Below are 70,955 nucleotides of genomic sequence, written 5' to 3' on the forward strand. Positions count from 1 at the left end.
CCCTCTCCCCTCCAAGTACTCAGCCTCCGGCCCCCGCTCCTTGGAAGGGCTCTGTGTACGCAGAGGCACGGTAACGGCCTCCCTTTCTTCCTCTCCAGCAAACTGCGGAACCAGGCACAGAGTGAACGATATGGCTACAAGGAGGTAAGCGGCACGTCTCGCTCCAGAGCTCCTATGCAACTGGCCCGCAGGAGTGAGCGTAAGCCCTCCTGACCTCGATCCTCGCTTCACGCCCTAAAGCTTCACCTCTGCCCTGCACCAGGTTCTTTAGTGTTGTTATATCCGGCTTGGTGCAACTCGTGGCAGACCCTCCCCTCTCTCAAAGGGGGGTGCGGTAGGGGGGGGCGGGTAACTCTCTGTCCTGCTGGGGCTTTCTCTGACACTATCTTTCCCTCCAGGTGGTGCTTAAAGGCGATGCCAAGAAGTCCCAGTTATATGGGGTGAGTGTGCCAGACGGCCTAGAGGAAGGCCCCGGAGCAAGACAGATGAGACAGTCTGTCTTCTCCAGCTCTCCGCCCAGACCCTCCCAGAACCTCTTTAGTCCCTCCCTGCCTGTTTCCTGGGGACCAATCAAGGGCCCGTCCAGCAGCTGTCAGTCCCTGGACACACATCTAGAGTCGGTCTGGGCAGGAAGCATAAGAATTGTAAAAGGGTCTGTGTATTTGTAAAGTGGTGCTGCATGACCCCAGGGCGATCCCTATGCCTAACTGCTAAGAGGAAGGTGATTCTCTGTAGACCTGGAGGGGGGGCGGGACACAGAACATTTCTTTCAAGGGATGCTAGCTAGCCAGGAATCCCCCAGCTGAGGGGGCACAGCTGGAACTCCTTATGGCTGCTTTTGGCTCTGTGCTCAGGGGTCCCTCCTGGCAGGGTCTGCGAGATGCCATAGGGTGGCAGGGATTGAACCCAGGCCGGCCACATGCAAGGCCAGGTCCCCACCTGCTGTCCTATTGTAGCCCCTTATTTTTAACTCCTCCCTTGTCAGGCCCCGGGCTTAGTTTTACCCTGGTCTACATACTCTGACCTATGAGACTGGGAATCTGATCACTGTAGCCGAGGGGCTCCTTCCGGTGATTCTCGGCGGGCTCCCTGGGGAGTTGTGCTGAGGGGCCAGCTGTGTCCAGGAGAGGCCTCTGAAGCCCATGCTATCTCTCTGACCCCATTCCTGCGATTCTTGCCTCTTTTCCATCCCTCTCCTCCCTTTGTACCCCAACTCCTTGGGTCCCTCCAGCTGGGGCCCATGCGACTGGGCCGCTCCCTGCTCCTCCCATGCCCCCTGCTGCTACATGGCCCTCGGCCGTGACCACACAGAGTCATGTAGAGTGTGTCTGGGTTCACCGGGACAGGGAGGACCACAGTTCTCACCAGGTGCACCAGTGCAGAGGGATGGCTCTGAGACACCCCAGTATTCAATGGCCACAGTCACATCCCAGCAAGTTCAGATGTTTCCTGAGCCCTCCTCTAGAAGAATTGAGCTAATGCCAACAGTCAACCTAGGGACAAGAGGCTGTGAGAGAGAAATTGCCGGCATGCGCAAACCCGTCCTTGCCTCCAGCTGCTACCCCAAGCCCCCTTGCCACATGTCCCGGCTGGAGAGAATTAACACCCATTCTAGAGTAGCCTTGTCCACAGAAACCTCGGTGGTGAAAGAAATGTTCTGTGTCTTCGTCTTCTCCAGAGCCACTGGCCTCCTGTGGCTGTTAGGCTCTTAACCTGCGGTTTAAGGAAATGATTGCTCTGGTGAACATGCAGGCTCTCACACGTGGCTGATGGCTCCCAGACCATCGTGCAGTTGCATATGACTAAGAGGACGGGGGAGTTCTGTTTCCTTGGAGGGAGTGAAAGCCATGGGTGTTGGGGGCGGGGTGGGGGCGGTGAGGCTGAACCCTGTCTCCTCTCACACTGCTCTTCCCCTCCACAGCAGACCTGTGCAGTCTGCCTGGAAGACTTCAAGAGCAAGGATGAGCTGGGGTTGCTGCCTTGCCAGCATGCCTTTCACCGGAAGTAAGTGTCCCCCTACGGGACTGGGACGAGCCCAGGGGTGCCTTCAGAACAGAACCAGCAGGGAACATATCCAAGAATCTCCAACCCTATCGACCTGTCCCTTCTATCTGCCAGGGTGTTCTCTGTGGTACCTGGACCCCAGCGGGGTGGGTGGGCCTGGGTGGGGGTTGGGCAGTCCTTGCTCAAGCCAGCAGCAACAAGGCTCTATTCAGAGACTCAGAACAGCTGGGAGCAGCATCTCCTCCTCCTCCTCCTCCTCCTTCTCCTCCTCCTCCTCCTCCTCCTCCTTCTCCTCCTCCTCCCCTTCCCCCTCCCCCTCCTCCTCCTTTTTCCTTCTTCTCCTTCTCCTTCTTCTTCTTTTTCTCCTTCTCCTTCTCCTCCTCCTCCTCCTCCTCCTCCTCCTCCCCCCCTTCTTCCTTCTCCCTTCTTCCTTCTCCCTTCTCCTTCTCCTTCTCCTTCTCCTTCTCCTTCTTCTTCTCCTTCTTTCTTCCTCCCATTTTGGGTCACACCACAAGGAGTTGGTCTTGTCTCCACACTCAGGAGTCACTCCTGGAGGTGCTCGGAACCAGATGGGATTCCAGAGATCAAACCCAGGTCGGCTGCGTGCAAGGCCAGCACCCTGCCCGCTGGGCTGTCTTTCTGGCCCTGGAGCATCTTTAAAGGGGCAGTGAGTGATGGTCTCGTTTTGCCCCACAGGTGTCTGGTGAAGTGGCTGGAAGTGCGCTGCGTCTGCCCCATGTGTAACAAGCCCATCGCCGGCCCCTCGGAGACCAGCCAGAGCATCGGCGTCCTGTTAGACGAGCTGGTGTGAGCACTGTCTGCTCTCCACCGGGGCCTGCAAAGACCCCGCCGCCCGGTGCGCAGCTGCCATGAAGCAGACTGGATGGAGGGGCTGCCCTGACCTGGGGCTGGATGGGGGTCTGAGCAGGGCTGGCCGTCTACCACTGGGGTGGCCGTCTTCCCCTCTTTCAGCCTCCGGGAGCCTTCTTCCTGCTACTCGTACTGGGGGCATGCACTGTCCCCAAGACCCTCGCATCCTGGTACTGGACACCCGGCCAGTCGGGGCCATGCCCTGCAGAAGGAAAATCACTGTTGCCTGGCCAAGGACTTGGGGCCCGGTCCTTGAGGGGCTCCCTTGGGGAAGAGCTGCCCTGATCTGAGCGAGAGTTGAGTTCTTTAGAGCTTCTGGCCCCTTCCTCCCCTCCGTGGGAAGGTAGGAAGGAAAGAAAGATGAAAACCAAGTGCCTCTAGTAGCCGTGAGGGGGCTCAGGGGGGCCACCGGGAGAGCAGGGCTGCATCAGCGGGTGTCAATGTTTACATGGGGCCCACAGCAACCAAGGCTGGCCGGCGGCGCACCCCCACCCCCAGCCACATCGAGGTGCTATCCACTTCTCTTCAGCTAATCTTGGAGCTTCCGCGTCTGAGGAAGGGCTTCCACGCTCCTCCGGGGAAGAATCTTACCCAGCACTCCCGAGGGACTCCAGAGGCCTCTTCTCAAGGAGCCAAAGGGGCTTGGGACGGTGGGTGTGAGGGTTTAGGAAGAAATAGACCTTCCCCTTTGTAAATAGTATTTTTATATTTTTTTCTCACCATCTCAGGCTTTGTACATGGGTTCTCTTCCTCCCGGAGTAGGTGAGGGTGGGGAAAATGTATTTAAGGAAAATTAAATTTAATAACAAATTTCTCTTAAGCCCTTTTTGTGCCTGTGTCTTGTGGCCTGTGGCTGTTGGTCCTTTCCTGCCAACAGGCATCGGAGTTCTCGGCCCCGCCTCCCTTTACACTCAAACCAAATAGAAGCACACACAGTCCTGATCAGCGCAAATGGGTAGTAGAGTATTACCTGTCCAGTGCGGTCACAAGTGCTGTCAGTGTGTGGTATTTTAGACTGTATAGGGGCTGGAGCAATAGCACAGTGGGTAGGGCGTTTGCCTTGCACTCGGCCGACCTGGGTTCAATTCCCAGCATCCCATTTGGTCCCCCCAGCACTGACAGGAGTAAGTCCCGAGCACGCTGGGTGTGACCCAAAAAGAAAAAAAAAAAAGACTGTTTAGTGGGCTCTTTTATCTGATTTATGAGGTCTTTTTATTTTATTTTACTTTATTTTATTTTAGGCTTAGGGGCCACACCTTAGGATGCTCAAAGGATACCCCTAGCTGTGCTGGGGGGCCCAGGGGTGGAGGGTCACTCCTAACAGTGTTCAGAGAACTCTCATGGTGCCAGGGATTGAACTTGAGCCTCCCCCGTGCAAAGAGTGTTCTAGCCCTTTCTGCCTAGCAATTGGGAGTGAGGTGTCAGCCCACACTCAGCTGTGCTCAGGTTTATTTCTGTTTATGTTCAGGGCTCACTTCCAGTGGTGGTCTGGGGACTGTATTGGTTGCCAGGGATCAAACCTTGCATGGCGTATGCCCTACCCACTTGGTGTCTCTCGGGCCCCTTGGAAGAATCTGTAAGGAAAGTTCATGTTTACCACCAAATAGGAATTGAAATTTACAGAATTCTGTTTGCTCAAACAAATGTTCTCCTAGCAGCACTCAGAAGGACTGGTTTGCTGACACAGAGATTTGACCTCTTATTGTCTGCCTATGTGCAAGCAGACCCACTGAGAATACTAGAAGCATCACATGGTGAAGAGTGGATGTTCTGTGTATGCTTAGATCTTCACCCATCCCTTTTAATTCTGTCCAAAGTGGGTACTAAGGTATCACTGTATCACTGTCATCCCATTGCTCATCGATTTGCTCGAGCGGGCACCAGTAACGTCTCCATTGTGAGACTTGTTAATGTTTTTGGCATATCGAATACGCCACGGATAGCATGCGAGGCTCTGCCATGCGGGCGGGATACTCTCGGTAGCTTGCTGGGCTCTCCAAGAGGGACAGAGGAATCGAACCTGGGTCGGTCGCATGCAAGGCAAATGCCCTACCCGCTGGGCTATTGCTTCAGCCCTAGGGTACTGAGGTGGTGGGTACTAAAGTGGGTACCAAAGTGGATATGCAAAATGGATAGAAAATGTTGGGAACAATTTTTTGTTTGAACACCGTAAACATGGAGCAACTGGATGGGCATGGGGGTTGGCGGTGCCTGGAGCCCCGCAGAGACGGGGCGCAGACACGTGGGAGGTGCGTGTGCAGCCGACAGAGCCAGGCCCAAAGGGCAGGCCTAGATCTAGTGGTGGGCTCGCAGCCAGCAGTTGCCGTGCTGTGACAGACGGGCCCCGGGGAGGGCCAGCCAGGCTGCGGTGTTGGCACCTAGCTCGGGGAAGTCCTTGGCCCAAGAGGCACATCTCTCTCCCTGTCCTCAGCTGTCTGAGGGGGAGGCCTCTGCTCCTTAAAGTGCCTCTTGCTGCTGCTGTGTCCCAGAGGCTGCCCCTGCTTCACTGGGGACACTTTCCTCCCCCCCAGGCCTGCAGTTCGCTTTAGTAGGAAGAATTCACAAATTCCCTGAACAAAGAGTTTTCCCCCCGAAAGTGGCCTTCTCTGGGCCCTTGACTGGGACCTGAGTGAAGCACCAGCATGTCTCATATATGGCACCACATGGGTCCCCAGGATACTCCAGGAGGGGCTGAGGAGGGGAGTTGCATCATGGGGTGGGGCCAACCATTAGGAAGGTGGTCACAGGGAAGGAAACAAGGTCGGAGGCAGCCATGCTGGGGAGCGGGCTGAAAACTGCGGGTCTGTACAGGCATCAACACTCGCTCACTCCTGTCTGACCTCTGCCCCTCTTGCAAGATCATCAGAGCTGATGTATTGTCGGTAAAACATCAGGGAGAGTTTAGTGGCAAAGTGCTTGCCTTGCAAATGTGAGGCCGTGAGTTCGATCTCCCATGCTGTTCTTTAGACACCACAGCTAAAGAATGTGACCCAGGGCTGGAGCAATAGCACAGCGGGGAGGGCGTTTGCCTTGCACGCGGCCGACCTGGGTTCAATTCCCAGCATCCCTTATAGTCCTGACAGGGGTAATTCCTGAGTGCAGAGCCAGGAGTAACCCCTGTGCATTGCCAGGTGTGAGCCAAAAAAGCAAAAAAGAATGTGACCCAGGCTGGAATGCATGCTATGCGTGTGCAAGACCAAATTCAATCCCCAGAGTAGCCCCAGAGCACTGAGCCAGGAGTAGTCCCTGAGTACTGCCAGGGTGGTCCAAAAACTAAAAGAGTGTGACTCACCAAGAACCAGTGTGCAATGCAACCAAGTCTGTGTGCTTTTCTGGCCCTTATAACGCAGCCCAGAGGGAAGGAGAGCATCTGGGAGACTTGGCACTAACATGTCAGCTTGCAAATTTGAGTAACGGTGACCTAGTGCCCTGGGTCCATCCAGGGCTACAGTCCAGACAGGTCGAAAAGGCATCATGGAGCTCAGAGATGCGGAAACCGGATACTTTTCAGCTGATTCTACAGGAATTGGCAGTGGCTGGTCACAAGTTGGTCATGAGTCCCAAATTGTCTTGGTGTGGTCTTGTGGTGTAGATTGGCATTTCAGACGCACCTGCTAGCTGGGTGGGAGGTGGGTGTAACGCCCAAAGACGGGCCCCAGTGCATGCTGGGGGAGCAGGCGTGCAGGAACACTGTGGAGGTGAGTGCAGGGCTACCTGCAGGGCGTCATCTGCAAGTCCCGTGAGGAACATGAGCCGAAGGCCGCTGGCCAAGATGCAGAGAACCCCGGTGAGGAAACCTGAAGTGCGGGTGGGGGAAAGCTGGGGTGGGACTTGACAGAGTGAGGACCCTGGGGTTCTGCAGATCAGGTTCTTGAGTGGGGGCGGGGAGGAGGAAAGAAAGTGATTTGGTTTGGAGGCTACGTCACTATTTCCTCTGTGTACCAAACATTCCTGGATCACTACTACATGTAGCACACGCAAGGCAAACGCCCTACCCGCTGTGTTATCGCTCCAGCGCAGTCTACTCCACGTACTATATGCTATTCCCACCGCCAAAGAAGAGTTTGCAGCCTGAACATGTCTCACAGGGTGAAACCCTGCAGGAAGCTGCATTATAACCATACACGCTGGGGTTCCCGCGCCATGACCCACACGATGACTGGGCAATCAATCACATCACAATGGCACTTACCCGCTGAGTTCTTTCACACAATATGCTTTTCTGTCCCCTCTATATTTACTGCTCTGAATGTGAGACTAGAAGAGTGTTGAGAAATGTAAATAAACAGTTCTCCCACAATTATGCAGATGGTTCGCATCAGGACCAGGGGACACCATCAGCTCTTACAGATCCAAGCTCAGCGCATTGTCCTGGCTGGCCAGCTTGGCTCAGGAGGCACATTCTCCCCACAAATAGACACAAAGGAGCAGGTACTGTGGACTCAAACCAAGGCCATCATGGAATACAGAAAACCCAGATAATTGTTCATTGATGTGTGTGCTTGCCAGTAGGGTTATGGATTTTTTTTATCCTAACTTCATAATCTTTACTCTTTTGTTTTGTTTGATTTTCTTTTTTGGTGGTGGGGGGGTATAGTTGGCAATTCTCAGGGATCACTCCTGGCTCTGCACTCAGGAATCACTTCTGTTGATGCTCAGGGGACCCCAGGGATCGAACCTGGGTTGGCTGCATGCAAGGCAAGTGCTTATCCTCTGTACTATTTCTCCAGCCACCATAATTTTCTCCTAACTACATAACTCAGAGAACCTTTTGAGGATTCACTGTTTCTTAAATGCTATTATTAGTGTGGGCTGGAGCCATAGCACAGCGGATAGGGCGTTTGTCTTGCATGCGGCCAACCCAGGTTCAATTCCTCCATCCCTCTTAGAGAGCCTGGCAAGCTACCAAGAGTATTCCATCCGCACAGCAGAGCCTGACAAGCTCCCCATGGTGTATTCAATATGCCAAAAACAGTAATAACAAGTCTCACAATGGAGACGTTACTGGTGCCCCCTGGAGCAAATCGATGAACAACAGGACAACAGTGCTACAGTGCAGTGCTACAGTGCATAGTCCCTGGCCAATAGCACAGGCAAACACAGGGTCTGAAGAGATTACTGCAGCAAGTTGCTCGGGCTCGAGATTTGTGTGTGTGTCTCTGGATCATGGCCATGTGGGAGCTTTAGTAGACAGTGGCAGGATGTGGTGTCATCTCGGAGTCTCATGGGGCAGGGGGTGGGGGGGCAGGGGGCAGGTGAATGGCTGGCTCCTCCCCTGTCCCGTAAGGCTTGGCGTTTGCCACCACTGCCATCACGGCCGCTCGTACCTGGAGCTTGTCGCTGACTTGTCGAAAATGGCACCAGTTCACTTCTTATGTTCTTATTAAAGCTAATTTCTCTGCAGGTGGACTGGGAAGGGCCAGAAGTCTGCCTTGAATATGAAGATTAGGATTTTCTTAGACCTTGCTGATAAATTTTGAGAAGTGAATCAGACTGTAGGGTGGTTCTAGAAATAAATGATATTAAGGCATTTTACATTTATGGACCAGAGCAATATTACAGCACATGTAGTGCTTACCATGTATGGGCCAAATCAAATTAGATCTCTGGCACCAACAGGAGTGATAGCCAGGGGTAAGCCCTGGCACCACTGGGTTTGGCCCCAAAACAACAGCAACAAAAATAAAATCCACCCCAAATTAAAGCATTTATATTGAATATGTAGTGGTGGGGTGTAAAGGTTCTTCACTGCCCTTGGGTAAACTTTGACACAGCTAAGTTCTGTTTGGAGGGGCTGGAGAGAGAGGGGGGGGGAGAGAGAATGTGAGAGAGTGTGTATGTGTATGAGTGTGTGTGTGAGAGAGAGAGAGAGAGAGAGGACATCTTTCCCCGCACATATTAACATTTCTTCTATAATTACCAATTACCCATGGAATATTCTTGTTTTGGACTTTTTCCCACCCTAAATTTAGCAAGCTAGAATTATTGTTTTAAATACCACTTTAAGAACCATTCTGAAAGGAAGAATGCAGCATGTTATGAGGGGGCAATCTGCATTTCTTTGTGGCTAGAATACATGTCTTCACCCTTATGATTCTGCAACGAAGTGGATTCCCTCCTTTGTTATTCGAGAAGGACATAGTGAAGACAGTAACCCAGCAAATTCATTACACGTCTGTGTGATTAAAACCCTTATACACATCTGCATCACTAATCATCAGAGAGATGCAGATCAAAACAACTTTGAGATACCACCTCACACCACAGAGACTAGCACACATCCAAAAGAACAAAAGCAACCGCTGTTGGAGAGGATGTGGGGAGAAAGGGACCCTTCTTCACTGCTGGTGGGAATGCCGACTGGTTCAGCCCTTCTGGAAAACAATTTGGACGACTCTCAAAAAATTAGATATTGAATTCCCATTTGACCCAGCAATACCACTGCTGGGAATATATCCCAGAGAGGCAAAAAAGTACAATCGAAACAACATCTGCACATGTATGTTCATCGCAGCACTGTTTACAATAGCCAGAATCTGGAAAAAACCCGAATGCCCCAGAACGGATGACTGGTTGAGGAAACTTTGGTACATCTATACAATGGAATACTATGCAGCTGTTAGAAAAAAGGAGGTCAAGAATTTTGTAGTCAAGTGGATGGGCATGAAAAGTTTCATGCTGAGTGAAATGAGTCAGAAAGAGAGAGACAGACATAGAAAGATTGCATTCATCTATGGTATATAGAATAACAGAGTGGGAGACTAACACCCAAGAACTGTAGAAATAAGTACCAGGAGGTTGACTCCATGGCTTCGAGGCTGGCCTCACGTTCCCGGGAAAGGTCAACTCAGAGAAGCGATCACCAACTACATTGTAGTCGAAGGCCATGTGGGGGAAGGGAGTTGCGGGCTGAATGAGGGCTAGAGACTGAGCACAGCGGCCACTCAACACCTTTATTGCAAACCACAACAGCTAATTAGAGAGAGAAAACAGAAGGGAATGCCTTGCCACAGTGGCAGGGTGGGGTGGGGGGGAGATGGGATTGGGGAGGGTGGGAGGGACACTGGGTTTACGGGTGGTGGAGAATGGGCACTGGTGAAGGGATGGGTTCCAAACTTTGTATGAGGGAAGTATAAGCACAAAAGTGTATAAATCTGTAACTGTACCCTCACGGTGATTCTCTAATTAAAAATAAATAAATTAAAAAAAAAAACCCTTATACACAACTCAAGAAACAGGCAATGCATCTTAGGCACCCCCACTTATGGGTTCTGGCAATTTTATACAATGAATTGAATAATGGTCTGAAATGCACCGGGTGGAGTTTATTATTTAAAGGAATTCTATGTTTGGGTCTCTTTAGGATGAAAAAATAATCCTTAAAATGGGATCTAAGGATTTTGCTTTTAAATTTTTATATGCTATGAAACACTGAAATAATTGCACAATGTTTAATTTTTTAAAAAAGATGTGCCTGTAGAGCAAACAATTAGAAATAAATTTCTTCAACTGTGGTTTAAAAAGAAAATGTAGCAGACCAACTAGGAAAGATGAAGAAAGAGCATTTTCTTAGGGAAATCAATAATTGTTTATCACTATTAGTTCTAAAAGAAGAAGGACTTAGTATTGGAGAAACTGAAGGTTTGTTGGCAAGAGTTAGCAATAAATGTATGTGTGTGACTGTTTTAAGAAATCACCGGTACTTTCGCTTCTGCAACTCATTATGAGATTAATTTGTACAGAGGAATAAACAAAGCTAACACTGGAATCCAAGGAATGAGTGTTCAGCCTTGCTCTGTCTGCCTCTAATTAGCTGGGGAAATCTGGCGTGGTTTCTTACCTTCTCTAAACCTCACTTTTCTCCTCTGTAGAATGGAGACAATCATAACTGCCCTGATTGTGGATACCTGAAGTTCATGCAAGAATGCAGAAGCCCCCAAGCACAAAAACACCAAACCAAATAAACGCATGGGCTCCTAAGTGCAACATAGCATTATTTACACTAGCCAAGATTTGGAAATAATTCAAGTACCTTAGTACAGATGAGTGGATAAAGAAGTTGTGGTGTATAAGCAAGGTGGCAACAAACAGCTAAAGGTAACATAATCAGAAATCTTATCCACACAATTGAGTTGGGTGTTGGTAGTGGGGAGGGGTATTCTGGGGGAAGGGAGGTGGGTGCACTGGTCAAGGGCTCATGGGCTTGGTGTTTAGAGATATATACATGAGAAAGCATTAACACTGTTGTAAATCACAGAACATCACTCAATTATTTTTTTAAGAAACATACGTATATATTTATTTGAATTTATGTATTCATAAAGGTCATTTCAAGATTTGAACATGGCATGCAAAGCAACGTTGAATTTGTTCAGCTATTTCTCTAGCCAGGTAAATATTCTTATTTTAAATATGGAACAATTAAAATTTTGTTCAATTCCTGTATTTATATACTTGAGGATTATCATTCATCTTAATTGGGGGGGGCACAACCAACAGTGATAAGGGCTTAATCCTGGTTCTGTGCTCAGGGATCAATTCCAGTGGCCTTGGGGAAATATTTGGGGTACTCAAGGTCTCCCGCCCCATTTACCATTTTTTTAATTAAATATTTTTTTTAATTCTGGTGTATGCATACTCAATAATACTTAGCTACGAGGAAAAGGTGAAATTCTGAAGTTTGCTACAACTTAGATGGACTTGGAGGGCATCGTGTAAAGTGAGTCAGAAAGAAAACATAAACACCAGATTCACTCACTTGAGTTGAAAGAGGCGGGGCCAGAGAGGTGGGAGCGTGGAGAGGACGCTGGCCTTGCACACAGCCAACCAAGTGTGATCCCTGGCACGGCACTCCAAACCCTGCTGGGAGTGAGCCCTGGCACAGAGCAAAGAGTGAGCCTCAGAAACTGCCAGGTGTGGACCAAAAACAAAAAAAGAAGAGAGAAAAGAGGAAAGGATTAGACAGTTCCCAGTGGAGTCAAGCCAGAGAAATAGTCAGTCGAGCTGAGACCTGAGGGCTCTGGGGCCCGGAGGTAGAGGGGGCATATTAGGACAACAGTCAAGGATCGGGGTTCTCTGCTGGTGGTTCTGTTGCAGCAGGATTGCAAGTATAGAATAAAGGGGCAGGAGAGAGATCCCTTGCCTTACACGTGACCAACCCAGGTTTGAATTCCTGCCTCTCCAGGATCGCTGAGCACAGACCCAGGAGTTAGCCCCAACATGGCCCCAAAACCAAAAAATAAAATAAAACTATTTTTAAAACTATTTTTAAACTATTTTTAAAAAAGAATGCCTAGAAGTACTTCGAGGACGGCTCAAAGGGCTGCTGCGTCTGCTTTGCATTCACCACAGGGTCTCCCAAGCTGCACCAGGATCAGCTCCCAAGCTGGGAAAGCCCGTAAGTGCCAGGGGATGGATCCACCTACCACCTACAACAGATATAAAAAGGTAATCCGTAAACAAGACCCCAATTCCATTCCAATGGAAGCTCGGATGCCCCCCACCACCACCACTCTCTACCCTTTTAAAACATCTTTTGTCATTTTTTTAAATAACCCTCAAGTTTATTGTAAAGAGTAGTATCTCAACGTTGAGATATTTCACCAATCAAGAGTGTAAATATATTTTTCAAAGTGTTTCTTGCATTTGAAAGTGCCCAAGAGCACCCCTAGACCCCCATATCAGGACGCAGCTGCAGACCTGGGTGGAAGGGAGATTTCCTAAAGCAGAATGAGTGATGGGGAGAGAATAGTCCATGGCTCTGTGGAGAAGAGGGGAGCAGAGGGATTCCCCAAACCTTTCAAGGGGGTTTTGGTTGGGGTTGGGGTTCTTTTGGAGGTTTCCACTTTGAAATCCTAAATGTTAGACTTGTAGCCACAGGCATGACAGGCAATGAGCAGGTGAAGAACCAGTGGGAAAGTGTGTTCAGAAACTCCTGTGAGCACGAACAGGCTTCAGAATGTATCGCTGTGGTCCACGGAGCAGGTTGGGAAGGGAGCAAAGAGATGCTGTGTCGGCTACTGCAGCCTTCAAGCAAAGGTGCTGTCTCGTTGGACTTTAAAATTGTTCCTATGCAGCTCATTTTATTTTTCTTTAATCAAATAAACAAGAGGATTTTTTCATGGGGGAAAAAAAAGTACACAAGAATACAATAGCTACTCAGTAAACCTGTTGGATTTTTTTTTAATGGTTGAGGCCAGTGACTAGCTATTAAAGTCAATCGAAGTTTAGAAAATAAGCCTGAAAAGATTGTAACTAGTCTATAAACTTTCAATAAATAATCACAAATTATAAAGAGACAGGAAGAAAATAAGCAAGAGTTTGTTATGGCAGCTGTGAAAAAGTAATTTTAAAACATTTGACTAGTTACACTATGTTATAAAATACTGTTTCTTAATTATAAAGTTCTAAATATAAAGTTATAAAAAAAGATGGGTAGTTTGTGACTTACTTTCCAGGAACAGAAATCGCAACTCATCTAGTCATTTTATTATTTTTTTAAATTTTATTTTCATAAGGTTGTTCACATTCAATATTTCAACACCAGTCCCACAACCATTACACATTCCCACCACCATTATTTTGAATTTTCCCACCACCCTTCGACCTGCCTGCCAGGCCTTGATGCAGAGACACAGCAGTGGATCCCGGAAGACAGCAGCTCGCTGGAGAGCTCTCCAGACCCTGGGGGAGCCAATTCCACTGGGGCACCTCAGATGGAGGAGGTGCACCCTCTCCGCCCGCTCCAGATGAAACCTGGGTGGCCACAAGCTTCCCAAAGCAAAACCCCGGGATGCAGGTTCCAAGACTAAGACTCCAGGCCACAAGGCGGCAGCTGAGGCAGCCTGGCCCTTCCCGTCTCCCCACCCACGAGGGACCCTGGCTGTAACGCCCACGATCTGTCCCAGGGTGCCATATCAGCGCATCAACGGCCTTGATCCAGAGACTCCCAAATGAATTTCCAAATGAACTAGCTCCCTACAGAGATTCCTCTGAACCCCAACCATTTGCAATTTTAGAATTTCAGAAACATGCGGCTGACCCCTCATGATACTCATAGTAAGCAAGGTATCTTTCTTTCCTTCTCCTGCCCCTTCTCTTCAAGGCTCTGGCTGAGTTTGTCACGGGAGTGAGAGAAGAGGGGAGGCGGCCACGCAAGCCAGACCCTAATTGTTCCAGGGTCTCACATCAGACTGGGGCTCCCCAAGGGTCACGCTCCTGTAACTGTGCTTGCTCACAGGCATGGCGCTCTTCCTTGAGGTACACACTTAAGGTTGTGGTGGTCATGGTGGTGTGGCCCAGGGTCCCACTTTCTGACCAAGGTTCTCCATGTCCTTCTCAGGTACTGGTGGTGGTGTCACACCCCTCCTAATGGCTGTTGTATGGTCAGAAAGCACCTGCCTTGGCAAAGACAGCAGACTGCAGGGCCACCAGGCTCACACAGCAGGTCTGCAGAGAACCCAAACTTGAGGTCACATACTTGCAGGCAGATGTGCTAAGGCCACCATCTTCCAGCCCCCCTATACTGTGTGCATACACGAGGCTATAGGCAAGGCCCTCTGGATTGGCTTGTTGCATCAGACAGGTGCACAGGGAATACACTGATGTCTGGCGATGCTGCAACTTGTAAAGAAGTCTGGTGCAGATGCTTGTACTTGGAGTCAAGCGTTGAGAATACAGGGGCCAGAGTGATAGTACAGCAGGTAGGGTGTTTGCCTTGCACACAGCTGACCTGGATTTGATCCCTGACATTCCCATATGGTTCCTGTAGCATCGCCAGGAGTGATTTCTGAGGGCCAAGTCAGGAGTAACCCCTGAACACTGGCAGATGTGGTTTCCTGACCAAAAAAAATTTTAAAATTGAGAATACATACTTCAAATTTTGTTTTGTTTTTGTTTGGGGGGCATACCTGGAAATGCTTAGGGATTATTCCTGGCTCTGCCTCTGCACTAAGAAATTGCTCTGAGAGAGAGAGGGGGAGAGAGGGAAAGAGAGGAGAGAGAGAGAAAGAAAGAGAGAGAGAGAAGAAAAAGAAGAAGGAGGAGGAGGAGGAGGAGGAGAAGAGGAAAGAAGAAAAAAGGAGAAGGAGGAGAAGGAGAAGGAAGGGGAGAAGAAGAAGGAAGAGAAGGAGAAGGAGGAGGAGGAGGAGGAGGAGAAGAAGAAGAAGAAGAAGAAGAAGAAGAAGAAGAAGAAGAAGAAGAAGAAGAAGAAGAAGAAGAAGAAGAAGAAGAAGAAGAGGAGGAGGAGGAGGAGGAGGAGGAGGAGGAGGAAGAGGAGGAGGAGGAGGAGAAAGAGAAGGAGGAGGAGGAGGAGGAGAAGGAGAAGGAGGAGGAGGAGAAGGAGAAGGAGGAGGAGGAGAAGAAAAGTTTTTAAAAAGATAAAAAATAATAAAAACAAAGAAGACCAAAGTTTTTTAGGGAACATCCAATTTTGATGCTTTGAGAGGCGAAAGAAATCTCTGCTCCATAGATTTTCAAACTCTGGGCACACAATTCTAATTTTCTTTTTTACAATATTAGATTCAAATAAAATGAATCTAAGAGAGCTTGTATCAGAGTCTAATAGTGGCAAAAAAAGTCAGGCAACATAAATGCTAACAAATACAAGTTCATATACAAGATGTATCTTGGAACATGTCTCTTTTTATTTGTTACATCTTTTGGAACACACACACACAAAGAAATTACTCCTGGTGGTGCTCGGGATCATGTAAAATTCAGGGATGGAATCTGAGTCTTTCACGGGCAAGGCAAGTGCTCTACTTGCTGCACCATCTCTCCAACCCCATATTTCAAAGTTTTAAGCAAATTTTAAAAGTGAATGTGTATTAATTAAATTTTATTAAATTGATTAATAAGGTATTAGTTAAATACCTTATTAATTAAATACCTTATAAAGGAGGACTGGATCGATAGCACAGTGGGTAGGGCATTTGCCTTGCAGGAGGCCAGCACAGATTCTATTGCTCCGTCCCTTTCAGAGAGCCGGACAAGCTACCAAGAGTATCCCGCCCGCACGGCAGAGCTTGGCAAGCTCCTTGTAGCATATTCGATATGCCAAAAACAGTAACAACAAGTCTCACAATGGAGACGTTACTGGTGCCCGCTCGAGCAAATCTATGAGCAACAGGATAACAGTGTTACAGTGCTACCTTACAAATGTTCCAGTCGCTGTGCTGAATAACAAAACCCAACTAGCAAGATGTTTATGGTCTGATGACAAAGATACTAAACAAACAACATGTGCGCAAGAACCATGAAAAAGTAAACAGACCTGCCTAAAATAACTTTGGGGGTGGGGCGATGAGTACAAGCAGGAATAGTCTTTTTGAGTAGAGATACTTCAGCTAACATCCAAATAGTGACAAGAGTTGGGGAAAGACCACATAGGAGCATAGTGAGAAGACACAGCAGACAGAAAATTGTTGAATAATTCTAGTATGATTGGTCTCTCTGTCCCTCTCTGTCTCTCTGTCTTTTTCTCTCTCCATTTGGGGGGCATAACCAGAAGTGCTCAGGGCTAACTTCTGGCTCTTCTCTCAGAAATCTTTCCTAGAGATGCTCAGGGGACCATATGGGGCATCAGGGATCAAACCTCGATCAGCCACACATAAGGCAAGTGATTACTCATTGTACTATTGCTCTAGCCCATGTTGGTCTCATCTTAACAAATGCTGTTTGGAAAACTGGACAGTCATGCACAAGAATGAAGCTGGGCCCTTACCTTGTTTTCCTTCGGTTGTTTGAAGTTCAACTCAGAACATGGATGTCAGACCAAATCATGCTGTTTATGTCAATAATATGAATGACAATATTTTAAAAAGAACTAAAGAGATTCTATATGCTGTGATTTCTCAGTCTGACTGTGTGGTAGATAGTGTGGCAGTAAAGACCATGACAATGAGGAACAAACTTTGTTATATTTAAGGAACTTGGCTCACCCACTAATGCTTTCAGGAAGTTATAAGGACTTCCAATGTTTTTGGAAACCAATGCAAAGCCAGTATGCTAAAACAGATTCTGAAATAATACCTAAGGGGTCTGGCACTTCTGCTGACAAAGAGAAAGAAGAAAGAAAAGAAAAAAAGCCAGAACTGTGCAGCGGGCTTAAGCCAACAACTGCGAAGAGAAAGTCTGGTTTTAAAAATCTGGAATACCATATTCAGCTAAAACCCAGGAAACTCAACATCAAATCCTCAGGTCCCTGACTACCCTCCAAACTATATTTTATTGCTTAAGAATTTACCAGAAGAGACTAATGATATAATATTATACCTGCTGTTTAGTCAGTTCCCAGGTTTTCGGGAAGTACGTTTCGTACCTGGGAGACACCACATTGCTTCTGTTGAACTTGATGGTCAGGCCGAAGCTGCCGAAGGTGCCTAACGGGGGTTTCGGGTCACACCATCCCATGCCATGAAGATCACCTATGCCAAGAAATAACACTGGAGATAGTTGTCCTTAAATTACTTGGTTTGTTTATTTATAGTGTTTGTTTTGACAACATTTGGTTCAGGCACTGTGATAATTGGAGATGGGAGAGGAGGAAAAGTGAAATTTTGGTGAACAATTAAAATTACCTAGTCTTTTGAGCTTGGAAACATGTAGGGCCTTAGTTTTGTACAATAAACCATTTTTTTTAAATCGATGTAAAAACTTTTTAAAAGAATGAAACTGGACTACTCTCTAACTCCATATACCTAGAGGGATTCACTGTGGGTTAAAGACCTGTATGTAAGACTCGGAGCCATAAGCTACATACACAATAACATAGGTGAAACATTCCATAAGATTAGTGTGAGAGACATTTGGAGATTCAACCACATAACAAGGAGATGGAGGTAAACAACTGAGACTAAGTTAAATTGAAAAGCTTTTGTTTAGAAAAGAAAATTTTAAACAGAAGCAAAAGGGCCAGAGAGATAGTACAATGGGAAGGAGTTTGCTTTGTAAGCCGCTGGCCCACATTCGATTGCTGGCACTCTGTATGTTCCCAGAGGCCTCCAGGAGTAAGCCTTGAACACCACTGAAAACGAAAATCTTGCAACAAAATAAAGTGGGATTAAGAGAATTATATGAAACAAAATTAGTCAAAAACCAAAGCAAACGGGGTCCAGAGTGATAGTACAGAAGGTAGGGCATTTGCCTTGCACGTGGCCGACCTGGGTACAATCCCCAGTGTCCCATATGGTCCCCTGAGCACTGCCAGGAGTAATTTTTTCCCCCAATTTGTATATTTTTAAATTTATTTATTGAATCACCATGAGATCAGTTGCAAAGCTTTCAGGTTTAAGACTAGATCATACAATAATGTAACACCCGTCCCTTCACCAGTGCACATTTCCCAGCACCACCAACCCCAGTATACCCCCCATCCACACCCTCCCCTACCTCCAGCCCCAAGAAATAGAAAAATAGGCAGAAAACTGAAAGTGTGGCAGATGATGTCCACATTATTTTCTCTCTACTTTGATTACATTCAATATTTCGACACCGGGCCCACCATTGTTATTTGAGATTTTCCCCCCAACACTTAGATCTGCTGAAAAGGCAAAATGTTTTCTATTGCTGATTATGAACAGCATAGGATGTCATGCAGCTGCAGCAGCACGATTTTTTAATTCTGGAATTTTAATACTTAAATATGGAGGGATTTCTGCCAAGAGCCGCTGGGTTCTGAGATTTGTTTCTGAGTCTCTAGAATCATGGTCGTTCAGTAACTCGATCAGGAGTCAGAGAGGCCATTCATGGGCAGCTTGTTTTTTGTCTTTTGGGTTTTTTTTTTTTGGTTCTTTTTTTGCTTTTTGGGACACACCCAGCATTGCACAGGAGTTACTCCTGGCTCTGCACTCAGGAATTACTCCTGGCAATGCTCGGGTGACCATATGGGATGCTGGGAATCAAATCCAGGTCAGTTGCATGCAAGGCAAATACCCTACCCGCTGCGCTATCACTCCAGCCCCAGAAGTAATTCTTGAGTGCAGAGCCAAGAGTAACCCCTGAGCATCTTTGGCTGTGACCAAAAAGAAAAAGAAAAACCTAAGCAAACTATCACTAAAATAAAGAAATAAATAAAACTCCAGAAAATCAATATTAGTACTGAATAAATAAGCACTGCCAGAAGTAAATTTTTTAAGCACAGAGCCAAGAGTAATCCCTGAACATCATTGGGTGTGGCCCCCCTCCCCCTAAAGACAAAGTCATTGAAGATGCAGATATATTATTTTTTGAAAATTAGAGATTCAAAAGAATTCATGGCTGCTTCTCCCAGAAAGGAGCATAAATTGAGGTTCCTATGGGACCAAGCCACCAGACTCCATGCCAGAGGCTGTTGCCACTTGGGGCACCCCATGAGGGGGGCAGGTGAGAGCACTCCCTGCCCCAGGGATCCCTGTCCCAGCAGCTGACCTCCACTACCCAATGCCTCTCGGAGAGCCCGGCAAGCGACCAAGAATATCCCATCCACACAACAGAGCCTGGCAAGCTCCCCATGCCGTACTTGATATGACAAAACCAGTAACAATAACAGGCCTCATTCCCCTGACCCTGAAAGAGCCTCCAATTGTTGGGAAAGATGAGTAAGGAGAGGCTGCTAAAATCTCAGGGCTGGGACGAATGGAGACAGTTACTGGAGCCCGCTCGAGTAAATCGAAGAACAATAGGATGACAGTGATACAGTGATACTGAATAGACAAACCAAACTTTCGCTAAGGGGCTACTATCCAAAGTCTATTTGAATAACTTGTATAACTTATCCCCAAGAAATAGAAAAATAGGCAGAAAACTGAATAAACACTTCTCCAAAGAAAACACACAGATGTCGAATAGGCACAGGAAGAAAAAATGATCAGCATCACCTATCACGAGGGAATGCAAATTAAAATCACAATCAGATACCACCTCAAACAGGTGAGAATATTTATATTAAAAGCAGCAATAGGGGCCGGAATGATAGCACAGCGGGTAGGGCGTTTGCCTTGTACGCGGCCGACCCGGGTTCAATCCCCAGCATCCCATATGGTCCCCCAAGCACGCCAGGAGTAATTCCTGACTGCAAAGCCAGGAGTAACCCCTGAGCATCGCTGGGTGTGACCCCAAAAAAGCAAAAATAAATAAATAAATAAATAAAAGCAGCAATAAACACAAGCGTTGGAAAGGGTGTGGAGGGAAAGGAACCCTGGAACAGTGTTGGAGAGAATGTAAGTTAGTAGCATCCTTTTGGAAAATGGCGTGGAGCTTCCTGAAGAAGCCAAAAAGCACCACCCAAACAAAACCCCGGCAGCTGGAAACCTGCAGAACCCAGTCGCTACCATGCTCCCGGTTGATCTCACAGGGTCAGGACAAGCCTCATCCACGAGTGAATCTGCCGGAAAACCCAGGTATGTGAGATTTGTGACCAAAATCTCCAGGCTTTCACAGAGCAGAGAACTCTCCCCATCTCCCTGTTCCTCCGGGAGCCTGGCAATCACGCCCAGGAACTGCCTCTAGCACCATATAAGCTCATGAACGGCCGTAGACCCAGAGACTCACAAATAAATCTCAGAAGAGAGCAGCAAGCTGCAGAGATGCCTCCAGACCCCACAGTCAGGGCTTACTCCTGAATCTGTGCTCAGAGATCATCCCAGGAATGGAACCCGGGATGGAGCCAGGGTCAGTGACACGCAAGGCAAGAGCCTTGACCTGTACACTATCTCTTCAGTTCTCTCTTTAGAGCACATGCGGGGTGCTGGGAGAGGTAGAGGACCCCCAGGAGTCTTATGGAGGATTTGAATGAAGGAATTAGACCCTTAAGATTAGCAAGTGGGGGACTGGAGTGATAGCACAGCGGGTAGGGTGTTTGCCTTGCACATGGCCAACCCAGGTTCGATTCCCAGCATCCCATATGGTCCCCTGAGCACCTCCAGGAGTAATTCCTGAGTGCAGAACCAGGAGTAACCCCTGTGCATCATCAAGTGTGACCCAAAAAGCGGGAAAAAAAAAGATTAGCAAGTGGTCAGGAAAGACGGAGGGGATAGGGGACCATATACGTGTCCTATAGGAGGACACATCTGAGGAGAGAAAGCAGGACCCCTCTGGAGACAGGCTTTCCCAGCATCATTTGTAAGGCATTTTGTTGGCAACATAAGGGATCAAAGCCAGGCCCTGATACATGTAAGGGCATGAGCTCCACACTGAGCCACATCCCAGACCCATAAACTGGTATTTATACTGGGGGGGCGGGGGCAGGGATGGGTTCGGTCACACCCAGCTGTGCTCAGGGGTTACTCTAATGGTGCTAGGAAACCATGCAGTGCTGGGGACCAAAGCCTGGCCACCCATAGGGCATGCACTCAGTCCATGGAGCTATCCTTATGGCCAGGGAACTAAAAAACAAAACTTAAATGTTTTAATACTAGAATTGTTTTATTTTATTTTATTTTTATTGAATCACTGTGAGATATGATTAGAAAGCTTTCATGTTTGAGTTTCAGTCATACAATGATCGATCACCCATCCCTCCACCAGTGTATATTTTCCACCAGCAATGTCCCCAACTAGAATAGTTTTAAACTCATACATTGTTGAAAAAAAATAAGGAAGTTGTCCTCAGTGGCAAAACGCCTGCCTTGTTGAAGAGAGGCCTTGAGTTTGATCCCTGGGATCATCCCACATGCACCTAGAGTAAGTGCCATTGTTCTACCTTTGGGGATGCCTGGTGCCACACCGCCAGAAAGTGTGTTGTCACCAGAGCCCTGCAGTCAAGTGTAGGCAAGCGCCAGAACTAAAGTATGCGACCTCACCAACAGCACACTAAAATCTGTGAGCGCCTGGGCCAGGCGTGCACCTTCCATTGGGCACTGCAACAAAAAGTGTTGCTGAGCACTGTGACTTTAGAGTGGTGTAGCCCTGGATGTCCAGGAGCACTGCTGGTTTTGGTGGCCACCAAAACTGGGTGTGAGTCACATTGCTGGGCCAGAGCTTTGAACTGTCTGGCCTAGTTTGCCTGAGCACTGCTAGGAGGTTTCCCTACCTGCAAAAAGCTAAAAGAACAACATATGATACAAATAAGAACAGCAACATAGCAGATATTCAATGAATATGCTAGTTGCTAATCTAAAAATTATTAATCACTAATCTCAAATTGAACTCCACAAATCTGAAAATCAATTTTAAAAGGTAGGGGGTATTGTCTAGAAAATTAAGCATTTATTTTGGGTGTCATATTATTTCAGGGTGATTGTATAGCTAGTTGCTGCTAAAAGTCTATTAAAGTAAAGTTCCATGTTTTAGAAAAATGCAAAAATAGTGGGGTAGAGAGATAGGACAGTGGGTGAAATGCTTGCTTTACACATGGCCAACCCAGGTTCTATCCTAATTTGCCCTCCCCCACCCCGCACCTCCCCCCTGGAACACACACACCCACCAAGCCCTGTCAGGAGTGATCCCTGAGCACAGAGCCAGGAGTAAGCCCTGAGCACAGCTGAGTGTGGCCCAAAAACCCCTCAACCAATGAGAAATGGAATAGAATTGGAATGTTGCCATTCAAAATCCCTGAAGAAGTAAGAACATTGGTTCCTGATGATTTCTGGCAGCTAAAGGCACCAAGGTTAAGAGTGCTAGGGAACTTGATCAAGCCCACCTCTCTTCTCCCCAGACCATGGGGTCTGGGTGTCGCTAGTGACCCAAAATCCTCCCTCCGGCTCCAGCTGCAGTTACAGGAAACGGGGTGGGGGTGAGGGGACACATGACGTAGCAGAACAAGCAGCAACTGCCACATTCAGCGTTTCCACTCCTTTACAGGACAAATGGCACTGTTTCTTCCGTGACATTTGCATAGCGAGAAGGGGGAAGGTGTTATAATAAAGCAAAATATAAGAGACTAACCATACACAAGCCTTTCATCATAAGATACATTCCGGGCCTGGGGAGATAGTTTGGGATCAGGAGGTCCTGAGTTTGATCTTTTTCTCCTCGTGATCAACCTTGCACAGTTATATGTACCCCCATGGCCCCCAGCGCCCCTGGTGTGAGCATCACAGTGTCACCGGGCTTTAGAATTGAACTGTTTGCCAATTCCATTGAGTGAAGTTTTGCTGGGAGTGACCCCAGGACCCTCTGAGTACATTTTGAGTATCCCCAACCTAAACTAACCAACCAATCAAGCTGAGATGAGTGTTACAGAAGAAGTTGGGAAAGTGTATGCAGGTTTGTGTCTGTCTGGTTTTGTGGTTTTTGTTTTCCAACATCTGCTGAAATAGATATTTAGTGATTGTTCAAGAGGAATCAACTTTAAACAAAGACTTTTTGGGGTAGTGATGGGAATGAATGAATTAGTAGCACTGTCATCCCGTTCGTTGCTCATCGATTTACTCGAGCGGGCGCCAGTAACACCTCCATTCTTAGGGCTGGGATGAATGGAGATGAATACAAAGAGGGAATATCCTTTTCCCTTTAGCGGGGGGGGGGGGGCAGTAAAGGGTTAAGGGAGGGAGGCAGTTGGGCAACCCCTGGCCGCGTTCAGGTGCTATACCCCGCTGTAGGCTCGGGATCACCCCTGGTGGTCCCTGAGGTGCTGGGAATTTCACCAGGTCAGCCACATGCAAGGCTGGCACCCTAACTCCTGGACACTCTAGTCCCCATTTCACAACTCTTTAGAAAAACAAACCAATAAAAACCCTTTCACCATACCTATCAAGTCTTTTGAGACCACAAGGAACTATGAGAGCAGATATTAGATATTCACTAACAGTTTCTAGAGCACTTGGCACTCAGGAAAAAGGATCTGGGTCCCCCCGAAGAAACAGCTTTGGCTAAGATATTCTTTGACTATTCTACCTCTTTTTTTTCCTTAAGCTTTTGGGCCATAGCCAGAGGTGTTCAGTGCTTACTCTTGCCTCCACCTCAGAGATCACTCCTGGAGCGGCGCGGGAACCGAATAGGGTGCTGGAGATTGAACCCAGGTTGGTTGTGTGCAAGGAAAGCACCTAAAGCAAACAAACAAACAACAACAACAAACCCAGAAAGTGGAGAGAGAGAGAAGGAATTCTGGAGATGTAACGCACGCTGGTGAAAGCCAACTCACATGGTCAAATCCACAGCGTAGCTATGGTTTTTATTATTTGATAGATCTTTGCTAATTTTCATCTTTTCTCTTTTATTTTGATTTTGGGGGCCATGCCTGGCAGTGCTGGGAGAGGGAGTGCTCCAAGCTGGGGTTCGCGCCTGGGGATAGGAACCAAGCCCCCTGCATGCCAAGCGTGCTCCCAGCCACTCAGCCCATCTTGCTATCTCTCTGGCCCCTTCCCTATCTCTTCATTAAGTACCATTTGGTGCTCGTACATATTTTATAAACATGGGAATTTTCAAAGTCATTAGCACGCTCTTTAGCCCCAACCAGCCTTCACCACCACTGTTAAAAATGTTATGTAAACGGATATATGTTGCATATTCTCCACAGGCGTTCAAGGGCTGTAAATATTGTACTCTCATCTCTCCATTTGGCCTGTAATCAGAAAAATAGCTCTGCTGAAAGCAGTAATTATCTTATAGCGTGTTCCAAGATCCTATTATTAACCACATTTAGACCATATGAATCTCGAAAGACGTCATTGGAATGCCTGCGTGTTATGATCACATCAGTCGTTACTCTTAGTAGAATGAAAAGAAGCAAACACATCTATTTACCTATTTTTTTCACTTTCTCCACATTTGCTTTTCCTCTTGAAGAGCTTTACCCTCCAAATTGTTAGCCATGTAGTTTCTGAAAACAGAGGTATTGGTAAATATTTTGCTGCAAGACCTCTGAAAACTATTGTATTCTCTGTTTTTTCCTTAAAGAAAATATTTAAATTTTTTTATACTATCCTTGTATATTATCAGAACTCATACTGAATTTTATATTAGTTACAGAAATATAACAGACACATACTTTGTGTAAAGGTTTGGTCATTGTGGAAACATTTTTGTTTTGTTATTTATTTTGTTCCTTTTCCCATCATTTCCCTGGGTGAGAATCTGGATACATTTTCTTCTTGCTCCAATAGTCTAAGATGTATATAAGTATGCAACTGCATTTATAGATATTCTTTTTAAAGCGTGGTCTTGTTTTTAAACCATGTGTATATTAAATTATATGTATGTATTGTATACACATATACTTATATACATATGTATGTATAATTCCTGTACAGTGCTCAAGGGTTACTCCTGGCTCTGCACTCAAGAATCACTACTGGCGATGCTTGAGGGACCATATGGGATGCTAAAAATGGAACCGAGGTAAATGCAAGGCAAGTGCCCTACTAGTCCCCAAACCCATATAGATAGATAGATAAGTAGGTGTACGCACACACACACACACACACACACACACACACATATTATTTAATTATCTGGGGAAAGGGGCTCGGCTCACCTGGCAGCGTTCAGAGTCAACTCCTGGTTCTATGCTAAAGGGTCGCTGCTGGTATGTTTAGGGTACCAATGCCAGAGAGCTGGGCTCAGCCACGTGCAAGACAGACATCTTAGCCCCTTAACCTCTGGGCCTTCTCTGTTTGTTGTTGGTTTTGTCTGCTTGTTTTGTTTCGGGCCATACTCGGTTGTGCTCAGGGCTTACTACTGGCTCTGCGCTCAGAGATCACTCACGGTGGGGTTAAGGGTTTAGCTGGGGTGCTGGCAATTGAACCCAGGTTGTCTGTTGTGCTCCTACCTCTCCAACCTCCCCTCAATTTGCTAATTGAGGTCAAATGAACTTATAAAGCTATATACTTCAGTTGGATCTTTTCACCCCACTCCAAATGCATGTTCTCATGCCCTCACGTCCATCGGCAGGGTAGCAGTACCCCCTAGCTCGGGCAACCTAAATTCAGCAGTCAGAACCTAAGGGTTTGTTTTGATTTGGCTTTGTCGGTTTCCTTGCTTTGTTTCTTTATATCCAACATAGGAATGAAATCATCCGGGTTTTGTCTTTCTCCTGGATTTGTTTTTTTGATTAGCATAAGTCCAGTTATGTTGTAGCAAAAGACAAGATTTCACCATCCTTACAGCTGAGCAATATTGAAGTCATTTTTATAACCCACAGCTTCTCTATTCGCTCATCTGTCACGGGGCTCTCGTGCCATCGATTGACCTTTGTGAGACAGAGCTGCAGTGAGCCGAAGTGTGCCCATTTCTTTTTGAATTGATGTTTTTGTGTTCTTCAAATACTGCAACATGGAATTATAACAGCATGGGATACATCTGCTTTAATATTTGGTGAAAACCTGCATCACACCGTTTCCAGGGAGCCAGGACCGGTGTGCACTCCCACCAATACAGAGCCAGGTTTCATCTCCACACTCCTGGCAGCACTTGCCTTTTTGACACAGTCATTCTCAGACTGAAGTGGTATCTCATTGTAGTTTGATTTGCATTTTTCTGAGAATAAGTGATCATGAGCATCTTTTTTCCTCCTTCATATTCCCATTAGCTATCTGTCTGTCTTCTTTGGTGAAGTATCTGTTCAGCTCTTCCCATTTTGTGGGGGGGGGGGGGTGGGGAGTGTAAAGGGCACATCAGTGGTGCTCAGAGCTTACTCCTTGCTCTGTGCTCAGGGATCTCTTTAGGCAGGATTTCCAGCAGTGCTCAAGAGAACACATGGTGCCAGAGATAAAACCTGGGCTTTGGGGCTGCAGCGATAGCACAGTGGGTAGGGCGTTTGCCTTCCACACAGCCAACCCGGATTTGACTCACAGCATCCCATATGGCCCCTGAGCACCACCAGGAGTAATTCCTGAGTGCAGAGCCAGGAGTAACCTCTGTGCATTACCTGGTGTGATCCAAAGAGAAAAACAAAACAAAACAAAACAAAACAAAACCTGGGCTTCTCTCATGCAGAATATGTGCTCAATGCACTGGGCTATCTTTCCATGCCAGAAGTCTCTTACTACAGGGCCTTAGGTTGTTTTGGGGGTCACACATGTTGCCACCCAGTAACTACTCCCATGTCTGTGCTCAAGGCTCACTTCTGGTGATTGTCAGGGATCATGCCTTGCTGGAGACTGAACTGGGGTCTGTGCATGCCTTAATCTCTGTCCTGCCTCTCCACCCATCCCCATCCACATTTTATTGTAGTTGCTTCCACTGAGAACAGAATTATTTTAGTTCCACTTGTTTGTTTTTGCTTGTTTCCTTTTGTTTGTTCTGTTTTGGAGTCGAGTTTCTAAAAATATCTCTGAAGTCAGTATGGTGGTGTGTGTTGCCTGTGTCTCCTTGGATGTATTTGGTGGTGTCAGGTCTGACATACAAGTCTGTGATGAATCTGATTCTGTGGTGAATTTTTGTGGACAGTGTGAAACAGTGACCCAGTTTCATTCTTTCTGGAGAAAAAATGTCCCTTTTTTCAGCCCCATTTTTTTTCCCTACGCAGTTCCCCATATGATCTGGAGTACCTTGAAGTTTCCCAAGAACCTACCAGAATTTTTTTCAGATCAAAACTATTTTTTATAACGACGTTAACATGTGGTTTTTATTTTTTGTTCTCATTTTCCTGTGAATGTAAATGGGGGTTTCCAAGACAGGTTGAGTACAGTAGTACATCTGAAAGTATAGTTGTCTCCTACGAAGCCAGATACCACACAAATGCCAGATACCAGGTGGGTTGCAAGGCAAATGCCCTACCAGGTGTACTATTTCTCCGGTTCAACAATTCTTACAAATGTTTAAAACAATGTATAAGAATGTCACTTTTCTCCAGTGTTTTTCTCTTGGAGAGTACTGTTAGTTTTCCTTAAGATACATCTTTATTTAATGTGTAGTAAGTAGGTTTGTTGTTGTCATTTTAAAAATAAATGGATGTCTTTGTTCGGTTTGGTTTTGGTTTGGGGCTATACTCAGCTGTGCTCAGGGCTTGCTCCTGGCTCTGCTTTCAAAGGTCACTCCTGGTGGGCTTGTGGGGGGGGGGGGGTGGGGAGGAGGGAACCCTATGGGATACAGAGCATGAAACCCCACTTGACTGCATGCAAGGCAAGTGCCTTATGCTGTACAATCTCTCTAGCCCTAAAATAGATAAATAAATAAAATAAATGAATGTCTAACAATCAGTATATATATGAGTATATGTACGTATATGTATATATATACCAATATATATACATATATACATACATATATATGTATAATATATATTGGTTTGGGGCCCATACCCAGCGATGCTCAGAGGTCATGCCTGGCTCTCCTCAGGGTTTGCTCCTGGTGGACCGTGTGGTTCCAGAGATCAAACCTGGGCCTTCCACATGCAAAACATGTGCTGAGCTTACTGAGCTCTCTCTGATCCAAGATATAATTATCAATCAAAAAATTAACAAAAATCACACAATGTTGTATAATACCAAGTACTCAGATTTACAGGGGACAGATTCTGTAATTGAATTAGTACAATTAAATCTTTGTACTAGTGCAATTTCCCCCCCTTTTAATAGTGCCCTTTAACTCACAGTGTGTCGTATTTACACAGTAAGTTGTGTGAATGTCCTTAGTAAAGGATCTATATTCAGATTTTTCCAGTTGTCTTAAACGTATCTTTTTATAATTTATTTATTGAAAACAAGGTCTAACATTGCATCTTGTGGTGTTGCCTTCGAAAACCTTTCATTTATATTGGTTTCCGCCCTACCTTACGCTTCTCTGCTAGTTATTTCATGAAGAAACTTAGTAGTTGTAGAATTTGTCACATCCTTAGCTTCTCAGCTTCTAACATCTTGGTCTCTTTACTCTTTCTCTTTGCTGATAACTTTTGTCATTTGGCAGTTAACTGTAGAGGTTTGATTTGATATCAGGTCACTTTTACCCATATACCTACATTTATTTTATTGAACCACTGTGAGATAAACAGTTACAAAGTTGTTCGTGATTGAGTTTCAGTCTCACAATATTAGGTAGGGTCCCTTTTTGTGCAAGAATATTTTGTAGACAGGATGTCCCTCACCTCAGGAGGCTCATGGCCGCTGGTTGTCTCACTTTTAGTGATGCTAAGGTATATCAGTGAATTCACATTCTCTTGGTTCAATCGAGCTGTTCCTATCAACCTCCAACTCATGATTTTAATAGCTATGGATGTTTTGTCCCTTAGTTTCATCAGTAGTTGGAATAACTGAATCTCCATGGCATTTATCACTTGGGTGTGGAGCAGGATGGTGGGCATTGGAGCAGGAAAACCCCAACCCTGAAGTGAACCCTCACAAGAGGGAGTAACTGGGCAGAGACAGCAAAACAGGATGCCTGCATCAGGTGTCCAGCTTTGAGCCTCCCCCACCCCCTAGTAACGTACACCTAAATGCAGAAACCATCACGTATACCTTGAGCAAGTCATCCTTACTGCCACGTATAGCCTTGAAGGGGATTGGATGGGGGCAAAGCAGAGAGGAAAAATCGATAGGCCAATAGCATTCAGCTCTGTGATTGGACTCCTGTAAACTGAGACCCTCTATAAAAATGTGTGTATTTGGCAATAAAGTGAGCTCCCATCAACTGCTCCGCGAGGGGTTTCTCCACGTACTTGTCCTCCTTTGTCCCACGGCCAGGCTCCTGCCTGGACCCAGAGTGCAACATGTCCAGACATGTTGGGAATAACTATTCCCCAACATTTGGGTATCCTAAAATATATAGCAGAATATACCTTTCCTTTTTTCCTCTGATTTACCAATTTCCAAAATGCAGAAATCCCTTAGGAAATCCAAGAATGTGCAAGGAAGGGTTAACATTTTTTAGTATTAATTAAAATTCACATATTTGATTATATATTTTATATGATTCAATTTATTCTTTTTACTGGAGGGGAACAGTTGCCATGATCAGGGATTACTCCTGGCTTTGCATTCTGGGATCACTCTTGGAGGGGATCAAGGGATCATACGGGATGCCAGGATTGAATCCAGATTGGCGTCATGCAAAGCCAGAGCCCTACTGGCTGCCTCAATCTCCGAACCTGGACAATAGCATTTAAAAATGTATTTTTATTGTAGTGCAGGTAATAGGTTTACAACAGTGTTCTTGTTGCTGGCATCAATGTACAAAGTCACAGCGCACACGCGAGCGCACACACACACACACACACACACACACACACACACACACACACACCTCCTCCCTACACACCGAAATGCCCAGCATCTTCCATGTCACCTCTGGTCTGATGGGCAATGGCTTTTCTATTATGAATTTAGACCCAAAGGCTGCTCATGGTTTGTTTGCCATTGATTCTTGCCTTTCCCAGGACAGACCCAAGATATATGTATTTTACAGGAAGACTAACAATAATCAATTTATGTTGTCATTGCCAATTCAAACATTTGACAATAGAGTAGATATAAAACTTCATCAACTGAATAATCATATCTATTTCAACTTTAACCAAAAGCTGAAATATATATATATTTCAACCTCACCATTGGGGGGTGTCACTTTCAGTGATGCTTGGGGTAACATGTGGTGCTGGGTACTGACCCCAAGTCTCCTGAATGCAAAGGATACATTCAACTCATTAAGCTATCTCTCTGTCTTAAAGACTTTAATATGGTAGATAATTCTGTGTTATCCATTATATATGTAAGACCTGTACAACACATTCAGTTGCATGTAAGTAACGTTACCAGTATAATTACTAAGAAGCATTATTTCTAAATACTGTTGTATTTGCCTTCCGTTTTTGTCCTTAGGATATGTCACACAGGATATATAGTCAAAATAATTTTTAAAGTCAGAGGCTTTTTTTTCCCATGTGACTAGGCCAGCAATTCAAAATATACCTTGATGAATGGCTTTTTAAGGGAATACTTTGCAGTTTTCTTTTTAAAAAGCACAATGTAAAACATTTACCTGATTCCAAAGTTAAAACTACAAAACACTGTCACTGTCACTATCATCCCATTGTTCATCAATTTGCTCGAGTGGGCACCAGTAATGTCTTCATTGTAAGACTTGTTACTGTTTTTAGCATATCGAATACGCCACGGGTAGCTTGCCAGGTTCTGCCATGCAGGCAGGATACTCTCAGTAGCTTGCCAGGCTCTCTGAGAGGGATGGAAGAATTGAACACGGGTTGGCCACGTGCAAGGCAAACGCTCCACCTGCTGTGCACTATGCTATCACTCCAGTCATATACAAAACACAGCATATGAAACACAGTATCTGAACACAGTATATGAAAAGAATTTTAATTACCATTCTTCACGTCTTCACCTCATTCTTTTCTCACAAGCACCGCTTTATTAATCTACTACTTGTTCTTTCACTGCTTCTTTAAAATGTAAGCAAAAGCACACATCTTTCTTAGGAGAAAGGCAACATATATATAGTCTCCCTCTTGTATTTTGCACCTACTCAATCCTGGAGTTCCATGGCCTTTTCACAGGGACGGTTTTCATTCCTTTATACGGCTGCACAGAACTGCATTGTACGGGGGGACCATGGTTTATTCAGTCAGCCTTATGTGGATGAAAATGTGGGGGCCAGAAGCATTTATTTCACAACTAAGTTGTGCCAGGCACTGGGGATAGAGAAATTGTGTGGCCCCAGGAAATTCGGAGTGCAGAGGGGGCATCTCGGGCAAGACAAGTAGTTTCCTCATGAGCAGGGGAGGTCTCGGAGCCACTTAGCACAAGGGGCAGTAGAACAACAGAGACAGGCCCGCTCACGGACGGGGACAATAACTGTCTATTGATGGGCACTGGCTCCCACGTGAACCTTTTTTTTAAAAAAAAATTATTACTTTTTAATGAATCACCTCGAGCTTGAGATAGTTACAGATGCAAGTTTCGTGCTTGCGTTTCAGTCACGCAGTGCTCGAGTACCCACCCTCCACCAGTGCCCATTCTCCTCCACCAATTAGTCCCCGCATCCTTCCCAACCCCCCCCCACCCTCCCCCACCCCAGCCCCCTGGCAAATTCCTTTACTTCTCTCTCCTTTCGGGGGTTCTGGTCTGCTATGCAGGTATCCAGTGGCCATCCTGGTCGGTCTATAGTCTGCTTTCAGCCCGCATCTCCATCCCAGGTGGGCCCTCCTAGCACCCTTCACTTGGTGGTCCCTTCTCTATCTGAGCTGCCTTTCCCCCAGCTTAAACACGGAAGAATTCCCTACGAGGACATAGTGAGGTTTTCATTGCAGCCTCCCAAGAATGCTCAGGAGTGGGCTGGGGACTCCTTACGGAGCCGGGGGTGGGGTGAGTGATGGGCGACAGCACCTTTACTACAAGGCATCCTCCAAGCTAGCCCCGCGGCCCAAAGAGGAACCGGGCTTCATCCAAGCTCGGAATTGCTTAAGGTCGGGATCGCCACGGCCTGGCCAGCGGAGGAATGAGCAGGTGAGGGCGCGGGGAGGAGAGCGGAGGTAAGGGCGCGGGGGGGGGGGGGGGTGTGTGAGGGCGCGGGGGGGGGTTGAGGGCGCGGGGAGGAGAGAGGTGAGGGCGGCGGGGAGGAGAGGGAGCAGGTGAGGGCGCGGGGAGGAGAGAGGAGGTGAGGGCGCGGGGAGGAGAGGGAGGAGGTGAGGGCGCGGGGAGGAGAGGGAGGTGAGGGCGCGGGGAGGAGAGGGAGCAGGTGAGGGCGCGGGGAGGAGAGAGAGGTGAGGGCGCGGGGAGGAGAGGGAGGAGGTGAGGGCGCGGGAGGAGAGAGAGGAGGTGAAGGCGCGGGGGGGGGGCGGGTGAGGGCGCGGGGAGGAGAGAGGTGAGGGCGCGGGGAGGAGAGGGAGCAGGTGAGGGCGCGGGGAGGAGAGAGGAGGTGAGGGCGCGAGGAGGAGAGGGAGGAGGTGAGGGCGCGGGGAGGAGAGGAGGTGAGGGCGCGGGGAGGAGAGGGAGGTGAGGGCGCGGGGAGGAGAGAGGGGAGGGCGCGGGCGGGCGGGGGGGAGGCGGTGAGGGCCCGGGGAGGACCCCTTAGCGCCGCGCCGTCTAGGGTGTGAGTGGCGCCCCTGAGGCCGCGGGGGCCGTGGGCGCGCCCTGCACAGGACTGAGGCGCCGAGATCGCCCTAAACAGCTCACGCGCATTCGACTCCTCCCGACACACCCCCAAGCCCGCGTGAGGAGACGAAGGCGCACAGCTGCCGTCTCGCTTCGCCCCAGTCACCCCGCGAGGGCCAGAGGGCGGGGCGGGGGGAGGAGGAGCCGCCGTGCAAGCGGCCCTGTGACCCCAGCGGGGACGGGGCGGGGGCACAGCTGCGAGGGGGTCCTGCACGCGACCCGCCCGGGCTCGACCCCGCTGGGGGTGACCCCGGAGTGTGGCTGAAACCAGGCCCCGGACTCCCCTCATCCTCCTAGTCTCCCTTCTCTGGGGCGGGTCTCGGACCCCGCGGGGGCCCCCGCGGCTGGGGGCGACCTGCGGGGTGCACGGCGGGCACCGGCCCGGCGCCGGGGCTGCTCGAGTCCGCGCGCCGGCACGGAGACGGCTCCCGGGAACCCGTCACGGTCTCCGCCCTAGGCTCTGGGGTAGAGTGGAGGCAAAAAGGGAACTCTGCGGGTCCCCCGCGCGAGAGAACGCCAGCAGCCAGGCAGGAGGCCCTGTTGGGAGACGAGGCGGAAGGGAGGGCCAGGCAGGAGCGAGCCCGAGGGAAAGCAGACGGAGAGCCCGTAAGGTTAGAGCAAAAGGAACCACGCGCCCGACGTGACTCGCGAGCCCGCGCCGCACGAGCACGACACGCCACCGCAGAGACAGTCGCAGAAAGATCCCCGAGTTCAGGTCAGACGGGTAATGTGCCAGATGCGTAACAAGAGTGAAGGGAGGCACATGTCACACAGCCGTGTGAACACCCAATCATCATGCTCATGAACCGGAAAAGGATCAGCACGGAATGCCCTTGGCGGAGCCGCAAGCACAGCTCACTACCTTTACAGAAAGGGTGATACCAATGGGCTCAATCTTTTTAACCTCTCTACAGATCATTGTCTTCAGTTATGCACATCCTCTACTTCCCGTTCCTACTCCTCTCTTCCTGCCTCAATAAAGGAAAATAGAGTAAACATAGAGCGCGTGATTGCGCTCTATGCAAATATCTCGCCGAGGCTCCACCTCCTGGAAGTCTTGCGCTCCGGCTTTACGCCCCGACGTCGTGAAAAGACGGGGCGGGGCCGGCGGGCGGCGGCGGAAGCGGGCGGCGTGCTTTGCGGCCGGGACGGTGGCCGGCGCGAGCCCTGCTGGAGGGCCGTCCCGTCCGCGGCCGTTGGTCTGCGCGGCGGGATGGAGCCGGGCGGCGCGGCGGAGCCCCCCGCAGGCCTGGGCCGCGTGCTGCGGCAGCTGGCGGGCCCGGGCGGGCGGGCGGCGGCGCTGCGCGAGCTGGACGAGCTGCTGGACGGCGCGGGGGGCGGCCCCGAGGGGCTGGGCCGGCTGGCGGGGGCGCTGGCGCGGGCCGGGGCGCCCCCCGCGGGGCCCGCGCGCGCCGAGGACGTGGCGGCGCTGCTCGGGCGGCTGCTGGCGCGGGCGGGGGACGCGGGCGCGGCGCGCGTGGCCGGCCCCGCCTACGTATTCGCCGTGGGCCAGGCCGAGTGGCCGGGGGGAGACCCCCGCGCGCGCGCCGCGGCCAGGGAGCTGCTGGCGGGGCTGGTGGCCGCCGCGGGCGCCGCTTCGGTGCCGGGCCTGCTGCGGGGCGCGGAGGGTGCGGGGCTGCTGCCGGCCGTGCTGGAGCTGCTGCGGCCTGAGCTGAGCAAGTGAGTCGCCTTAGAGCCTCAGTGCTGCGTCCGTCCCGCGGGGTGTCCCTGGCGGGTTCCCGGGGTTCAGCAGGCTGCGCTCTCCAGGCCGGGGGGCGGGGGAGGGAGGCCCTGCACGCCCGTCGGTGGGGGCTTTGAGGTGTTCACTTCTCTGGTGGGCCGCACCGGTGCTGCCCAGGCTTACCCCGAGCTCCGAGCCTAGGGCCCACTCCCGGCAGAGCCCGGGGACCGCGTGGGTGCCCGGGTCAGCCTGCGTTTGCGTGTTTGGCGGCTGATAGGGAGGCAAGCTCCTCTGGCCCCGAAGCTGCTGCTTTTTTTTTTTTTCTTTTTTGGCTTTTTGGGTCACACCCAGCGATGCACAGGGGTCACTCCTGGCTCTGCACTCAGGAGTCACTCCAGGCGGTACTCGGGGAACTCTATGGGGTGCTGGGGATCGAACGGGGTCTGGTCTGCCCGTGCAAGGCAAACGCCCTCCCCGCTGGACTATACCCGCCCCAGCTTCCTTTTTGTAAATCGCGTGGAATTGGGGACCTGTACAGGATTTAAATTTAGAGCGCTTGACGCGCATCAGTAGTTTCTAGCTAGGGATAGCTATCACACACAGAAGTGATTGTTTGGGGTGAGAGAAGTCAAAGCCCTTTCACATTGCTGTTGTCAGAGCTGTTGGTGAGTTCCACTCGCTCTTTGTTTGAAGGAAAATACGTAGAGAGCACTCCTGTTTTGCAGGAATCCTGAATTTTCAAGTTTTCGGGCACATTGGGGCAAGGTCCAGGTGAGACAGACGTGAGGCGTTCCTTTACCTCTCTCCTTTCTACCACAGCCTCACTGAGCAAATCGCAGAGCCCTGAAGTAACCGGTTACAAATAAGTACTCCTCATGAGATCAGTTTTAGACCTACAGACCTGGGTGATTGTTAAGCGTGTTTATTATGTTTCAAAAGTTATATTGATTTAAGTACTAAAATATGTTTTAACACTCTGAGTTAGCTCCTGTGGGGCTTTTTTTTTTTTTCTTTTTGGCCAAGAAAAAAGTACCTACTCTGTTGAATTGGAACTGGGAATTTGGTACTCAACGCCATGTCACTATGGTTTCCCATTTCCATGTAGAGAATCCTGGAAGAAGAACCCGGCCACCAAACACGTTTTTTCCTGGACGCTGCAGCAGGTCACTCGGCCCTGGCTGAGTGATCATCTGGAAAACGTGCTTCCTCCATCACTGCTCATCTCAGATGACTATCAGACAGAGAACAAGATCCTGGGTGTACAGTGCCTCCATCACATTCTGCTCAATGTGGTAAGCAACCTCTGAGGTGTTGGCTTCCTTCCCCCCCACAGCCCCGTTTTTTTTTTGGGGGGGGGCGCACCTGCTTGTGCTCAGGGATCACTCTTGACAGGCTTGGGGGACCCTATGTCCCCCAAGCCAAGGATTGAACCATTGAACCTGGGTCACCCACAGGCCAGGCCAGTACCCTTCCCGCTGTACTCTGTACCGGCCCCAGTGTTGTCTGGGTTGATGGGTTAAGCTGAGTCAAGTTGATTACTGGTTTACGGTAGCACTGTTTACTTGTTGCTTCTGGTTTTTTAAATTACCTATTTATGCTATTATATAACTCCACTCACTTGGACTTTCCCTCTGCCAACTTAAAGTAGTTGTATTTCAAAGATTATATATGTGGACATACAACACAGAGAGGTGTTCATTGTGCACATAAAGTATGACTGAATAACCAGACCTTGAGTAATTGGCTTTCAAGGAAGACAAAAACCAGAAACTAAAGGGATTATACCCTAATGTGCAAGCTATTACTCAAGGAAAGTTGTTTGGTTTTTTACAAAACATTGTGTTTTATGAGGATTTAAAAATATAATCAGAAGTAGGGAGAGTGATGTAATGAAGCCTATGTATCCATAATTGCTGTATCACTGTCATCCCGTTATTCGTTGATTTACTCAAGCGGGCACCAGTAATGTCTATTACACTCAGCCCTGAGATTTTAGCAGCATCTGTTTACTCGTCTTTCCCAAGTATTGGAGGCTCTTTCAAGGGTCAGGGGAATGAGACCTATTGTTACTGTTTTTGGCATATCGAATACGCCACAGGTAGCTTGCCAGGCTCTGCTGTGCAGGTGGGATACTCTTGGTAGATTGTCGGGCTCTCCAAGAGGTATATTTGTTACTGTATTGGTATATGAATACGCCACAGGGAGCTTGCCAGGCTCTCCTGAGTGGGCAATAGACTCTAGGTAGCTTGTCAGGTTCTCTAAGAGGGAGAACTAGGCTATTAGATGTCGCTCGGCTTCTCACTTCCGGGAGCTTGGTCTTATAGTGTCTGGATGCTGGCCGTTGATGGATTACAGGGCACTGGGGGCAGTCCTTGGGTGTGACCACCTAGCTACTGGAAAATGGGGGGTCTAGGTGGAGGAGGCCCAGTCCCGATAAGAGCAGGCTTGGAGATCTTGGCCCCGGGTCCCGCACACCTGGGTTCCTCTGCCAGTTTATACATGAGGCTCGTCCGAACGTTTGGAGAGTGGCCTTGGGTATGGCTGTGGCTGGGTTCCGGAGGTCTTCAACTGTCAAGGCTCTGCTGGGGCAGGGAGGGAAAGGCAACATGTCCCCTCCGAGGGGCCCCGGTGAAGATAGTCACGCTCGGGGGCAAGAGATTCTGCATCGTTCTCTTCTGGGATGATTAGTTATGTAGTTAATAACCCACTTATTTAGTATTCATAATTAAGTTTCAAAAATTATCAGTCTCTTGCCATTGTTGAAAGACTTTTAATTGGGTTGTTTATCTGATTGCAGCCAGCAGCCGATTTGCTCCAGTATAACAGGGCCCAGGTTGTGTACCATGCCCTTTTCAATCACCTGTACACACCAGAGCACCAACTCATTGAGGTAATTTTAACTTTTTTTCATAACTGTGAATCGAGTTCAAAGTTTGAGTAGGAGGTGGAATTATGACTAAGAACAGTTATGCAATATTTTCTTCTCTTGAAAATAACGGTGATAATTTAAAGCTCCTCCCAAGTTGAGAATATGGACATAGCAGTTGTCTGGTGGCACTTTTCTCACTACGAAGTGGACAGCCCCCCTCCTGAATCTTCACAGAAAAATAAGTGTTTTGTCTTTGTATTTTTTTCATTTGAGTTTACTGGGTCAATTATGAATCACTTTATTGCAATATTATGTGCAGAAAATGTTCTATTTTATTAAAGTAGCTTTTCATTTTTTGTAAAAATAGGGGCCAAACCCAGTGTTGGTCAGGCTAGGAGTTACAGAGGATCAAATTTGTGGGGGTTTGGGAGTCGAAGCCAGACCACCTAGGAATTTGCTCTATTACCGGGACTCTATCCCGGATCATCTCTTGTGCTTTTTATCAACACATACTTGAAATTCTTTATGTGTTGATGTTTTCGGGTCATTTATTCTTTTATTCAACACTGAATACCAGTAAACATGATAGATTCCAAGAGTATCACATAGAGTTCTGACTTCATATGAACGTTCAGAAACATCTATAGGGTGGCAAGTTAGTGAAAAGAAGTTGTGGGATGTGCAGTGGGTGCCAATAGCAGTCAGATTGGTGTTGTTGGCTATAGTTTTAGGATTTGGAAGGAGGTGATAGTTGCTTATCTAAAAGTTTTAAGAGAGTGAAGAATATTCTCAAGCTAGAAGAGAGAACTCACAAAAGCAGAGCTAGAAGGGATCTTTGGTTAATTGGTTGATTGGGGGCCACCTGTGGGTGCTCAAGGCTTACCCCTGACTGCTCCGGGAGCTCGCCTAGTGGCGATGGGACCATATGTGGCACCGGGCATCAAACTCTGGTCGACTCTGCACAAGGCAAGCAACCCTTTACCTGTACTGCCTCTTTCTGGGGTAGAAATAAGCTGGCGTATCCCCATCCTTCTTTTTAAATTACTTCAGGTATTTCGGTCACTTAGGATTTAAAAAAAATAAACCCACAGAACCAAAAACCTAAGATAAACCACTGACCCTACAGGCTCAGGGGAGTGCCTGAACACTGAAACTTCAGATAGTGATTCTATTATTAGTGGCTTTAAGTACATGTAAATATCACTTAGACCCACTGTTTAGTGACAGTAGGGTCTGAATCTGCCATTGCTTGACTTTATAGGTTAGCAAAAATGTTAACTATTTTAGACTGTCAGGTGGCGACAACGAATGTACAAAGTTGAAAAATAAAGACCAAGGAGCCAGAATGGTAGTGCAGCAGGTAGGGCCTGGCACAGGCTGACCTGGGTTCCAACCCCAGCATCCCATGTCCAGTCCCCGAGCACTGCCAAGAGCAACTTCAGAGCATTGCCCAGAAACTAAAATAAAAAGCAGGGAGACACTTCGTGCATTATTATTTTTTAGAATTCTAACACAAACTACAAGAGTAGCAGCTTAGTGAAGATTCTGGGAAAATCAGTGTTGTGGATAGAAATGGATGAATTTTAATGCTTCCCCGTTAACTTCCTGTAGGCCGTGCTTCCTTGTCTGTTGGATTTGTTTCCCGTCCTGGAGAGAGGCCAGCACTGGAAGGGAGGTCCAGCCCGGCCCACCACTCACTGTGATGAGGTGCTGCAGCTGGTCCTGACCCACATGGAGCCAGAGCATCGCCTGGTTTTACGCAGGACGTACGCAAGGAGCCTGCCAGCTTTCGTGAAGAGGTGTGCTCTTGGGTGACCTGGCCAGACCGTGTACTCCAACCTCAGATCCTCAAGGCCACATTCTCTCGTTTCTAGGTTGGGGACCTTGACTGTCCGGCACTTGAAGAGGCTGGAGCGAGTCGTCATTGGTTATCTGGAAGTGTATGATGGACCAGAGGAGGAGGCTCGATTGAAGATCCTGGAAACCCTAAAACTGCTCATGCAGTATACATGGCCCAGGTATTGCAGCCAGGCAGACAGGTGTGCTCGGACCATACCTCAGTCCATCACCTCAGAGCCTCGCCCAGGTGGACAGTGAGCATCTTCATGGACTGGAGTGATAGAACAGCGGGTAGAGCATTTGCCTGGCACATGGCCGACTAGGGTTCTATTCATCCATCCCTCTCGGAGAGCCCGGCAAGCTACCGAGAGTATCCCACCCGTACAACAGAGCCTGGCAAGCTACCCGTGGCGTTTTTGATATGCCAAAAACAGTAACAACAAGTCTCACAATGAAGATACTACTGGTGCCCGCTTGAGCAAATTGATGAGCAACAGGACGACAGTGCTACAGTAGTGCTATGCTAAATTGAGGGTCATGGTCCATACTTGAGCTCATTTTCACGTATCAGTTGAACTGAGAAAATGTATTAACAAGATCAGATACACAGTTATTTTAGGTATACATCTCATAGATTTATAAAGTCATGCTTCGTTCACCCTGAGGCTTCCTGAAAATGGCTGTCGGGCGACTGTAACATCTGCAGTCTTGCAGCTGCGGCAGTGACCACAGCACTCTGTAGGTTATGCTGCTTAGAAGGCCATTGGGCCAGGGAGAGGACAGGGACTAAGGTGCTTGCCTCACCTGCGTGCAGCCCTGTGTGGCCCCCTGCAGCAGCAGCATCACGGGCTCTTGATTCCAAGCACCTCCCCTGTCTCCCCCTCAGGCCTTTCACACTTTGGTTTGAGGAATATGCAACTAGGACTCAAACAAGCTAAATGAGCAGAACGCTTTTGTGCTTGAACTGTCTGCCACTGCTGTTCTGAGCTCTGCCCTTATTCCTCTTAATAGCCTAGATGTTTTGTTGGTGTATTTTGGGGCCATGTGGCTGTGCTTAGATCAGTCCTGGTGGTGCCTTGGCCCCTCCCATTCCTCTGCCACTTCAGTCATGTTTGTACCTGGGCTCCTTGCCTCTGGTTACTCTTTCTTCCCTGCTAACTATAAGCTTTGCATGAATAGAAGCTCATTGGTTTAAGAATCTAGTATATGCACACATGTATTTGGAGTGGAGACCAAGAAAGTAGAAGATGTGCAGGACACCAAGCTCATGTAGAAAATGTCGTGTCTAAAGAGGGCAGGGGGCAGCTGTCTAGTGAGAGCTGAGCAGCACACAAATCATAGGGAACTCCATAAATGCTTTTAAACAAGATGCCTTTTATTCTACATTCCTGTCCAGAATGATGATGTACTGAGGTGTTTTTTTTTTTTTTTTTTGGGTTACACCCAGCGATGCTCAGGGGTCACTCCTGGCTCTGCACTCAGGAATTACCCCTGGCCATGCCCAAGGGACCATATGGGATGCTGGGAATCGAACCTGGGCCGGCCGTGTGTGTGCAAGGCAAACACCCTACCCGCTGTGCTATCACTTGAGCCTCTATTTTTGGTTATTTTTAAGCTTCCACTAAGCCTTTATTATAGGAAAAAAGCATGAGACTGAACTTCTTACACATGAAATTCACGAACACTAAATATGTTCACAGCTTTGTAAACTATCACCATTATCCACTCCCACTTCATTAAATAAACACTTAGGCTGATGAGTAATCGTTTAGACTTAGTAACAGAAATGATCTGGAACTTAAATAACAGGAAGCTCAAATTGATACTTAAACCCCAGGAGCCAAGCTTATTTCCTTGGTTTTTAACTTCTAGGCCTAAGATCGCATAAAAGTTAAAGGCTGTCACTGGCTGAACAAAGCCTCTGGGCTAAGGGGATCTCAGTTCTCCATCTCCGGTGGCACCACACTTTTGGAAGGAAGCCAGGTTTACTCGGGCAGGCCTGTGTGTATCTGGGCAGATGCTATTTAAGGAAAAAAACAAAAAACATAGTGCATGGAGTTATCAGTTGGAGTCTGGTCTCTAGTTCTGTCATCTTCATGTCTTTAAACTCTGACTTTATTTCATCAGCTATGAGGGTTTTAAACTTACATGGATCTGACATCTCTGTTTTAATACCCTGATGCAGAGCTAAGCATGGTTTCTCTTGATTCCAGAATGCCTTGTCGAACTGTGGTGTTACTGAAGGCTCTCTTAAAACTGATCTGCGATGTCGCCAGGGATCCTGACCTCACACCTGCGCCTGTGAAGCAGGCCTTGCTGGAGGCGGCCACAGACTGCCTGATTGTCCTGGACCACTGCTCGAAAGGGCAGGTGAAGGTAAGGACAGTCTGCATGGGTGCAGCTGGCTTCAGTTAGGCCTCAGTGTCTTACCTAGTGGTGGCCCGAGTAGATATAACTAGTGTTGACACGCCTGACCAGTCTGTAAGTGACTGTGGAAGGTTTGGGTCTCCACCTCTGAGCCTTCAAGAGTTGAATCAACACCTTAAAAAATATTCAGAGCCGGGGCTGGAGCAATAGCACAGCGGGTAGGGCGTTTGCCTTCCACGCGGCCAACCTGGGTTTGATTCCCAGCATCCCATATCCCGAGTACCACCAGGAGTGTTTCCTGAGTGCTGTGCATCGCCAGGTATGACCCAAAAAGAAAAAAAAAAAAGATTCAGAGCCATCAGCATCAGAAGGCAAGAGAATCAGATGTGCCCTGAGGATGAGAATGGACAAAATGATTACTACCAGATTTGTAATTGTCAGTTATGGTCTAGTCATCTGAATTTTTTAATGAAATAATGGTCTTGGAGGTGACCAAAGAATAAAATATAGCCGAAAGTAATTTAGCTATCAGTAGTGTTGCTCTTGCTAGTTTATCTGTGGTATCTAGTAAATTCTGTAAGGCAGCATGAACAGAAGTTTGTATCCTAAAATCTTTTAATTTTATCTCGACTCTTTGAAGCAGTTTTCAAGACTTAGATCCCTGGCTGATAAAGAATACGCTAGGTCATGAGAAAGTAAATATTCTCAAGCATTCCAGAAGTTTTTTTGTGGGGGTGGGAAGCTTAGGAGTGAGGATGCTGCGAATTGAACCCCGGGCAACTGCCCAGCCCTCAGGTCAGTAGCTTTTAAGGACCTACACGGGCTGTGAATTCTCCCTGTGTCATTCATAGTTTCCTTCTTTGAGCACAAGATGAAAGAACCAATACTGAAGGAAAATAATTAAAACAGAACTAATCAGAGCCTGCTTGGTTTCATGTTTCAGGGTCTCCTGGCCAAAATTGCCCAAAGCTGTGATGATGACAAGGTGGTAAGCTGCATCAGAAAAGTGCAGGTTTCTGGCGGCACTCCCAACAGCGCAACTTAAGATCTGTATTACTTTCCTGAAGAGGATTTTCTTGTTCCAATTATATAAATGAAATCTCTTAAGGACAGAGGTATTTATTAAAGCTATGATTTAAATCTTTTTCCTTTCATAGGAATAGAAAAAGGGGAGCAAGAAAGAAATTGAAATATCACTATTTCTAATGGTGGGGGAGTAATGGCGAATATACCAAGGAGACAATTTATAATTTAGAAATATTTATATCCACAAACTCATCTGTTGAGCTGCTTGGGCTCAAGCTGTTATTCCAACACATGTGCCAATATTATAAAAATACTCTGTTCACAACATGTCATTCTACTCATATTTTGTTTTTGCCCCACAGAAGGGCCATAAATTAAGAAACAAACCAGAAACTCAAACATTGCTTTAACTACAACAAGGAGCAAAAACAAAGTGTACACAGTTTTAGATAAAAGAAACCAAAGGCTGGGTGCTGTTGAGACAAAGGGCAGTCACGTGGTCTGGGACTTGGCTGCTGGCTCTGTTTCCTGCTCGTACTCAATCTCCACATAAGCACGTTTTCTCCGAAAAGGTCCTTTCAAGGGTGTTTTGCCTTTGTGTTTAGCTTTTTCTTCTTCCTCACTGGAGGACTTGTCATCCTCACTGCTGACATCCAGTTTATCCATATCCTGGTATGGGGAAGGAAGAAACTTGTTTACTGTCACCTCAGTTTAGAACTATAGACCTACCTATCTGCCTTGGTGTGTTCAGAAATTACTCCCTTTATTGATGATGGGCAAGGGATAATTTAACCCATAAATCTCACCTCAAAATCACTTATATCACTTTCATCCACTTCATCATCTTCTACAAACTCTCTTTTCCCTTCATCCTGAAATAAAACATGATAGGTTATGTAACTGTATAAAAACAGAATCAGAGTTGTAAAATAGTTGTAAAATCATTAAAGGACAGTCATTATTAATGGAAGGTGTATAAATAGTTCCTTGCACATTCAGCCAGAACTATCCATTCCAGAATGTCTCCTAGTAGGGAAACTGTATACCTCCACTTATGCGTGCCTGCACTGCTACTAAAGGCTGAGAAAGAGCGGAAAGGTGGGTCTGCCAACCTCCCTCCCATTGTCAGTGCATCCTTCTGCTGGTCTTCTGGGCAGTACCTGGGCCAGATCTAGGCCACAGCCGAGGAGCAGTCAGCAGCTCCGGGAAGGGACCCAGCCTGGCCCCTCCACGCGGGCATGCATCTTGTTTTGCTTTGCTTCTTTACGAACCGCATAGGTGTGAGAACACCTGCCACTTGCTCTCCGCAGAGAGGGTTCAAGCAACCCACTCGCGCACACATCAACCTCAGGGGAGGGCTGTACCCTTGCATGCTCCAGGCCCTCCCCTGAGGTTGATTCCAGCGTCACATAACCACCTCATGGTGGCCCTGTAAACAGCCGGGGATGCCTGGCGCCCCCAATGTTATCTGCTTGCTAAATCTGCCCTTTTCCTAAAAATACTGCTCTAGTGCCCTTTTTTCACGATGATGAAATCCTTCACACACTTCACTAAGTTTCTCATTTGATCAGTTGATGAGGACTCATTTACTATCTTCTAGAAATAACCTGAGGATGCCAAAAGACTGAAATAGTCAACATGTAGACACTTGAGGAAGCTGGAGATTCAGAAACTGCCGAGTCAAAGTCGCTCTTATAACAGGGGGAAAAGTCCAGATTGTTTTGGGCTAAGGATCTAAAAATGATACTATGGCTCATTACTTAATAAAGATCATGGGTCTAGTTCTGGGGATTACTGCCTGATGTCACAAAAATTAAAAAGTCTTACTTCTTCATCTTCTTCATCATTTTCCTCAGCGTCTGACGAGTCACTGTCTGCCTCCTGCTGCTCCAGGGCCTTGTCGAAGGCGTGGATGGGGAAGTTGTAGATGTCTCCGTACTGAAGGAACACAGGGACTGGCTTAGCTACATTGGAGTCTTAGACATGGGCTCTACTCTGACAAGCACCTTTCCCTCAGTGATTGAGGATTCTCAATCTGATGATGATGTCTCTATTACCCAGCTGAGAGCTATCTGTGAAACTTAATTCTGATATTTAAATAATGAATGGTTAATATAAAACTGGTAGTTTCTGCGAAGAAAGGAATCAGATTACTTAAAATCCCTCGGAGGGGGTGGGCTCCAGCTTCCCTCCCCACCCGGAGCAGAGCTCCCAGCGGCTGAAGACCATCGGAACCTAGCTACAGCCATACTCAAGGCCCCTCTCCACACATTCGAACAGGCCTCATGCATGAAGGTACCGGCAGAGGAACCCAGGTGTGTGTAATCCCATCAACGGCCAACATCCAGAGACTTAAAAGCAAGCTCTCTGAAGAGAGTGATGCAGAGTCTCGCAAAGATATTGTGCGAAGCAGCCACGCAATATCTTGTAGCCTACTTCTCCCCCTGGGAGAAATTGGCAATCTTCTGAGTTTCCTGCCCACATGGGACAACCTTGCAAGCTTCCCATGGTGTATTCATATGCTAAATCCAGTAACAAGCTGGATCTCATTCCCCAGACCCTGAAAGAATCCCCAGTGCGACATCGTTACCAGGTCAAGATAGACTTCTAAGAGTTCAGGAAAAGGACGAAATGAGAGGTTACTGAGCCCGCCCGAGAAATCGGTGATTAACGGGATTTCATGATCGTGATTGTGAGTTGTCAATGAAAACCACAGACTGGAATAACTAATTTGTTTTTGTTTTTGTTTTTTGGGGTCACACCAGGCAATGCACAGGGGTTACTCCTGGCTCTGCACTCAGGAATCACCCTGGTGATGCTCGGGGGAACATATGGGATGCTGGGAATCGAACCCGGGTCAGCCGTGTGCACGGCAAACGCCCTACCCGCTGTGCTATTGCTATTGCTCCAGCCCCTGGAATAACTAATTTTATAGTAAGAAAAAGTTTACTCTTGTTGTCTCTGTAAATGACACTGAATTTTAAGAATAAAAATATTATTTTAAACTGCAAAGACCATGGTCTTTTAAACTTCAAACAAACATGTATGGCTTATGCAGAGATCTGAACTGTTGCACTAGGGAATAGGAGTCGCGGTTAATGGGAAAAGGTGAAAAAGATTCTTGCTGTGAACAGATGTGACCAAAGTATTTTTGTACCTGTGCTAATAAATCAAAGCCAAGGGCTATCTATATTCCAGAGATAAGATCAAAATAACATTCTAGCATCTTAAAAAATGAAACACATTTCCTGCTTTTCCAAGCCTCCCGCCCTGTAAAACAGAAGCGGAGCCCGGAGTCTAACCGTGTCTTGCTTCAGCCTCTCCAGCAGCTCCTTCTCGATTGCATTGTCCAGCTGGGCCGCTATCAGCGCCTTCTCCTGCAAGAGAGAAACCGCACACTCATTACTTCACTGGGATTCCCTTTCAGCCTGCAGAAGCCAAGCAATTTAGTTTTACTAAGAACGTAATCATTTCCCTTAGAGTTTTCAAGGGCTTGCCTCTAAGATATATATGTTCTTCTGAAACCAATGGAAATTTTTACTTAAAACAAAAAACTCCACTGTTCGTTAAATTCTAACAAAGCCATTGATAGGTAAGAAATCTCTTCCTATGGCTCTCAGGAAATGACACATGGTATCATCAACCTGTACCACCTCAAAAAATCTAACCATATAACGTACATTTTTTAGCCTACAACTGTGCATTCGTTCTGACAGTGAAAACAGTGAGACAGGATTTTTTTAAGTTATCAGAACACATCTTTATTTAAAATCTTGTCTACACCTTTATCTTGGTAAACTGAGGTAACACAGTTATAGCAGTGTTAGTGCATCCAAAGTGTTCATTCCTACACCTTTGCTGACACCAAAAGTGCCAGGAACGACCCCTGCGCCCCCAATCTTCTGTCTCCTGCAGTCGGCCAACCTCCGTCCCACCGTCAGTGCATCCCTCTGCTGGCCTTCTGGGCAGTACCTGGGCCAGACCTAGGCCACAGCCAAGGAGCGGCTCAGCCCGGCCCCTCCACACGGGCACGCACCTTGTGGTTCCCTTGCTTTGCTTCTTTACGAACCGCATAGGTGTGAGAACACCTGCCACTTGCTCCCCGCAGACAGTGTTCAAGCAACCCGCTCGCGCACACACCAATGAACAGGACAGCATGTGGTATGAATAAAGTCCAAATTGTGTTTTCCACTATGCGCTAAAGTGGATGATTACACCTCAAGGGTGTGATCCACTGAGCTATAGGGAGTAAAGAGCCAAAAATTTTAAGAAAGTTTTACTTAAAAACATTATTAAATTTTTTTGGCCTTTCTTTTGGTGGGAAGAGAGCACACCCACGCACCCAGCCATGTTCACAACCTCCTGGCTCTGCACTCAAGAGTCACTCCTGGTGGTGCTTAGGAGCCCCCGGAGGATGCCGGGCACTGAATCCAAGCCGACTGCGTGCAAGACCAATGCCCTACCTGCCCTCTAGCTCTGGCTCTTGTTACAGATATCGTTAGTGTACACTGTCAGCGGTGCCCTGGGTGTCTACTGCTATCAGCAAGCTATCCCGAGGGAAGAAATCGCACAGCAAGTCCGAGTGCTCCTGCTCCTTACAATGACTAGTAGGCATGGTTGCTAAAGTGCATTATAGATGAAACAGAATAATTTGCACTAAGACAAGGAGTACTTACAAAGGTATGCTAGCTACTTAACAATTTGGTGTTTAAAATATTTTTTCAAGAGCAATGAACAACATATTTTAGTTGCATTTGAAAAACATTTTAAAAAATACTTTTTAAAGAGCAGAGCAGATAGGCCAAAGGGCTGGTATTTGTCAAAGCGTGCAGGAGGGCTGGACTTGAGTCCCTGCACTGCTTGGTCCCCCAAACCCTGCCCGGAGGCACACAGCCCAGAGCAGCCAGCAGGGCCCCAAAGCCCAGCCCACTGATACTGTGGATAGAACTTTCAAAATAATGACGACAATGATATATTCCATTGTTGGAAATGTGTCTCTATGAAACTACAATCACAAAATTTGGAAATAAAAACACTGCAGTAACAAACTTAAACATTTGTAAACAAGTTTCCAACCCATCAATTATAAACTTTCCATATCTATATTTTTTTCATAAGGCTTCAAACATATGAGTAAAACAGAAAAAAAATATTATTCTGAAAGCTTTATAAAATACCTATTTGACAATCATGAAAGAAGAAAACTCATTAGGCAGATGTGAATAAAAATTGCTTAATTGGAGCCGGAACAACAGTACAGCAGGTAGGACGCTTGCCTTGCACGCAGCCAACCTGGGTATGATCCCCGATACCCAAAGCCAGCCAGGAGAGAGCCAGGATTAAGCCCCAAGCACCACTGGTGTGGTTCCCAAACCAAAAGGCCCCAAAGAACAAATGTATAATCATGCTGGAGAACAAAAAATAACAAGCAAGTACTTATGCAAATCACTGCCAATGCACTTTATGCCCCATAAATATCCGCTGTGATAGTGAAGACAAACTATTGGTGCACCAGAAGTTACAAATAGGAGTGGGGAAAAAGAGAACTATCAGGGAACATATGTTAAAAAAACACTTTTTGTTGTGTTTTGGGGTCATACCTGGCTGTGCTCAAGAATTAGGAATCAGGGGGCTGATGTGACGTTGGGGAGAGAGCCCAAACTGGTGGTGTGCAAGGCAAGTGCCTCAGCCACTGTATTATTTCTCCAGCTCCAGGTTCAAGAGTTTTGATGATAGAAATGATTAAAAGCTTGGAAACCTTGTGACTGAAACCTCTAGGCTTTTATGAAATCAAGATGGGCCACCTCCCCTCATCTCCCTATCTTCCGGAAGCCCCAAAAGTCACGCACACACGCCAAAGCCACCACCCAGTTAAAAATTTAACTCCAGCTATATCACCCCATTAAGAACTCTGGACTTCCTGGAGCAGGCAGCTACAAGTATTCAAATTCTTGAAACTCTTAAAATGCAACAGGCCAAATTCTACAGTACTGATCAACTAACAGCTGCACACTAGATTGAGTGGGCTGCAATTGTAGAAGGCAACTCATCTCAATTAACAAATATAAACACTTATCCTGTGACAGTATCATAAAGGCTTATGTGACATTGCATAAAGGCTTATCCTGTGACAGTATCCTAGTCATCTCTTATACAAGGACTTAGTAGCTTCAAGGTGAGATACAACAATCCTCATTAACTTTTAGGGAAACATTTTTTTATCATTCTCTTAGCAAATTATTGATAACAACAATATTAAAAATGACTGAGGTCCTGTTACGTGGGCAGGCCTTGGGGGTGGTGGGGAAATTGGAGACAATGGTGAAGGGAAGGTATAATGGTGGTGGGATTGATGCTGGAATATGGAATGCCCGTAACAAATGGTCATGAACAACTTTGTAAACCAGCATTTATATAAAATGTAAGGGGGAAAACTGGAAAATAGAAATAAATAAAAAAATTTTTTTTCAAATTTTTTTTTCCAAAAATTTTTTCAAAATTTTTTTTCCAAAAAAAAAAAAAAAGTTTGGAAACCAACAATGTAACAGATTTGAGGTACAGAACTCTATATAATTAGTGGCACAGAAGCTTCAAATGCCAGAGTACAAAGGCAAGCCAAGCATACATGATGAATTTGTCGGGAAAAGCTAATTCCTGGATTTTAAAAAGCTCTAAAGAAGGGCAACAGTACACTAAGCAACAGTACAGTGGGTAGGTGGTTTGCCTTGCACAAGGCCAACCTGGGTTGGATCTCTGGCACCCCATAGGGTCCCCCAAGCACCACCAGCAGTGATCTCTGAGTGCAGAACAAGATGCAAACTCTGGGCATCACCAGGTGTGCCCCTTCACCTCCAAAAAGACTCAAGAAAACTGAGCCTGAGGGGCTGGAGCAACAGTACAGCAGGAGGCACCTGCGCTTGCCTTGCGCCTGGCCAAGCAAGGGGCACTCTCCAGCGCAGACTATCTCCCGAATCTGCCAGGACTGATTTTCCAAGAGCAGAGCCAGGAACAAACCCTGGGCAGTCAGGTAGGCCCCCCACTTGCCCTCCCACCGAAAAAGAAAAAGAAAGTTCAGCTTGAGTAAAGTCTACCTACAGGCGGTTTGTTCTAGGCAAGCGAGGCGGGTTTACCCTTTTTATATTTTCTCATGATAGCACAGTATTACATCACTATCCATATCTAATAAAACTGTCCCATTCACTTAAAAAACAAAACTAAACAATTCACTCTTCTGTTTGGCCTTAGGCTCACAGCGGCTGTGCTGGGGGAGGGGGGGTCCCGGGGAGGCCTGGAGCTCTAGAATTCAGAGCTTGTACTCAAGAGATGAAGCCCGGCCAGGGATCAAACAAGGGGTCCCACGTGCAACCAGAAACTCCAAAACCCAAAAAACTCAACTGAGCGGTCAAATATACCTGAGCTGGCACAAGGCTATTTCAAGTCTTTAGGGCTGGGGAGGCAGCTGGGTCACAGAACATTTGTGAGGCCTTCAACAACATTGCTGACAACCCCTCAAAAAACAAACAAAAAACAAAAAAAAAGTCTATAACTTTCACCTAGTGTGAATATTCTTATTACATTCCACTGCAGAATTCGGAGTTTGACTGAAATGCTCAAACCTTGCTGCTGGGAATATGTATGCAACATTTCAAAACACCTGAAAAACCTGAGTCCAGGCTGGAGCAATAGCACAGCGGGTAGGGCATTTGCCTTGCACGCGGCCAACCCAGGTTCGATTCCCAGGGTCCCATATGGTCCCCTGAGCACCGCCAGGAGTAATTCCTGAGCACAGAGCCAGGAGCAACCCCTGTGCATTGCTGGGTGTGACCCAAAAAGCAAAAAAAAAAAAAAAAAAGAAGAAGAAGAAGAAAAACCTGAGTCCACAAAATCTCCAGGCTCTCAGAGTGTAGAATGGGCCACCTCCCCACAGCTCCCTGTTCTTCCGGGAGCAGGGCAGTCACACCCATGAACTGCCTCTGGTGCCATAAAAGTCACATAATCTCATTAACTGGCCATGGTCCCGAGACTCATAAATAAACCTTGAAAGAGATCAACAGGTTGCAAGCAATGCTTCCAGACCCCAAAATCACCATCAAGTTAAAATTTTAACTCCAGCTGTGTCCCCCCCCATCCAAAATTTTAGAATTCCTGGAGCACGAGACTGACTGCAAATCTCATACTCTACACACTAATATACCAAGAGTAGCACACCCCAATGGATGGGAAGTAAAGTAGAGGGCAACCAATCTCGATTAAGAAGATACTAACACACAAGGCTCAACCTGTAACAAGATGTTAGTAATTTTTTATACAGGGGTTCAATTGCTCCAGGGTAAGACAGTAATCTTCACACACTTTCTTCTAAGAAATTTTTTTTGATGATTTTTAGCGAATTATTCATAACAAGCAATACAAAATAAATTACTAGGGCCTACTATTGGGGCAGGCTTAGGTGGTGGTTTGGAAAACTGGAAAGAATGATGGTGGGATGATGTAATGGTGGTGGGATTGGTGTTGGAATATTGAATGTAATAAATCATCATGAACAACTTTATAAAATAAAATTTAAAAAAAAATCTTGAGTTCAGGAATTAAAAATCTTTCTCTATATAAGGCCTTTTTTCCCCCTGTTCTCTGTACATATATCCCCAAAGCACTCATATCTTAACTGCTCCAAACGTCCTAAGACTAGGATGTGGAAATCGGGTATTTTAGGCAATTGGTATCATTACACATTAGTGAGCCACTCTCCAGGGCCTAAACAGTTCACAGACAGAGGTGACTACTAAACCGTCTTCCCCAGGCCTGTGTACATAGTCCTAACCACCATAAAAATAAGTTATGAATATAAAACAGTATGTCACCTCTCTCCTTTTCTCTCTTCTCTCCACCTTCTTACTCAAAGGAACAAGTTTCTTCCTACAGAAAATAAAACACATTATCAGAATATCCAAATGTATGTACTAGGCTTTCTTTAAAAAAATGAAAGAAGAAAAAATACAAAGGATTGGAATTGATTTGTTGTGCTTCATGAAATAGAGCAAAATGACATAACGTTTTCCCAGACAGGGTCAGAGTGATGGCGCAACAGGTAGGATGCTTGCAATGTATAAGGTCAACCTGAGTTTGATCCCTGGTACCCTATATGGTCCCCTCAGCAACACCAGGGTGGTCCCTGAGCACAGAGCCATGAGTAAGCCCTGAGCACCACAAGGTTTGACCCAACCAGGCCCCACAGAAAAAAGAAAAATTTTCTAGACACTTAATGGTGTAAGAAATCAGATATTTTAAATATATTTCAATGTGGGTGTTTCCCCCCCAGATACTCTGAAATATGTGAGGGCATTTAAAAAGGTTAACTAAGAAAAAGGAATTTTCTGTAGAAAACTCAAAAGCATCTGCAGCATTGTTGGGCAACAACAATGAAAAAACTATTGGTGCCCTAAAAGAAGATAGTCAATGAGTTCTACAGTTAAAAGTTAGTTTTCAAGAAAACCAAAGTAAATTCTTACATCACATATTTAATCGTATTTTTGAGATCATTTTCAAATCCCTAATTTTAAGATTCCATCAGGGAACATAAAGAAAATTTCCATAAAGCTGACTTTTGGGCAGGGAAAGGATAATTCAAGCTGTCCTGCACTGTTTTAAATTATGCAAAATATGGGGCTGGAGAAATGGTCCAGCAGGAGGTATGTGCCTTGCACAGTCACCCTGGGCCTGACCCCTGGCATAGAATATGCTGCCCTGGACAGTGGTGGGCGTGTCCCCTCTCCCCCCAGCAAAACCAAAAAACCCCAAACAATAAAAACTTGCAAAATCAAAGGGTCTAACTTGAATCTGAGGTAGTTTCTTAAAATAATAAAGCAGGTAATCCAAAACACAATAGAATACAATACTAGAGATTTAATAATTTTCTCATCTTCATATAAAGATTCATGGAAAAATGTTTTAAAAGTAGATGAATGATCTAAGTACTTACTGTCGCTTAAGTGTAAGTTTTCTAATTCGAATTAAGTACTGGGTAATCTTGGTGAATCTCTGCTTACATTTGTGTCGAATAAAACGGGGCCAGTAAATAAGATTTTCATCTATTTGCTCCAGTGCCTTCTCGTAATTTTTATTAAGCCGGACCTGTCAGACAGAAAAAGAAAATTTAGCGAGGACAAGAGTAAATGATTAGGTCTGTACTACTAACTGCCTCAGGCTTAATGAGACTGACTTAAAAGCATGTGGCATTTTGTTCTCAATTAACAGTCACCACAACTGTATGAAAACTCACCCGTTCCCAAAGACGCCTAGGAAAAGCGGCACGTTCTATAACTTTCATATACAAGAAGCACTGGCCTGCAAGAGAAATTGAATACCTCTAATGTTGCTTAGTGTCATTAAGGAGGGACGGAAGAAAATCCTGTTTATTACTTCTTCAGTTTCTGGATTACACCTGGTGACGCTCAGGGCTTACTCCTGACTCTATGCTAAGGGTGGGACAGTGTAGGGGTACAGGGAGAGCTGCTGAGGCCAAACCTGAGTGGGCCGTGTCTAAGGCTTTCCCGCTGGGCTATCTCCGGACCCTAAGAAAATCACATTACAAGCTGTTGGGAGTTCTCGTGGAAGTTGAAACTTGAGTGTTACCTTTCTCTTCTTTGATGGTGGCATACTGACTGTTGGCCAGGGGACAGGAGGACCGATTACACAGCCCCGTGAGGCTGTATTCATTTCTGCAAAAACCCTGAGTCTTGGTTCTGGAATGGGAGGAAACAAGCAAACAGGTATTGAGCTGGGTTACCAAGGCAACCAAAGTACCTTGTGCAAGGAGAAGATCGACGACACTCACCTGATTTTGAAGGAACAAAACTGCTTATTTCCTAGAGTATCCCAGATAACCTGCAAGACAAAATAAAAACCCACTTGTTTTAATCCCAGAAAAACAATGCCCAAGGGTAGTACCCTGCCTTACTGAGGAAAGGCATCTTTAAGGAAAGACATGAAGTGCTTTGTAAGTCTAACTGATTTTCCTTCTAAACATAAATAATAGATTTTTTTAAAAGAAAAAAATACAAATTTTCTCAAACTATAACCCCAATGTCCAGAGAGAAAATGTCACTGATGTTTTATAAACATTTTGCCAATTTTATTCAATATATTTACCTAAAATCTCTGTCTCTCTGTCTCTCTCTTTCTCTCTCTCTCTCTCACACACACACACACACACACACACACACACACACACACACACACACACACACACACACACACACACACACACACACACCTCTCCCCCCCAGATTATTTATGTGGCCTCATTTTAGGTAAACATGAAACTTCTAAGTATGAAAGACTTTTCTTACTAAGTATGCTTATTACTTATGGTTGAAGTCTGTGGATTACTTTTTTTCCTTTTTAACATCCTTCCCATCATTTTAGCTCAGTGTGGGCAAGGGAAACCATCTACTGAGTCCTCCACTCACATGCTCTTAATGCATTTCCATACACTTAATCTAAGATGCTGACATCATTCTACCCTAACTCGGAATGCACTCCAGTGCCTGCTGAGTGGAGAGTTTGAAGGGCTTGGTCTCAGGTGAGCTCCCTGGTTTATAAAGCCAGCTTGGCGACCACCAAGACTGAGAATCCAACCTCTGGTGCTGCCGGAGGTGACAGGCACAGCAGCTGCTCTGCTGTTTGATCCAGGAGCTCTGCAACTGGCCGCCCCCAGGCACCACAAAACAAACGAAGTAAGAGGAAACAAACGGGTGCAACCCTGTGCAAACATTCTAGCTGGAAGATGTGTGAGCGCTAGGTTCAGGAAGAGACACCATTTGGGAGTACTGTGCGAGCACTGAAGAAGTGAGCACCATAACAACTGACAAAGTAGCCAACTGAGTGACCACAAAAGAGGCAAACGAGAGCCCTCGAGCTTCCCTGAGGAATGAAAAAATGTCTTTAAAATACTTAAAAGGAACAACATGATAAAGAGTCAACAGGATGTCTCGGGGCATCACAGAATGTGCGTTGGGTACGTTTGTCAGGGAACGGCAGGCAGCAGGACGAGAAAATGAAACCAGAAAAAGGCCTTTTTTGGGTTCAAGTCCATAAATATATCTCTAAGTCAAAAACTCACAGATGTCACTGCCTGGCAAGGCTTCTCCCCTGAGCACAGACTGCACTACCCACTCGCTGCCCACTGGGCCTCTACCTGACGTCTGTAACCCTTCAGACACACTAACGGTTCAAACGGAACTCTCCATTCCAAACCTCTCCACACAATGTGTTCCTTAGTTCCCACCATCTCAAGAAATTTATTTTTTTTTTTAAATAAAGGCTGCACAATTTATTCAAATCCCAAGGCCCATTTATTTTTCTTTTCATATTTTAATTATCACTGAGTTACACCAGTGATACAAAGATGTCAATTCATCCACTTCTTTGCATCTCCAGCATTACCTTAGCTGAAAAGCTACTTTCATCACAGGGCAGTCTTCTTGCTTTCGGTCCTCCTCTTTCACACAACTACAGTTTCCACTAGTATAACTGAGATTTTTTTTTTGCCCATTAAAAGTCAGTTTTAAAAAAAAAGCTTTCTCTAAAGCCAAAGCCCTACATGATTTTGTGCTGGTAAGCATACCCAACACTATTTTCTGTTCTTTCCTCTATCAAGTCCTGTGGTGTTCTTTACTGTGTTCCTTCCTTTGTCTCCAGGCTTGAGAGTCTGCTGTTCCCGCTGACCGCTGTACGCTCAGTCTCAAGTCCTGGACCATCCTACTGTTTCAGCTCTCAGCTCAAAATTCTTCACAGAAACCTTTCTCCAGCAGCCCTATCTGAAGTGATCTCTCCTAGTTATGCTTACTTCTTCACCCACCCCTCTTCTTGTCTACATAATATGGCTATAGTAAGAAATATCACTTTTATTGCTGTATTTGTCCATTGTCTGTGTCCCCCTGTCGGTGCTGCAGGAAAGCAGGTCTTCTGTCTCATTATTAAGAGCCAAAACTCTGTTTTCCCTGGCCATGGATATTACATCTTCTACCATATATCACTGTCACTGTCATCCACTGCTCACCGATTTGTTCGACCAGGCACCAGTAACATCTCTCATTGAGAGACTTATTGTTACTGTTTTTGGCATATCCAATACGCACGGGTAGCTTGCCAGGCTCTGCCGCGCGGGCTCGATACTCTCAGTAGCTTGCCAGGCTCTGCGAGAGGGAAGGAGGAATCGAACACGGGTCGGCCGCGTGAAAGGCGAAAGCCCAACCGCTGTGCTATCACTCCAGCCCCTACCATATATGTATAAATATAAAAAATATGCATGTTTTTATATATACCACAAATGAATGCGGTCTGGCCAACGGTTCGCCCTAACCGTAAGTGTGCACGTGGCTTAAGGGAGGCAAGACAGAGAACAGACCGGGTGACAATGACGGCTGGGCACGACCATGCGGACAGGAACTGGGTGTTAAGGTAGGCAAAGGGGTACTCTTGACAAACGGTCGGTATCAATACTGCAAACCGCAATGCCCAAAAAGTGCGGGGGGGAGAGGGAAAGGGAGGGGAGGAGGGAAGGACAGCGCTTGCCATAGAGGCAGTGGGCGGGGGAGGGTGATGGGCGGGCCCGGGCCCCGGTGGAGAGATGGGGGTGGGACACTGGATGGCTGAAACCCCAAACCAGAGACCCTTCCCCACCGGGTCTCCGGATGTGGTGTCTGCACACACCGCGCGGCCCGCGCCCAGCCCCCAGCCCTGCCCGCCCACCGCGGCGCCCTCGGGGGTCCAGCCCCCCAGCCCCGCGGCGCCCTCCGGGTCCAGCCCCGACTCAGGCCCCGCGCCCCCCAGCCCCGGTGGGCAGCCCCGGGCTCGGGAAATGCAGCTCCGGGAGCCGCCCGGCCCCACCTGCACGGGCGGGGTGGGGTGGGGGGTCGCGGCGGCTGGCGGGGCAGAGGAAGGGGACTCACATCGTCCGACTGCATGATGCCGCCGAGCTCCCGCCGAGAGCGTGTTCAGACGCAGGGCGCGGCCATGCTGCTTCCGGGAGGCCGCTTCCGGAAAGGCCAGCGCACGTCTCGCGAGAGTTCGGAGAGCCTGGCTGGCACGGCGCCCCTGGCGGCCGGGCGGGCGTCGGCCGGCGCGTCCCGGGCTTGCCCCTGTGCGCTGGCTGCACGCGTGGACCGGCCTGTGGGCTCGGCCCGGGACCTGCGGACCCCGAGTTTGGGGCGCGCTAACAGGTTTTCCCTCTCTTTTAAAGAGGGGATAAAGGGACGTTTCACTGGCCCGCGTCGTTTTTCAAAAGAAAGGATGTTTTAGTGCCAAAAAAGTAAGAAAAGCACAAATAAGGCTGGACGCACTGCTCTGCTTATTGTATTAAGAATTCTGCTTACAATAGCACAGCGGGTAGGGCGTTTGCCTTGCACGCGGCCCATCAGAGTTCAGTCCCGGCATCCCATATGTTCCCTGAGCACCACCAGGAGTGATTCCTGAGTACAGAGCCAGGAGTAACGCTTGTGCATCGCTGGGTGTGAGCCCCCCCCACCCCCCGCAAGATAAATAAATAGGTATTTTCAAAAAATTCTGTTTACCAAAAATGATGTGATTTTGTTGCACGCAAGTGGAAACTACAAATTAGGACCCCACCTCTCACCCCACTCCACCTCCGTTGGGCTTTGGAGTGAAACCTCAGTGTAGCACTATCATCACATTGCTCATTGATTTGTTCCAGCGGGCACCAGTAACGTTTCCATTGTGAGACTTGTTGTTACTGTTTTGGGCATATTGAATACACCATGAGTAGCTTGCCAGGCTCTGTCATGTGGGCGGGATACTCTTGTAGCTTGCCAGGCTCTCCGAGAGGGATGGAGGAATCGAACCCGGGTCAACCGCGTGCAAGGCAAACGCTCTACCTGCTGTGCTCGCTGTGCTATCGCTCCAGCCCAGAGTGAAACTTGAAGGGAAAAAATGCCATTTACTTATTTGAGCAAATGACTAAGCCTTTATCAACCTGTTTCACATTTGAAAATGGGAGTATAAGGGATTTGAAGTATGTTAAATGCCAGTTTACAGGGCACTGAGTTGTTGTAAGGAAAGGAAGTCGTGTATTTATTCACTTTGATTTAGTGTAACTTCTCATCTAGGTTCACCACCCCTAGGAGAATCTTGGGAGCAATCTTGGTTTTGCTTTTGGGCTACACCTAGCGATGCTCAAAGGTTATTCCTGGTTTTGCATTCAGGAACTGCTCCTGGGGGGCTTGGAGACCCTATGGGATGAGGAGGATCAACCTGGTTGGTGGCATGAAAGGCAAATGCTCTACCTGCTGCACTGTCTCCCCAGCCCCTACAATCTTAAGTTTTAAAAGGTCTTTTGGTAGATTTGATAACATGTTTGTGGTAGAGTTAATATTCATAGTTTTGACTTTCTTTTTTGTCTTTTTTGTTTTAGTTTAATTTTATTATAACTATTATTCTTGGTTTGGGGCCACACCTAATGATGCTCCAGGCTTGCTCCTGGCTCTGCCCTCAGGGATAACTACTAACTGGCTCTCTGGGAGCTGTATGGGGTGTTGGGGATCAACCCCTGGTCAGTTGTATGCATTGTATATATGTACCATAGTTTCTTTTTTTTGAAATTACAGTTTTTTATTGGAGGTTTTGAAGGGAAGGAGGGAAAGAGGGAGAGAGTGGAGAGTAACGTGCTCAAGAGAGAACCCGGGCTTCCCCAAGGGCAGAGAGAGCCCCTACACACATCCCAGCATTAGACATGAAAGCATGAAAGTCCACATCTCAAGAGGGGAGATGCAGGTGCCACATGTGCTCAGCCACGTGGGCGCAAGCAGCACATGGGCTGGGGAGCATATGGGCCAGTTTCTTTATTCAATGATCTGTCCTAAGCCCCTTGGCTTGTTTTCAGATCTTGGGTATTGTGAATAGCTCGGGCTCTGTGCTCAGGGATCATGCCTGCCAGCCCCAGTGGGCCATACAGGGTGCCACAGATGGAACCCTGAAACCCTGGTCAGCTTCCAGCATGCAAGCACTCCCTCTGCTGTCCTATCACCCTGGCGCCATGTGACTTTTAAATGCCTCTTGAGAATTTGTATGTCCGGAAAGATGAATTAAACATGCTTTGCTCTATTCCTGGAAAATGAAAATATGCTGGAAGTCAATGATAAAATAAGATTGTTAAGCATTGCAAGAGAGCAGGTAGCCTAAGGATTTAAAGGTATGAGGGTCAATATCATGGGTGCATCTTTAGGTTTTCCTTTTGCCTCATCTATACCATATTTGGAAGCAAGGGTCAAAGGAACTGTCACTCCGGGATGCTGCAGTGGAGCAATGCAAGCCACCGTGGAAAGAGAAATTCAATTATTTAAACCAGAGTGAGAGTAGAAATCAGAGCAGGAATGCTATAAATAGCTTTCTTTTTGACACCAAATATTTATTCTTTATATATCTGTTGAGAATACATAAATCTTAAATGAGAAGTCTTGAATCACTAAAAGCACTTTGAAGATTTTTAGACTAGTCGTTGGCCTTTGGCCATTAAAGAAAGGTTTTTGAAAGAGGAGCGTTAAGGGTCCTCTTTCACTGGCAGTTTTATTTCTAGCCTGTATCTGTTGCTTTAGGAACATTCTATGCTTCCTGTTGAATCGTTAAGAATCATGCTTTAAGTGTTTATATGTATAAGAAGAGATGAAGGGAAATAATGGATTTTGAAACTCTAAATACAATCATATGTTTTCCCCAATAATTGCATCTGATGATGTGATTATTCTAAATTATAGATATAATATGTAATTATATATAATTTACATCTGATTATATGCATTTATTATCTGTTGGGCATTGTGCACACACAGACTAAATAGCCTGCCTCTTTTGGTGGGGTTGGGGGGAGACGGGAACTTTGGGCCTCACCTACTCATGTTCAGTTGGTGCTCTTGGCTCTGTTTTCAAAGGTGACCTCTGGTGGTGTTTTGGAAACCATATGTGGGTTGGCTGCATGCACTGCAAGTAATTTAGCTTCTGTATATCCCAAGCCCTCGGTCTGTTTGAGTTTTGAAAATATGTTCCTTCCCGCCCTTGCATTCTTTAAAAACATGTATTCCAGGGGCTGAGGAGACAGTACAGGAGGTAAGGTGCTTGCCTTGGCATGTGGCCAAACTGAATCCAATCTCCACCGTTTACCGTGGTTCCCTGAGCCTGCCAGGAGTGATTCCTGAGTGCAGAGCCAGTAGTAGTTCCCGAGTCTCACTGGGTGTGACTCAAAAACAAAAACAAAAGCCCCATTCATTCTGACTAAGAAATACTGTATTTCATTGAGCTCCCATTTGACCCAGCAATACCACTCCTGGGAATATATCCCAAGAGGCAAAAAGGTATAGTAGAGATGACATCTGCATTTCCATGTTCATTGCCGCACTGTTTACAATAGCCACAATATGGAAAACACCAGAGTGCCCGAAAACAGATGATTGGCTAAAGAAACTCTGGTATATCTACACAATGGAATACTATGTGGCTGTCAGAAAACATGGTCATGAAATTTGCATATAAGTGGATCAACATGGAAAGTATCATGCTGAGTGAAGTGAGTCAGAAAGAGAGAGACAGACATAGAAAGATTGCACTCATATGTGGAATATAAAGTAGCTGAGAGGTACAAGTTTACAATGTTGCGATTTCTGGCAGATATTTCTCTGGACTTAGTTACTAAAATACAGAAATCCAAACCCATGCGGCTGCTAGTGTGGCCGCTTGACCTCATATCTCTTCATTCTCAGCAATGGAAAACAAATTATCAAATGCTTTCTTTTCAGCAGGTCGACTCTAGGGGGAAGAAACTCCAAATCAATAATAGTGAATTTTTTGTTGAAATATTGAATGTAATCAAAATAAAGTGAAAGTAAAGTGAATTTTACCAGTTACACATGCGAGGGGGGGCTGGGGAGGTGGGGGGGAGGGGGGAGATATACTGTCATTCTTGGTGGTGGAATATGTGCACTGGTGAAGGGATGGGTGTTCGAGCATTGTATAACTGAGACTTAAACTTGAAAGCTTTGTAACTTTCCACATGGTGATTCTATAAAAGAATAAAAAAGTTTTAAAAAAAATTTAAAAATTTTAAAAAATTTTAAAAAAAGAAATACTGTATTTCAAAACAGTAAGAAATACTATTTTTCAATTCAGTATGTTAAGGGTACAACATTTGCACAAAACAAAAGTTTTGTTCTCCAGAAATTATATTCCAACAGGACAAACAAAACAAAAAAATTGTGATGTATCAAAGCAGAGTTGTAAGAAAATAAAACAAGAAAGGAGAGATGGGGAAACTCTTCTACACTGATTTTTTTGCTTGTTTTTGGGGCCACACCCAGTGATGCTCAGGGATTATTCCTGGTTCTGTGCTCAGGAATCATTCCTGGCGGTGCTTCACGGACCGGACCATATGGAACACCAGGGATCAAACTCGAGTCAGCCACGTGCAAAACAAGCACTTCACCTGCTGTACTATCTCTCCAGCCCCACATGGATATTTTTTTAGTATTAAAAAGATTCCTTTCAGATATACCTTATAACCTTTCATGATCTATATTGCAAACCATAAGGTCTGAAAGGAGAGAGAGAGAGAGAGAGAGAGAGAGAGAAGAAGAAGAAGGAGAAAGAAGAAGAAGAAGAAGAAGAAGAAGAAGAAGAAGAAGAAGAAGAAGAAGAAGAAGAAGAAGAAGAAGAAGAAGAAGAAGAAGAAGAAGAAGAAGAAGAAGAAGAAGAAAAAAAAGAAGAAGAAGGAGGAGGAGGAGGAGGAGGAGGAGGAGGAGGAGGAGGAGGAGGGGGATGGAGTGATAGCACAGCGGATAGGGTGTTTGCCTTGCATGTGGCTGACCCGGGTTCATTTCCAGCATCCCATATGTTCCCCCAGCACCGCCAGGAGTAATTCCTGAGTGAAGAGCCGGGAGTAACCCCTGTGCATCGCCTGTGCAAAGGCAAAAAAAAAAAAGAATGAAAGAATGAAAAGAAGGAGGAAGAGGAAGAGGAGGACAAGGACGAGGATGAGGACAAGGAGGAAAAGGAGGAGGGAGGACAAGGAGGAGGAAGTCACAGCAGCAGTACAGAGGAAGCTGAAAACTGAATCTGTGTGTTTGAGACGGAACAGAGACAGAAAAAAATGGGGCAATCAGAAGGAGATATAAAAAGCTGAAGAAAATGTAAAATATTTAGTGGAAAAATCACTTGTATCACTTGTCATCCCGTTGATCTTCGATTTGCTCAAGCGGGCACCAGTAACATCTCCATTTGTCCCTGCCGCGTGCTAGTGTAGCCCAATGATATCTGCTTGCTCCAGGAACAGGAAGAGCCTCAAACCATTCATTCAGGGTTTTGACGAAGAAGTATGATCATCTCGTTGGTGGGCGGCCAGGCGTTTTTTTTTTTTTTTTTTGATGTCCCATGGAATCCAGTCGGTAACAGCTCTAGTCCAGCGGTCATCTCTGAATCACATTACGTGTCTGGCTCATCTGATTTTCGACGCCTTGGCAAATGAGACAGTGTCCGTGATTCTTGATCGTTGAAAAAGGTCAGAACTCTGGATTCCTTCTCTCACTTGAGTGAAACGTGATACTCCAAGCATAGTTCTTTCGAAAGAACTAGTGGGAAAAAAGCAATAGAAATCATCTTCACGTCTTAGGAATACTGGAAAGAGAGGAAAAAGAGAAATGGGAAGAATAGATAGTGAAAGGGATGGTAGCTGAGAACTCTCCCAATCTGAGGAGGAAGACCTGTGGACGAAATCAAGAGGCCAATTGATGGGCCAACAAGAATAAACTCAAACAGAACAACATCAAGCCATGCTGTAATCAAAATAGCAAAAGCCAGAGAGACAGTTTTCTTAAACAGCTCGAGAGAAATAAAATGTCAAATACAAGGGAAACAACATAAAATTCATAACCAGATCTCTCACCTGAAATCCTACAGACAAGAAGGAAGGAAGTGGAATAATATATTCAAGTACTAAATGAAGGAAATCTTCAGCCTAGATTTCCTTGCCCCTCTTGGCTGTCATTCATATTTGAGGCAGGAATAAAAACATTTTCAGACAAATAAGAACTGAAGACATTTGCTGGTCAAAACAACTCTGAGGGGCTGGAGTGATAGCACAGCGGATAGGGTGTTTGCCTTGCACGCAGCCAACCCAGGTTCAAATCCCAGCATCTGATATGGTCCCCTGAGCAATGCCAGGGGTAATTCCTGAGTGCAGAGCCAGGAGTGACCCCTATGCATTGCTGGATGTGACTCAAAAAGAAAAAAAAAACAACTAACTCTGAGTGGAATATTTAATGGCCTCCTGTAAAATGTCCTTCCAGACTAGAAATAGCCTTCAGGACAAAGGCACATGCTTTGCATGTAGGTGGTCAGGTTCAATCTCCTGTGCTGCTTCAACCCCAGGGCACCATTGGGGCAGACCCTAGAGCACTTTCCCCCGAGTAGCCACTAAGCACCACTAGGAATGGTCCAAAGGTTGCTTGAGCTTCATCCCCTATACTCTGATATTTAAATAAACCATAGTACTTTCTCAAATGGACTGGAGCCATAGCACAGTGGGTAGGGCATTTGCCTTGCATGCAGCCGACCCTGGTTCTATACCTCCGTCCCTCTCAGAGAGCCCGGCAAGCTACCGAGAGTATCCTACCCACACGGCAGAGCCTGGGAAGTTACTCGTGGTGTATTCGATATGCCAAAAACAGTAACAAGTCTCACAATGGAGACGTTACTGGTGCCCGCTCGAGCAAATTGATGAACAACAGGATGACAGTGATACTTTCTCAAATGAGAGCTGATACTAGGTTGTCTGGTGGTGAAGAGTAAACCTGAACACAACCGATTTCACTGTTGGGATGATATCCACCCTTTGTGATAAACTTTCTGTTATGTGAGCTAAAAAACTGTTTACTATATACACAAATAGGTATATTTGTGAGAGATGGGTATACATATAGGTAAATTGTTAAATATGATGCTACACATTTAAGAAGGGTATGCATGAAATTTTAAGTATAGTAACCCCACACTGTAAAATACACTACAAATTTCTGGGAGCAGTGTTTAAATACACTGCTCCCAGTAATGCTTCTTCCTATGTGACATTCTTATTGCCATGTTAATTTCACTGAATTATATTTTAGATTTAAAAATTATACTTAGAGCTCTAGAAAATGTCAATTGAAGATATCCAACAAAAGTTTGATTTTAATAAAAATATTGGTTTCTTTTTGTTAATATTTTGAAAATACATTGTTTGACTTTATTATTTAAAATGGTAACAGAAAAATAAAAATCAAACAAAAATAATAAAAGGGCATGGAAAGTGTCACGCTAAGTGAAATGAGTCAGAAAGAGAGAGCAGACATAGAAAGATTGCACTCATCTGTGAAATATAAAATAACAGAGTAGGAGACTAACACCCAAGAATAGTAGAAATAAGTACCAGGAGATTGACTCTATGGCTTGGAAGCTGGCCTCACATTCTGGGGAGAGGGCAACTCAGATAGATAAGGGAAGACCAAGTAAAATGTGGTTGGAGGACACTCGGGGGAAGGGTGATGTGTGCCAAATGTAGACTAGAGACTGAACACAATGGCCCCTCAACACCTTTATTGCAAACCACAACACCTAATTAGAGAGAGAGAACAAAAGGGAATACCCTGCCACAGTGGCAGGGTGGGGTGGGGGGAGATGGGATGAGGGGTGGGCGGGATGCTGGGTCTATTTGTGGTGGAGAATGGGCACTGGTGAAGGGATGGGTTCTCTAACTTTGTATGAGGGAAACATGAGCACAAAAATGTATAAATCTGTAACTGTACCTTCATGGTGATTCACTAATTAAAAAATAAATAAATTTTAAAAAATAAAGTAATTTATTTTATCTTAAAAAATAATAATAAAAGGGTCATTCTGGGCCATGAAGATAGCTCAAGTGGTAGAGCAGTGCTCAGCCTGATTTCTGTCTCTACCCTGCCCTAGCACAGCTGTGTGTGAGCCTGAAGATGCCCCCGTCCCAGCATCCCAGGGCCTGAGCACCCAAGTGTGGGGCCAGTGCTGCTGAGATCACCTCTAGGACTGACGGTGAAAGCTCCACCCCGGCACATGGTGTGGCCCTATTTTAAAAGAGGTATCATGCTGTCATGTGTCAGACACGTGTTGGGAAGGGGATTAGCAGTCAAGGTATAGGGACTGGGCTGTGCTGATGACATTGGAAGCAGTAAGACACAGTGGAATTCTGGACATTTGGTGAAGAGAACCAACATCATTGTGTCTGTCTCACGGGAGGGCTGAGAGGAAGACTGCAACCAGGAATGACTTGGGAGGTTTCTATTAGAATTGCTGCAAGAGAGTGGGATCTTCCCAAGATGCCAAAGGCTGGCTGAGGGTACGATTTTAGAGGAAGTAGCTGTTGAATTTTGGACATTGCACACGGCCAACCTGGGTTCGATTACTCTGTCCCTCTTGGAGAGCACTGCAAGCTACCGAGAGTATCCCGCCTGCATGGCAGAGCCTGGCAAGCTCCCCGTGGTGTATTCTATATGCCAAAAACAGTAACAAGTGTCACAATGGAGACGTTACTGGTGCCCGCTCGAACAAATCGATGAACAATGGGATTACAGTGACAGTGACAGTTTGTATTTTATCACTGGGCACTAAGAGATTTTTATCCCTAGTCATAAACCTGATTTGGTTTATTTTGTGATTATTTTGATATCAACACCCAGCAAATGTCTGAAACCTATCCAGCAAATGTTGTTTGGTTTTCCCAGTCTAGGGTCCAACTGTGCTTTCTAGGAAACAGTGTTTCTAGAACTGTCCCCTGTTCTCCAAATCTCTTAGCTCTATGAGGGATTTTAGAGCACCCGCTTCTGAAAAAATTCAGTCCAGAAATTGAGTACCCTTTGCAGTCTCTGTCCTTCCCAGAGATGCTTGGGTACCCATTTGTGTATTTTTTCAATAAAAGCAATTTCAGTCCCATTTGGTGCATTTGGAAATACTCATCTGTAGAACATTTAATTAATGAATTAATTAGTGAGGATTTGGTGCCACCCGCGCAGTGCTCAGGGCATACTCCTGTCTCTATGCTCAGCACTCACTCCTGGGGTTCGGGGGACCATATGCAGTGCCAGGGATTCAAACTAGGGTGAGCAAAGTATGCTATACATCCTTGTACTATGACCTCTTCAGCCGGATTTTTTTTTTAACTTTGTTTTTCTTCTATATAGGATTTTGTTTAGAACCACTCCACTGGACAAAAAACACACACAATTTTTTCAGACTAACTTCTCTCTAATCTTAAGTCTGGTTAATTTGGTCATGTCAGACAGCTGTGAAAAGAGGTTCATAAGATTACTTATGATTGTTACTGATCTGTTGGTTTGGTTGGAAAGATCTCTGAGTGACCAACTTACTGCATTTAGAAGTCTTAACCAAAGATCTTCCTGCCTTTGCTTGAGAACCTTTGGGCAGGCTGTAGAAGAAAGCCAGCCTTAGTTTTCATTCAGCTTGATTTTCATTCTTCTGTGTTTTCCCTAAAACACATTCTTCTGTGTTTTCCCTTCCAATAAGGTGGTTTTCTTTCTTTTTATTAATCATTGTCATCACTGTCATCCTGTTGCTCATTGATTTGCTCGAGCAAGCACCAGTAACATCTCCATTGTGAGACTTCTTGTTACTGTTTTTGGCATATTGAATACACCACGGGGAACTTGCCAGGCTCTGCCGTGTGGGCCGGATACTCTCGGTAGCTTACCGGGCTCTCCAAGAGGGGTGGAAGAATCAAATCTGGGTCGGCCGCATGCAAAGCAAATGCCCTATCCGCTTTGCTATCGCTCCAGCCCTTTTTTAAAATACACAGCTAAAACCTACAAACAACACCTGTAGCATACTACCTGGGGATAATATTTTGTAGGCATTCAAGTTTATTAAGTATGTTTTATATCTTCCAAGTTGCTCCTAGAAAATAAATCATAAATATTTTCACTACCTTATAGCATGTGTCTTCGCTTTTCCAATTTATTACAGCTGTTATCTTATTTTTACCCCTATCCTCTGGTTCCAATGACAATGCCACATATTTTAAACATTTTTCCCACAAAAGCACCCTCCTATATATTGTTGTGTTACGTGTCTATCCAAAACTCAGAGGCTTAAACAGTAAGCATCTATCATTGCTCATGTTTCTCTGCGCAGTATGGGTAACTTTGCTGACTGTGCCAGATTTGGCTGATCTGACCTGGGCTTACTCAATTGCCTGTAATTAGCTGATAAATAACCATGTGACTGATCGGTTCAGACTGGCCAACTTACACATCTTGCTGACTATTTTCTGGGGGAGCAGGGGTCATTTCCCCTCATGCTGCAGGCTGTTGCAGCATTGTTAACATGATGTTTGGGCAGAGTTTCAATAAAAAAAAAAAAGGAAGCAAGCCTGTAAGGCCTCATGAGGCTTTGGGCTCAGAACTTGTAGCCTGTCACTCTTGCCATACTCCGTGGTCAAAACAAGTTAGTAAGAAATTCAGCCAGGATTCCAGACTGGGTGGAAAATCTATTCTCGGTAAGAATCTATTCTTGATGAAGAATCTTGATGTGATCCATCTATTCTTGATAGATCACATGGGTGTGGATACAAAAAATAGAGGGCTAGGACCATTTTAGGCCACCAATTTTTGTAATAGTTCAGGTCTTTGTTTCTCATTGAGCCATTGATTAGAATTAGAAGACACTTGAAATTATCAGGTGTTATCTAATCTTGTATATTAATGTCTTTTACAATCTGTGATAATAAACATCCATGTTTATTTTTTATATCTAGTGACAGGGAAACAATATTTTGTCTTCACAAAGTAATTTAGATAATTGACAAACAACAGCCTCTCCTTGCTCATCCTTATTGGGGCTCATGCCGTATTGGGGGCTCTTTCAGTGTCAGGCAAATGAGGCCCATTGTTGTTACTGCTTTGGGCATATTGAATATGACACAGATAGCTTGCCAGGGTCTGCGCAGTGGGCGGGGTACTCTCAGTAGCTTGCTGGGCTCTCTGAGAGGGATGGAGGCTTTTAGGGCAATCTCCAATCGCCCTTACAGGTGTTCCCATGGTTCACACCATATTTGAAGCCCATCAAATATGGTGTGAAAATTATGGAAAATGGGTATTAAGTATCTTGTGCTATCCAGAAAGTGGCCTGGAGCGTGACAGTGGCTGGGTAGTGGAGGTAGTGGAGGTCTGCCAGTGAGGTATTTATCTGGATCCAGTAGGGTGGGTCATCTGGGTTTAATCCCTGGGGTGGAGAGCCGGAGATTGGAGGAGGCAGACAGAGAATCTTATTTCTGGGTCTCATTGAGCCTGCAGTCCAAGGTCACAAGGTTCTGCTTTACCTGGTTCTGTGGGGCTTCACTCATGCGGGAGGTTCGGCCTGAGTGTCTGGAAAGTGGCCCGGAGCGTGGCGGTGGCTGGGTAGTGGAGGTGGTGGAGAATTCACCACCAGGATCTCACCATTCTAAAAGGAAGTGATCATTGACATAAAGAGAAGGGTTCAGCAGGGTGATACTATTTCACAGAAACTCTTCAGTGCCACCCTCGAGAACGTTATGTGATGACTGGAATGGGAAGAAATGGGAGTGAAGATAGACAGTCTGCAACTACACTACCTCTGCTTCGCTGATGACATCATTCTCAATAACACCAAACATTAGCCAAGCTGCACAAATGCTGGCTGACTTTGACCAAGAGTGTGGAAAGGTCGGCCTGCAGCTGAATCCCAGCAAAACAATGTTCATAAAAAACGAACTAGTCTCTGATGTTCCATTTGCTCTCAATGGAACACACATTCCCAAATGCAGCAGCTATGTGTACCTGGGTTGAGAACTCAACATGAAGAACGACTTGGCGCCAGAACTGCGCAGGAGGAAGAGAGCGGTGTGGAATGCCTTCAAGAGCGTCAAAGTGGTTAAGAGAACGAAGAACCTCTGGCTCTGGGCACATCTTTTTGACTCCACCGTTCTTCCTGCACTAACATACACCTTAGAGACCTGGGCCCTATGAAAACAGGATGAGAACGCTATTCGGGTATCCCAAAGAGGAATCGAAACAGCTATGCTAGGAGTATCAAGTCTCACTCAAGTGAGAGAAGGAATCTGGAGTTCTGACCTCCGTCGACGGTCAAGAACCAGGGACGCTGTCTCATTTGCCAAGGTATCAAAAATCAGATGGGCCAGTCATGTAATGCAATTCAGAGATGACCACTGGACTAGAGCTGTTACTGGACTAGAGTTGTTACTGAGTGGATTCCAGGGGACGTCAAAAGACCGCGTGGCCGCCCACCTACGAGATGGTCAGACTTCTTCATCAAAACCCTGAATGAACAGTTTGAGGCTCTTTCTGTTCCTGGAGGGAGCAGATATCATTGGGCTACACTAGCACGAGACAGGGACGTTACTGGTGCCCGCTTGAGCAAATCGAAGATCAACTAGATGACAAGTGACAAGTGACAAACAACAGAACAAATCAAGAAAATGCAATTTACTCCACTTAAAAAAAATAATTTGACTGATTTTTCTTTGGGGTTGGACAGGTTTGAACCATAGCTAACAGTGCTCAGGGCTTACTTCTAGCACTTCGCTCAGTGACCACTCCTGACAGTGTGCAGGAGACCATGTGCAATACTAAAGATCAAACCAGGGTCAGTTGTGTTCAAGGGAATTGTATTCAATTCTTTATTAGTTCTCCCTTAATTTTGTCGTAGTTGAGGTGACATGGTTATAATGATGCCAACACTCATGCTTTTGGTGAGCAAAGTAACTGCATCTCCTCACTACTGATATATCAATGGCCCTCCTCCGCTGTCTTCTGTCACTACTAATACTATCTAGCTTTAGCCAGAATATTTATATTTTTGTAGGACATAATTAGAATTGCTAATATCTGGTGGTGACACAAGAAAAAAGTGAATAATGCTCTTTGAAATACTACTGAAGGATGGCCAAGATGGAGATCTATGTCCCTGAATTTCCCTGTCACCAAACATGCTGACACACACAGACCAATTCCCTCTTAGAAGTAGTTAAGTGATTCCTACATGTTACTTGATTGCCTGAGAGGGACAGGAGGACTGGGACCTACTCTTGCCATAGACTCCCTTTCTAGCACAGCACCACACTTTCCTAACTTTCATGTTCTCCCCGAGGAATTAAAGGTTAGAACACCTTGCATTCTAACTTCTAAAGTCTTCTACCAAGGCACAGAGCCCAAATTTAGTCCTGAAAATCAACATGGATTGTATCCTCAAGAGCCACCAGTAAACAAAAAAGCAGCAGTGAAGGAGCATGTGATTCCATGGTTATCCCTCCCAGACACAGAACAGAGCCAGCAGACAAAAGGACCCATTTCCTTGTTATTTTCCCAGAAGATTTCTGGGACCACCTACTTTCCCAGCTTCTGCTCGAAAGCCTTGTTTCAAATTAGCCTATATTTTTGGACTGACTGAGATGAGTGGCTAAAATAATATGGTGGGCAATTTTTTTTTTGGCTTTTTTTCCCTCTAGCTTGATCCAATAATAAAACCAAGTTGCGAGTATCTACCTGGGAAGAGCAAGTAGATCTACACATGTGGTGAGTGCCCCAAGCTTTGTGGCCGCCACCTGAAGGATTGCACTGACAATGAATAAGCCTCAGCATTCTGGGTGTCCTGTTGTCAACCTCTAAAATGGGTACACAAACACTTCCTGCAGCTGCAGACTTGAACAGGGGGAATAAGTAAAAGAACCATCTGCTTCCCTGTTTCTCCCTGGCTGGGCTGGGTGTATGCTTCCCAGCTGCTGTCTGACATTCAAATTTCTAATCTGCCCCGTATGTGAGAACTGACTGGGATCCTTCTGAGAAATCAAAGCGGCCGGTGGGCGTGTCCCCAACTATCACCTTTGTGCCCCTATGACTGTAAAATTAACTCTCCAGCTTGTCTCCATGCCCAGCATACTAAGTGTTATAGTGGCCACCCATGGGAATAACTCGCAACTAACCCAACTCTTCGAGCTCACAGAGTTTGGCGTGCACACGTCTCCTGGGAACACACAAAACAGAGAAGTGGCTCTTCTGGACACACAGCACTCTCATCAACAATTCCCTCTGACTCAGCAAACAGTGAGTAAGCAAAAAACAAACAAAGAAACAAAAGCCACCCAGCAAAGACTTTCTCCCTGGTAGAGGCTAGATTGCAGATCCAACGTCCTGATTTTCCCAGATGCTCCCTAGAGGTTGGGGTTCCCATTAGTCTGCAGTAGAGAGCTGCAGGGGTAGATAATTAATAGTCCACA

The 70,955-nt window shown here is 46.4% G+C and overlaps 3 protein-coding genes, 1 non-coding gene and 1 pseudogene across 5 annotated transcripts in view; 3 read left to right on the top strand and 2 right to left on the bottom strand.

Moving 5' to 3' along the window:
- Nucleotides 1-3,672, top strand: part of RNF122 (ring finger protein 122) — a 17,492-nt gene extending 13,820 nt beyond the window's left edge. Inside the window, exons 3-6 of one of the 2 annotated variants that reach the window (XM_004606871.2) lie at nt 99-144; nt 399-440; nt 1,922-2,004; nt 2,701-3,672. In XM_004606871.2, coding sequence (XP_004606928.1) covers nt 99-144; nt 399-440; nt 1,922-2,004; nt 2,701-2,815 — 286 coding nt within the window. In that variant the 3' untranslated portion in view covers nt 2,816-3,672. The remainder of the gene's footprint in view (nt 1-98; nt 145-398; nt 441-1,921; nt 2,005-2,700) is intronic. The other variant, XM_055141988.1, reaches the window with a different exon arrangement.
- A 12,963-nt stretch (nt 3,673-16,635) lies between these two features.
- On the top strand, nt 16,636-17,316 carry LOC101549280 (U2 small nuclear ribonucleoprotein B''-like; annotated as a pseudogene).
- A 12,673-nt stretch (nt 17,317-29,989) lies between these two features.
- TTI2 (TELO2 interacting protein 2) lies at nt 29,990-45,878 on the top strand. Its single transcript, XM_055128473.1, has 9 exons — nt 29,990-30,071; nt 33,752-34,517; nt 35,624-35,810; nt 37,316-37,408; nt 38,999-39,186; nt 39,262-39,405; nt 41,440-41,602; nt 42,537-42,708; nt 44,476-45,878. Exons 1-8 carry the CDS (start codon nt 29,990-29,992, stop codon nt 42,636-42,638), a joined length of 1,725 nt encoding a protein of 574 aa, XP_054984448.1. The 3' UTR covers nt 42,639-42,708; nt 44,476-45,878.
- LOC129401026 (small nucleolar RNA U13) lies at nt 33,552-33,655 on the bottom strand. Its single transcript, XR_008628053.1, has one exon. It is a non-coding gene; the product is annotated as a small nucleolar RNA U13 (small nucleolar RNA).
- Nucleotides 42,715-56,656, bottom strand: MAK16 (MAK16 homolog). The gene is made up of 10 exons (XM_004606872.3): nt 56,572-56,656; nt 53,454-53,503; nt 53,252-53,361; nt 52,899-52,963; nt 52,599-52,750; nt 51,481-51,535; nt 45,922-45,996; nt 44,447-44,557; nt 43,426-43,491; nt 42,715-43,288 (listed from the first exon to the last, which is right to left on the bottom strand). Exons 1-10 carry the CDS (start codon nt 56,584-56,586, stop codon nt 43,112-43,114), a joined length of 876 nt encoding a protein of 291 aa, XP_004606929.1. The 5' UTR covers nt 56,587-56,656; the 3' UTR covers nt 42,715-43,111.
- Nucleotides 56,657-70,955: the final 14,299 nt, after the last annotated feature.

Source organism: Sorex araneus, chromosome 1, assembly GCF_027595985.1.
Source record: "Sorex araneus isolate mSorAra2 chromosome 1, mSorAra2.pri, whole genome shotgun sequence".
NCBI classification, from domain to species: domain Eukaryota; kingdom Metazoa; phylum Chordata; class Mammalia; order Eulipotyphla; family Soricidae; genus Sorex; species Sorex araneus.

Excerpts from the sequence above, each read along its gene's own strand:
- TTI2 (XM_055128473.1), top strand. The coding sequence starts at position 29,990 with ATGCCCAGCATCTTCCATGTCACCTCTGGTCTGATGGGCAATGGCTTT. Across the intron at positions 37,409-38,998 it reads CAGAGCACCAACTCATTGAG|GCCGTGCTTCCTTGTCTGTT; the intron begins GTAATTTTAACT and ends AACTTCCTGTAG. Across the intron at positions 39,187-39,261 it reads CTGCCAGCTTTCGTGAAGAG|GTTGGGGACCTTGACTGTCC; the intron begins GTGTGCTCTTGG and ends TCTCGTTTCTAG.
- MAK16 (XM_004606872.3), bottom strand. Across the intron at positions 53,362-53,453 it reads TTTTGTTCCTTCAAAATCAG|AACCAAGACTCAGGGTTTTT; the intron begins GTGAGTGTCGTC and ends CTCCCATTCCAG. Across the intron at positions 51,536-52,598 it reads AAACTTACACTTAAGCGACA|GAAGAAACTTGTTCCTTTGA; the intron begins GTAAGTACTTAG and ends TATTTTCTGTAG.